The 72,089-nt window shown below is 36.2% G+C and overlaps 1 protein-coding gene and 1 long non-coding RNA gene across 2 annotated transcripts; one reads left to right on the forward strand and one right to left on the reverse strand.

The window, feature by feature from the left end:
* Positions 1-22,746: 22,746 nt before the first annotated feature.
* On the reverse strand, positions 22,747-24,718 carry LOC143152227 (uncharacterized). The gene is made up of 2 exons (XR_012993527.1): positions 24,379-24,718; positions 22,747-23,366 (listed from the first exon to the last, which is right to left on the reverse strand). It is a non-coding gene; the product is annotated as an uncharacterized LOC143152227 (long non-coding RNA).
* A 137-nt stretch (positions 24,719-24,855) lies between these two features.
* Lgr3 (Leucine-rich repeat-containing G protein-coupled receptor 3) lies at positions 24,856-42,111 on the forward strand. The gene is made up of 22 exons (XM_076322102.1): positions 24,856-25,012; positions 26,748-27,074; positions 28,650-28,763; positions 29,436-29,513; positions 29,634-29,736; positions 30,316-30,387; positions 30,480-30,551; positions 31,115-31,258; positions 31,582-31,650; positions 31,722-31,793; positions 31,881-31,952; positions 32,053-32,124; positions 32,438-32,509; positions 32,594-32,665; positions 32,821-32,891; positions 33,370-33,531; positions 34,845-34,990; positions 36,306-36,456; positions 37,422-37,551; positions 37,636-37,826; positions 38,309-38,467; positions 38,615-42,111. Exons 2-22 carry the CDS (start codon positions 26,843-26,845, stop codon positions 38,731-38,733), a joined length of 2,373 nt encoding a protein of 790 aa, XP_076178217.1. The 5' UTR covers positions 24,856-25,012; positions 26,748-26,842; the 3' UTR covers positions 38,734-42,111.
* Positions 42,112-72,089: the final 29,978 nt, after the last annotated feature.

Here is a 72,089-nt window from a genome sequence, read left to right on the forward strand (position 1 = left end):
TTCGTTTTTCCGTTTGTTTCTTCGTTTCTCTGATCCTTTCTTCGTTTCTCCGTTTCTTTCTCCGTTTCTCCGTTTCTTTCTTCGTTTGTCCGTTTCTTTGTTCGTTTCTCTGTTCGTTTCGACGTTTCTCCATTTATTTCTCCGTTTCTCGGTTTCTTTGCTCCTTTCTCCGTTTCTTTGTTCGTTTGTCCGCTCCTTTCTTCGTGTCTCCGTTTATTTCTTCTTTTTTCCATTTATATCTCCGTTTCTCCGTTTCTTTCTTCGTTTCTCTGTTTGTTTCTTCGTTTCTCCGTTTATTTCTCCCTTTCTCCGATTCTTTCTTCGTTTCTCAGTTTCTTTCTTCGTTTCTCCGTTTATTTCTTCGTTTCTCCGTCTATTTGTTCGTTTCTCCATTTATTTCTCCGTTTCTTTGTTCGTTTCTCTGTTTCTTTCTCCGTTTCTCCGTTTCATTCTTCGTTTGTCCGTTTCTCTGTACGTTTCGACGTTTCTCCATTTATTTTTCCGTTTCTCCGTTTCTTTGCTCCTTTCTCCGTTTGTTTCTTCGTTTCTCCGTTTCTTTGTTCGTTTCTCCGTTCCTTTCTTCGTTTCTCCGTTTATTTCTTCGTTTCTCCATTTATTTCTCCGTTTCTCCGTTTCTTTGTTCGTTTCTCCATTTATTTCTCCGTGTCTCCATTTATTTCTCCGTTTCTCCGTTTCTTTGTTCGTTTCTCCGTTTCTTTGTTCGTTTCTCCGTTTCTTTCTTCGTTTCTTCGTTTATTTCTTCGTTTCTCCATTTATTTCTCCGTTTCCCCGTTTCTTTCTTCGTTTCGCCGTTTCTTTCTTCGTTTCTTCGTTTATTTCTTCGTTTCTCCATTTATTTCTCCGTTTCTCCGTTTCTTTCTTCGTTTCTCCGTTTCGTCCTTCGTTTCATCGTTTTTCCGTTTCTCCGTTCCGATTAAATGATTATAATATTTATAATTTCTATTATAAATCGTTTGATCTATAGGTAAATTAGACACTAATGCTAAAATATATATTTAATATATTTTTTAATCTCTTTAGCCTCCAGAAGAATTTTATTTATAATATTTACTATATATAATAATTTACACAGAATCGGAAATAAATCTAATTATTTATTTAGAATAATTATTATTTTTGAAATTGTTTATAAACAACTCAAATGATTTATAATAGAAATTATAACTATTATAATCATTTAATCGAATCGGAGAAACGGCGAAACGGAGAAATAAATGGAGAAACGAAGAAACAAACAGTGAAACGAACAAAGAAACGGACAATCGAAGAAAGAAACGGAGAAACGGAGAAAGAATCGGAGAAACGAACAAGGAAACGGGGAAACGAAGAAAGAAACGGAGAAACGAAGAAAGAAACGGAGAAACGAACAAAGAAACGGCGTAACGGAGAAATAAATGGGGAAACGAACAAAGAAATGGAGAAACGAACAAAGAAACGGAGAAACGAAGGAAGAAACGGAGAAACGGAGAAATAAATGGAAAAACGAGGAAATAAACGGAGACACGAAGAAAGGAGCGGAGAAACGAACAAAGAAACGGAGAAAGGAGCAAAGAAACGGAGAAACGGAAAAATAAATGGAGAAACGTCGAAACGTACAGAGAAACGGACAAACGAAGAATGAAACGGAGAAACGGAGAAAGAAACGGAGAAACGAACAAAGAAACGGAGAAATAAATGGAGAAACGAACAAATAGACGGAGAAACGAAGAAATAAACGGAGAAACGAAGAAAGAATCTGAGAAACGAAGAAAGAATCGGAGAAAGGGAGAAATAAACGGAGAAACGAAGAAACAAACAGAGAAACGAAGAAAGAAACGGAGAAACGAAGAAAGAAACGAAGAAACGAAGAAAGAAACGGAGAAACGAAGAAAGAAACGGAGAAACGAACAAAGAAACGGAGAAACGAACAAAGAAACGGCGTAACGGAGAAATAAATGGGGAAACGAACAAAGAAATGGAGAAACGAACAAAGAAACGGACAAATGAAGAAAAAAACGGAGAAACGGAGAAATAAATGGAAAAACGAAGAAATAAACGGAGACACGAAGAAAGGAGCGGAGAAACGAACAAAGAAACGGAGAAAGGAGCAAAGAAACCGAGAAACGGAGAAATAAATGGAGAAACGTCGAAACGAACAGAGAAACGAACAAAGAAACGGACAAACGAAGAAAGAAGCGGAGAAACGGAGAAAGAAACGGAGAAACGAACAAAGAAACGGAGAAACGAACCATGAAACGGAGAAACGAACAAAGAAACGGAGAAATAAATGGAGAAACGAACAAATAGACGGAGAAACGAAGAAAGGAACGGAGAAACGAAGAAAGAAACGGAGAAACGATGAAAGAAACGGAGAAACGAAGAAAGAAACGAAGAAACGAAGAAAGAAACGTAGAAACGAAGAAAGAAACGGAGAATCGGAGAAATAAATGGAGAAACGAAGAAATAAACCGAGAAACGGAGAAAGAAACGGAGAAACGAACAAAGAAACAGAGAAACGAAGAAAGAAACGGAGAAACGAACAAAGAAACGGAGAAACGATCAAAGAAACGAAGAAACGAACAAAGAAACGGAGAAACAAAGAAAGAAACGGAGAAACGAAGAAAGAAACGGAGAAACGAAGAAAGAAACGGGAAACGAAGAAAGAAACGGAGAAATGAACAAAGAAACGGAGAAACGAACAAAGAAACGGAGAAACGGAGAAATAAATGGAGAAACGAAGAAATAAACGGAGAATCGAAGAAAGAAACGGAGGAACGAAGAAAGAAACGGAGAAACGATGAAAGAAACGGAGAAACAAAGAAAGAAACGGAGAAACGAAGAAAGAAACGGAGAATCGGAGAAATAAATGGAGAAACGAACAAAAAACGGTAAAACAGAGAAACGGAGAAACGGACAAACCGAGAAACGGTGAAACGGAGAAACCGTGAAACGGAGAAACCGTGATACGGAGAAACGGAGAAACGGAGAAACCGAGAAACGGAGAAACGGAGAAACGGAGAAACCGAGAAACCGAGAAACCGAGAAACGGAGAAACCGAGAAACGGAGAAACGGAGAAACCGAGAATCGGGGAAACGTTTCTCCGTTTCTTTGTTCGTTTCTCCGTTTCATTGTTCGTTTCTCCGTTTCTTTCTTCGTTTCTCCGTTTCTTTGTTCGTTTCTCCGTTTCTTTGTTCGTTTCTCCGTTTCTTTGTTCGTTTCTCCGTTTCTTTGATCGTTTCTCCGTTTCTTTGTTCGTTTCTCCGTTTCATTGTTCGTTTCTCCGTTTCTTTCTTCGTTTCTCCGTTTCTTTCTTCGTTTCTCCGTTTCTTTGTTCGTTTCTCCGTTTCTTTGTTCGTTTCTCCGTTTCTTTGATCGTTTCTCCGTTTCTTTGTTCGTTTCTCCGTTTCTTTCTTCGTTTCTCCGTTTCTTTCTTCGTTTCTCCGTTTATTTCTTCGTTTCTCCATTTATTTCTCCGTTTCTCCGTTTCTTTCTTCGTTTCTCCGTTTATTTCTTCGTTTGTCCATTTATTTCTCCTTTTCTCCGTTTCGTTCTTCGTTTCTCCGTTTCTTTCTTCGTTTCTCCGTTTATTTCTTCGTTTCTCCATTTATTTCTCCGATTCTCCGTTTATTTCTTCGTTTCTCCATTTATTTCTCTGTTTCTCCGTTTCTTTCTTCGTTTCTCCGTTTCTTTCTTCGTTTCTCCGTTTATTTCTTCGTTTCTCCATTTATTTAACCGTTTCTCCGTTTCTTTGTTCGTTTCTCCGTTTCTTTCTTCGTTTCTCCATTTATTTCCTCGTTTCTCCGTTTCTTTCTTCGTTTCTCCATTTCTTTCTTCGTTTCTCCGTTTCTTTCTCCGTTTCTCGGTTTATTTCTTCGGTTCTCCCTTTCTTTCTTCGTTTCTTCGTTTCTTTCTTCATTTCTCCGTTTCTTTCTTCGTTTCTCCGTTTCATTCTTCGTTTCTGGGTTTCTTTGTTCGTTTCTCTGTTTCTTTCTTCGTTTCTCCGTTTCTTTCTCCGTTTCTCGGTTTATTTCTTCGGTTCTCCGTTTCTTTCTTCGTTTTTCCGTTTCTTCCTTCGTTTCATCGTTTCTCCGTTTCTCCGATGCTCTGTTTCGATTAAATGATTATAATATTTATAATTTCTATTATAAATTATTTGATCTATAGTTAAATTAGACACTAATACTCTAAATACATATTTAATATATTTTTTAATCTTTTCAGCCTCCAGAAGAATTTTATTTATACTATTTACTATGTATAATAATTTACACAGAATCGGAAATAAATCTAATTATTTATTTATAATAATTTTTTTTTTTCACTTATCTTGAAAATTGGGATGTACTCTTTAAATGTTCGATTCGTTTCTTTAATTTATTCATTAAATTGAATTAATCTATTCTTTATAATAACTTTAATAAAATTAATCCGTATAATTATTATAGAACTCATATTAAAATTTAATAATGAAATTTATTTTATTTGCCTAATTAATGTAATTATTGCCCCTATCATTTGCTTAAACAAAAAAATCAATCACAATAATTATAGGATATTCATCTGTTATACAAACATCTATTATAGTTATTTTTTTAATAATTAACAAAAATACATTTTTAACATATTTCATTTTATATTCAATAATTTCTTTAATTTTAATTTTTATATTTAAAATAATAAAGATTAACTCTTCTTCCTTATTTAATATATTAACCTCTAATAAAGAAATATTATTTTATACTCAATAATTATTATGTACATAAATTTCCCATCTATAGCACTCTTTATACTGAAATGAATCGTCCTAGAAACATTAATAAATTCAAGAATAAAATTTATACTTTTAATAATTGTATATCTTTTTATAAGATTAATTACATCATGAAATTATTTAAATATATCCTTCTTATATTTTTTCCCTTCAATTAAATAAAAAATATATAACAAAATTAACCTTAATTTTCTAAACTATTATCTATTTATACCTTTTTTAATATTTATATTTATATTTATGATATACAGGTTATATTAATTTTTAACATAATTAATATATGTATTCAACAAATCACAAAAATATTGGGATATTATATTTCATATCAGCTATATGATCTGGTATAATTGGTTCTTCTTTAAGGATACTAATTCGAATAGAATTAAATAGGCCAGGAACTTGAATTAATAACGACCAAATTTATAACTCAATTGTAACATCACATGCTTTTGTAATAATTTTTTTTATAGTTTTACCATTTATAATCGGAGGATTCGGAAGCTGAATAATTCCCTTAATAATTGGATCCCCTGATACAGCATTTCCCCGAATAAATAATATAAGATTGTGACTAATCCCCCCTTCATTATTACTTTTAATTCTTACAACACTATTATTCCCAGGCTCGGGAACTGGATGAACAATCTACCCTCCTTTGTCATCAAATCTTTATCACCCATCTTCATCTATAGACTTAACAATTTTTTCTTTGCATATTGCAGGTATCTCTTCAATTATAGGATCTATTAATTTTATTGTTACAATTCTTAAAATAAAAAATAATGCTTTAAAATTCGATCAAATATCCTTATTTGCTTGGTCAGTATTAATTACTACAATTTTGCTTCTTCTCTCACTACCTGTATTAGCCGGAGCTATTACTATGTTATTAACAGACCGAAATTTAAATACTTCCTTCTTTGATCCTACTGGGGGAGGGGACCCAATTTTATTTCAACATTTATTTTGATTTTTTGAGCATACTGAAGTCTATATTTTAATGTTACCCGGGTTTGGATTAATCTCCCATATCGTTTTCAATGAAAGAGGGAAAAAGGAAACTTTTGGGAACCTAGGGATAGTTTATGCAATACTCGGAATTGGATTTCTAGGATTTATTGTGTGAGCACATCACATATTCACAGTAGACTTAGATGTAGACACACGAGCTTATTTCACTTCGGCAACTATAATCATTGCAATTCCTACAGGAATCAAAGTATTTAGAAGACTAGCTACGTATTACGGGTCAAAACTTATTATTAATCCTTCTATTTGATAATTTGGCTTTATTTTTTTATTTAGAATAGGAGGATTAACAGGAATTATATTATCAAACTCATCTATTGATATTATACTACATGATACATACTATGTTGTCTCTCATTTCCACTATGTACTGTCAATAGGAGCAGTATTTTCTATTATTGCTTCATTAATTCATTGATTCCCTTTATTCACAGGATTTACCCTAAATCAATTTTATCTTAAAACTCAATTTTATATAATATTTATTGGGGTAAATATAACTTTTTTCCTTCAGCATTTTTTAGGAATGATAGGAATACCTCGACGTTATTCAGATTACCCGGATTCCTACTACTGTGAAAATTCATTATCATCTATTGGCTCAATAATTTCATTCAAAAGAATAATTTTACTCTTGTTTATTATATTGGAGAGATTTATAACTAAACGTCTAGCTATATTTAAATTTAATCAATCATCACTAGAATGACCCCAAAACTTTTCCCCAAAAGACCACTCATTCCTCTCTATTCCTCTAATTATTAAAAACAAATCTTAATATGGCAGATTAGTGCATGAATTTAAGATTCATTTATAAAATTTAATATTTTTATTAAAAATGTCCCATTGAAAAATAATTAATTTCCAAGACCCCAATTCGCCATATGCCGATAATTTAAATCTTTTTCACAACTTCACAATAATTATAATAATTATAATCTCTTCATTAACTCTAATAATTATATTAGATATTTTTACTAATAAATTTATCAATCGATTTTTACTTGAAAATCATCATATTGAAATTGTATGAACTTTACTCCCAATAATAATTTTAGGAGTAATTGCACTTCCTTCTTTAAAAACCCTATATTTTATTGATGAACTATGAATACCCGTATACTTAACAATCAATTCAATTGGGCACCAATGATATGGATCCTATGAATACCCAGAATTTAATAATTTAAATTTTGACTCCTATATAGATAAAGATTTAAATAATATTTACATTTTTCGTCTCCTAGACGTAGATAATCGAATAATTATTCCATCTAATACACTAATTCGAATATTAACAACATCAAACGACGTAATTCACTCTTGAACTGTTCCGTCTTTAGGCTTAAAATAGACTCAGTACCAGGGCGAATTAACCAAATAAATTTAATTACTAATCGACCTGGAGTATTTTTCGGACAATGTTCTGAAATCTGCGGAGCTAATCACAGATTTATGCCAATTGTTGTGGAAAGAACTAATTATTAAAACTTTATTAATTGAATTAACAACCAAAATTAAATTTTAACCTACTCATATAATATTTAATTAAATCAAATCATTAGATGTCTGACAAAAGAATTGATTTTTTAAATCAAATTATAGTAATAAATTACTTCACTTTTTATTTTAAAACTTTAAGAATCATCTCTTTACTTCGAAGCTTGGTCAAAATTAATTTCTCTAAGTTCTTAATCATTTGTAATGCATCAATAAGATGAACATTGTTCGATTAATATTGGGAACATGCATGAATGTTAGTAAAACTCGCGGAAATGAATAAACGAATATTTCTCTACATATCGGAATTATAGTTTGTATGCATGCAAATATATTCTGAACCCGCAATTACAAATCCCTGTAACGTGGTAATTACATGGGTTGCCATCTATTGGAGAAAGGGTTAAACTACACTTAAGGGGTGAAAACACCTGGCGGAGAAACGCTCAAGTTTGTCGAGGAATTGTTCTAATTTCCACAAATAGATGGCGCGACAAGTACAATTTACCGACATTAGAGATAAGTATTTCCATTTGTATGATATTCCCTACCGTGCGATAAAATAAATAAATACTTTTGTACAAACTTTTGTATGTTTCATCTTTCAAATAAATGTAAAATTAAACCTTCCACGGTATATTCTAGCCTTCCTTTATACATTTAAAAATCTTTAATACCTCGAAATCAAGGCTTCACGTATCGATTATCAACTCACAAGTGTTTATCACGACGATTTTTCTGTATAGAAAAGCGATTAATCGAATTTCAGCACTTTTGAGAATAAAATATAACTTCTACGCGTACTGTGTAAAGTATGAAAATTAAATAAATGTTAAATTATTGGACTAATGCACAATTATTACTCTTCATGCTTTTAAACTATACTAAACCAATTTTTACATTCACCGAAACTATTCGCCTTCGCAGATTTTGCAATATCTTGACGTTTATTTATCATAATTATTAACAATTGTCGTAGTACCATAGTTTAAATAATTATTAACAATGCCCTAGTATAAATAAAGGCTTAAAATATCATTTCATCGAAATATTCATTGCTCGCGATGGAATTTTTCGTTGAGATCAAACTGACATTCTCAAGGCTACACGTATCGATGATCGATTCAAAAGCGTTCATCGCTATGATTGTTGTATCTAGAAAAGCGATTAATTGAATTTCAGCGCTTTTAAATAAAAAATGCAACTACTACGCGTATTGTGTAAATTATAAGAATTAAGCAAATGTTAAATTAATGTATTTAATAAACAATTGCTACTTTCCCTGCTATAATACTTTACGAAACACGTTTTACTTTGAATCTCGATCCAAATTAATTTCTATGAGGTACTTAATCATTTTCAATGCATAAATAGGATGCACATTGTGTTAGTAATGTTAGTAACAATGGCGGAAATGAACAAACATTCACCGAAACCGTTCGCTTTCGCAGATTTCGCAATATCTTGACGTTTATTTATCATAATTATTAACAACCGTCGTTGGACCGTAGATTAAACAATTTTTCACAATGTTCCGGTATAAATAATGGCTATAAAGCCATCAATTTCTTAAAGTATTTGGTTAGATCGAACAAATACAATCGAAGAAACCGTGCCATAAAATAAATGAATATTTCTCTACATATCGGAATTATAGTTTGTATGCATGCAAATATATTCTGAACCCGCAATTACAAATCCCTGTAACGTGGTAATTACATGGGTTGCCATCTATTGGAGAAAGGGTTAAACTACACTTAAGGGGTGAAAACACCTGGCGGAGAAACGCTCAAGTTTGTCGAGGAATTGTTCTAATTTCCACAAATAGATGGCGCGACAAGTACAATTTACCGACATTAGAGATAAGTATTTCCATTTGTATGATATTCCCTACCGTGCGATAAAATAAATAAATACTTTTGTACAAACTTTTGTATGTTTCATCTTTCAAATAAATGTAAAATTAAACCTTCCACGGTATATTCTAGCCTTCCTTTATACATTTAAAAATCTTTAATACCTCGAAATCAAGGCTTCACGTATCGATTATCAACTCACAAGTGTTTATCACGACGATTTTTCTGTATAGAAAAGCGATTAATCGAATTTCAGCACTTTTGAGAATAAAATATAACTTCTACGCGTACTGTGTAAAGTATGAAAATTAAATAAATGTTAAATTATTGGACTAATGCACAATTATTACTCTTCATGCTTTTAAACTATACTAAACCAATTTTTACATTGAATCTCGATCAAAATCAATTTCTATAAGTATAATTATTTATAATGCATAAATAAGATACACATTGTTCGATTAATATTGAGAACATGCATAAATGTTAACAGAAATCGCGAAAATTAACGAACCTGTTCTCCAATTGAGAACAACCCATATAATTACCACGCTACAAATGTTTGGAATTGCGCGTTCAGAATATATTTGCATCCATACAAACAATAATTTCGATATGTAGAGAAATATTCATTTATTTTATCGCACGGTAGGCAATGGCATTCGAAACGGGATACTCATCTGTAATGTCGGTAGATAATGCTTGTGGAGCCAGCTATTGATGAAAATCAGAACAATTTCTCGACAAACTTGAGCGTTTCTCCGCCAGGTGTTTTCACCCCTTAAGTGTAGTTTAACCCTTTCTCCAATAGATGGCAACCCATGTAATTACCACGTTACAGGGATTTGTAATTGCGGGTTCAGAATATATTTGCATACATACAAACTATAATTCCGATATGTAGAGAAATATTCATTTATTTTATCCCACGGCTTCTTCGATCGTATTTGATCGATCTAACCAAATATTTCAAGAAATTGATGGCTTTTTATACCGAAACATTGTCAAAAATTGTTTAATCTACGGTCCAACGACGGTTGTTAATAATTATGATAAATAAACAACAAGATATTGCGAAATCTACGAAGGCGAACGGTTTCGGTGAATGTTTGTTCATTTCCACGATTGTTACTAACATTTATGCATGTTCCCAATATTGATCGAACAATGTGCATCTTATTTATGTATTGCAATTAATTAAGAAATTTATAGAAATTGATTTTGATCGAGGCTCGATGTTAAAACGTGTTTCTTAATGTTTCAAAGCATGGAAAGTGACAATTGTTTATTAGATACATTAATTTAACATTTGTTTTATTCTTATAATTTACACAATACGCGTAGAAGTGGTATTTTTTACATAAAAGTGCCAAAATTTAATTAATCGCTGTTCTGGATAGAAAAATCACCGCGATGAATACTTGTGAATCGATAATCGATACGTGTAGCCTTGAGAATGTCAGTTGGATCTCAGCGAAAAATTCCTCCGCGAACACAGAATATTTCAACGAAATGATATTTTAAGGCATTATTTATACTAGGACATTGTTAATAATTGTCTAAAGTATGGTTCTACCACGCTTGTTAATAAATATGATAAATAAACATCGAGATTTTGCAAAATCTGCGAAGACGGACGGTTTCGGAGAATGTTTGTTCATTTCTGCGATTGTTACTAACATTTATACACGTTCCGAACATTTATCTTACAATATGCATCTTATTTATGCATTAAATATGATTGGTTCGCCTACAGCAATTAATTTTGACCGAGATTCGAGATATAAACGTGTTTCTTAATGTTTCAAAACATGGGAAGTGGCAATTGTTTATTAGATACATTAATTTAACATTTGTTTCGTTCTTATAATTTTCGGAATACGCGTGGAAGCTGTATTCTTTAAGTAAAAGCGTCGAAATTCAATTAATCGCTTTTCTAGATAGATAAATCATCGTGATGGACGTTTGTGAATCGATAAACATTTCCAGCCTTGACAATGTCGGTTCGATCTCAATAAGAACTATTCCATCGCGAAAAAAGAATATTTCAACGAAATGATATTTTAAGCCATGATTTATACTAGGACATTGTTAATAATGGTCTAAAGTATGGTCCTACGACGGTTGTTAATAATTATGACAAACAAACCCCGAGATATTGCGATATCTGGGAAGGCGAACGGTTTCGGTGAATATTTGTCCATTTCCGCGATTGTTACTAACATTTATGCATGTTCCCAATATTGATCGAATAATGTGCATCTTACTTAGGCATCATAAATCATTAGTTAGTTTTCAGAAATTAATTGCGATCGGAAATGAAAGTAAAATATTTGTATTCATATATTTCTCGATTTGCAACCAATATTTATCTTCATAAGGAAATTATTGATATACAATGCAAAAGAAAATGTATTTTGTAAAATTAATAATCCCAACTTTTACAGTGCAAACCATTAATTAGTTTACAAATATTAATTTTCATAAGAAATCGAGAAATATATGTATACCAAACTATTAGTTAAATTTTCCGATAAAATTTAATTTTCATACTGTAATATAAAAGTTGGGAACTTGCAAAAATGTTTATAACAATCGCCTAGAGACATAAACATTCGCTATAGCAATACGCCATCGCAGATTTCGCAATATCTTGATGTTTGTTTACATTATTATTAACAACCGTCGTAGGATCATACATTAGACAATTTTTAACAATGTCCTAGTATAAATAATGCCTTAAAATATCATTTCGTTGAAATATTCTGTGTTCGCGGAGGAATTTTTCGCTGAGATCCAACTGACATTCTCAAGGCTACACGTATCGATTATCGATTCACAAGTATTCATCGCGGTGATTTTTCTATCCAGAACAGCGATTAATTAAATTTTGGCACTTTTATGTAAAAAATACCACTTCTACGCGTATTGTGTAAATTATAAGAATGAAACAAATGTTAAATTAATGTATCTAATAAACAATTGTCACTTTCCATGCTTTGAAACATTAAGAAACACGTTTTAACATCGAGCCTCGATCAAAATCAATTTCTATAAGTTTCTTAATTAATTGCAATACATAAATAAGATGCACATTGTTCGATCAATATTGGGAACATGCATAAATGTTAGTAACAATCGTGGAAATGAACAAACATTCACCGAAACCGTTCGCCTTCGTAGATTTCGCAATATCTTGTTGTTTATTTATCATAATTATTAACAACCGTCGTAGGACCGTAGATTAAACAATTATTAACAATGTTCTAGTATAAATAATGGCTAAAAAGCCATCAATTTGTTGAAATATTCGATTAGATCGAACAAAGACAATGGAAGTTACGGTAAGTCACTGGTAAGTGACCTTGCGGTGGGTATATAAGGAGCCGCCGATTGTTTAAAATTTCATTCTTCCTGGAGGCTCCGAGATGGACGGATCTCTTCGTTTTAGGTTTATGGAAGGGGGACCCTCCACCTTGGTAACCGGTACTGGCCGCCGGTAGGCGGTGGTCAGTACTGGCGACTACTCTCTCAATCCCTTCTTTTTTTTTTTAATTGTTTCTTTGTCTAATTCATTTCATTTGTTCTCTGATTTTAATTTCTACTTGTTTTTACATGTTTATTCTTTTCCACTAACCAAATTCATTTCTATTTTCTATTATGCCTTGACTTTAGGTTTCTCTTAGGTTTCTCTTAGGTTTCTCTTAGATACATTCTCTTAGATGTATCGGAAAACGAAGAACGAAGAACGAAGAGGACTGATGTATTGCATCCTCCGCGGGACTGTTAATTCCAAGTATAGACTAAGTTAGTTTTAAGGTCACCATGTACGAATATCTGTCATCTGCCGAGCAATTATCCAATCTTTAGCTTCTTTTTGCTCGCTTGCTCGTATCTCAGTCCGGCCACCTCTGCTTGTTGCATAAGCAAGTGACCGGCCGTGGAGGTGGACCGAACGCTCGATCGCCGTCTCTTCTGGTGCGTCCGCTTTGAGAGAGAATATGCTGCGAACACAGGGGCAGGTGTTCGCACCGGTCCCTGCGGAAGCCCTTGTGCCACAAGACCCTCTCTTCGTCATCCTCTGTAAGTCAGGTCCACGCTTTGCGTGGTTCCTGACGCGGAGTTGAGAGAAACGGGGCACTCTATATGAGTGGACGGCGTCGTGCATTTCCTCTTTAATCGGGCCCACTGAGGGGAAACGGGACCGACCTAGTAGGACCAACTGCACGGTTCGTGTCGCGTCTTTCCCAATTTTGCCTAATTTTTCCATAATGTAATTGCTCGGCAGAATTAAACGAGGAGATCGAAGGAACATTGATTCCTTCTATCTCTGCAGTTAGAATAAGTTAGTTTTAAGGCTGTGATCTGCCAAGCAATTATCCAATCTTTAGCTTAATTTTGCTCGCTTCCTCGTTCCTCGGTCCGGTCACCACTGCTTCTTGTACAAGCAAGTGGCCGGCCGTGTAAGTAGTCCGAACGGTCTATCGCCGTCTCTTCCGGTGTGTCCGCTTCCAGAGGGGGCATGTTGCGAGCACAGGAGCAGGCATTTTTGCCGGTCCCTGCGAAAGCCTCCAAAATAAGACCCTCTCGTCGTAAAGATGGAGAAACGGGGCACTCCTCTAGGGGAGTGGTAGGCGTCGTTCGTTTTCTCTGGAATCGGAACCACGGAGGGGAAACGGGATAGACCTAGTAGGAACAACTGCACGGTTCGTGTTGCGTCTTTCCCAATTTTGCCTAATTTTTCCATAATGTAATTGCTTGGCAGATCTAAACGAGGAGATCGAAGGAACATTGATTCCTTCCATCTCCTTGGTTTAGTATCTTCGTTTGTATCGCGTGTCGAGGGAGATCGATGGAACTTTGATTCCATCTATCTCTCTCCGGGTCTCCGCTCGCAGCAACCTCCACGTGGTGAGACCTGGTAATCGGTATTACTTGCGACGAACAATAATTATTCGTCGTGGGTAGTACCGAGCTAATCGGCTGCGAATTTAGAATAGTAATTTTTACGGTACAGTAGAGTACTTTACGGTACAGTACTTTCTACAAGTAGAGTACTTTAAAGAACAACATTTTTGTAATGAGTATGAAAGTGCGAATATGTTAATGGATCGAAGAAAAGCGATTGTATTTCCGATGAATTGATGTATTGAAATAAAATTAATTTCACTGACAACAGAAACTTTATTTTTGTCCATTATTTGTTTCCATTTCTTTAACCCGATCCTATCAAACTGGTAAAACAACTCAAAACTATATGTCCTCGACTATCATGTTCTCCTGATACAAAGAAAATCGGGATCCATGATTCAGAAATTCGTTCGAAAGTCCTACAAATTTCCGATTCGCGGAAATTCTTGGAATTTGACGTCAATTCGAAGAATCCGCGAAATCGTGCCACTTCCTCGCATATCGTATACTGACAACAAGAGTCCCAAAATCAAACATTTTCTAAAATTTATGCCTGAATTTCAACCTTTGGTATCAGGAAAATACCAAAAATTTCGATTCTTCATGTATTAATCAAATGTTAAATTGATATATCTCATAGACAATTATTACTTTCCATGTTTTAAAACTTTAAGAAACATCTCTTTACTTTGAAGTTCGATCAAAATCAATTGCTAGAGGCGAATCAATCATTTTTAATGCTTAAATAAGATGCACATTGTTCGATCAATATAGGGAACATGCGTAAATGTTAATAACAATCGCTGAAATGAACAAGTATTCACCGAAACCATTCGCCCTCGAAGATTTCGCAATATCTTGATGTTTGTTTATCATAATTATTAACAACCGTCGTAGGATCATACATTAGACAATTATTAACAATGTCCTAGTATAAATAATGGCTTAAAATATAATTTCGTTGAAATATTCCTTGTTCGCGAAGGAATTTTTCCTTGAGATCCAACTGACATTCTCAAGGCTACACGTATCGATTATCGATTCACAAGTATTTATCGCGGTGATTTTTCTATCTAAAAAAGCGATTCATTGAATTTTGGCACTTTTGTGTAAAAAATACGACTTCTACGCGTATTGTGTAAATTATAAGAATTAAACAAATGTTAAATTAATGTATCTAATGAACAATTGTTACTTTCCGTGCTTTAAAACTTTACGAAACACGTTTTAACGTGGAGTCTCGATCAAAATCAATATCGATAAGTTTCTTAATTAATTGCAATACATAAATAAGATGCACATTGTTCGATCAATATAGGGAACATGCGTAAATGTTAATAACAATCGCTGAAATGAACAAACATTCACTGAAACCGTTCACCTTCGCAGACTTCGCAATATCTTGACATTTATTTATCATAATTATTAACAACCGTCGTTGGACCGTAGATTAAACAATTTTTGACAATGTTTCGGTATAAAAAGCCATCAATTTCTTGAAATATTTGGTTAGATCGATCAAATACGATCGAAGAAGCCGTGGGATAAAATAAATGAATATTTCTCTACATATCGGAATTATAGTTTGTATGCATGCAAATATATTCTGAACCCGCTATTACAAATCCCTGTAACGTGGTAATTACATGGGTTGCCATCTATTGGAGAAAGGGTTAAACTACACTTAAGGGGTGAAAACACCTGGCGGAGAAACGCTCAAGTTTGTCGAGGAATTGTTCTAATTTCCACCAATAGGTGGCGCGACAAGTACAATTTACCGACATTAGAGATAAGTATTTCCATTTGTATGATATTCCCTACCGTGCGATAAAATAAATGAATATTTCTCTACATATCGAAATTATTGTTTGTATGGATGCAAATATATTCTGAACGCGCAATTCCAAACATTTGTAGCGTGGTAATTATACGGGTTGTTCTCTATTGGAGAACAGGTTCGTTAATTTTCGCGACTTCTGTTAACATTTATGCATGTTCTCAATATTAATCGAACAATGTGTATCTTATTTATGCATTATAAATGATTATACTTATAGAAATTGATTTTGATCGAGATTCAATGTAAAAATTGGTTTAGTAAAGTTTAAAAGCATGAAAAGTAATAATTGGGCATTAGTCCAATAATTTAACATTTATTTAATTTTCATACTTTACACAGTACGCGTAGAAGTTATATTTTATTCTCAAAAGTGCTGAAATTCGATTAATCGCTTTTCTATATAGAAAAATCGTCGTGATAAACACTTGTGAGATGATAATCGATACGTGAAGCCTTGATTTCGAGGTATTAAAGATTTTTAAATGTATAAAGGAAGGCTAGAATATACCGTGGAAGGTTTAATTTTACATTTATTTGAAAGATGAAACATACAAAAGTTTGTACAAAAGTATTTATTTATTTTATCGCACGGTAGGGAATATCATACCAATGGAAATACTTATCACTAATGTCGGTAAATTGTACTTGTCGCGCCATCTATTAGTGGAAATTAGAACAATTCCTCGACAAACTTGAGCGTTTCTCCGCCAGGTGTTTTCACCCCTTAAGTGTAGTTTAACCCTTTCTCCAATAGATGGCAACCCATGTAATTACCACGTTACAGGGATTTGTAATTGCGGGTTCAGAATATATTTGCATACATACAAACTATAATTCCGATATGTAGAGAAATATTCATTTATTTTATCCCACGGCTTCTTCGATCGTATTTGTTCGATCTAACCAAATTTTTCAAGAAATTGATGGCTTTTTATACCGAAACATTGTCAAAAATTGTTTAATCTACGGTCCAACGACGGTTGTTAATAATTATGATAAATAAATTTCAGGATATTGCGAAGTCTGCGAAGGCGAACGGTTTCAGTGAATGTTTGTTCATTTCAGCGATTGTTATTAACATTCACGCATGTTCCCTATATTGATCGAACAATGTGCATCTTATTTATGTATTGCAATTAATTAAGAAACTTATCGAAATTGATTTTGATCGAGACTCCACGTTAAAACGTGTTTCGTAAAGTTTTAAAGCACGGAAAGTAACAATTGTTCATTAGATACATTAATTTAACATTTGTTTAATTCTTATAATTTACACAATACGCGTAGAAGTGGTATTTTTTTCACAAAAGTGCCAAAATTCAATTAATCGCTTTTTTAGGTAGAAAAATCACCGCCATAAATACTTGTGAATCGATAATCGATACGTGTAGCCTTGAGAATGTCAGTTGGATCTCAAGGAAAAATTCCTTCGCGAACAAGGAATATTTCAACGAAATGATATTTTAAGCCATTATTTATACTAGGACATTGTTAATAATTGTCTAATGTATGATCCCACGACGGTTGTTAATAATTATGATAAACAAACATCAAGATATTGCGAAATCTTCGAGGGCGAATGGTTTCGGTGAATGTTTGTTCATTTCAGCGATTGTTATTAACATTTTCGCATGTTCCCTATATTGATCGAACAATGTGCATCTTATTTATGCATTAAAAATGATTGATTCGCCTCTAGCAATTGATTTTGATCGAACTTGAAAGTAAGGAGATGTTTCTTAAAGTTTTAAAACATGGAAAGTAATAATTGTCTATGAGATATATCAATTTAACATTTGATTAATACATGAAGAATCGAAATTTTTGGTAAAATAAGTGAATAAAAAATAAATATTATAAATAAATAATTAGATTTATTTCCGATTCTGTGTAAATTATTATATACAGTAAATAGTATAAATAAAATTCTTCTGGAGGCTAAAGAGATTAAAAAATATATTAAATATGTATTTAGAGTATTAGTGTATAATTTAACTATAGCTCAAATGATTTATAATAGAAATTATAACTATTATAATCATTTAATCGAAACGGAGAAACGGAGAACCGGAGAAACGAAGAAACGAAGGAAGAAACGGAGAAACGGAGAAGTAAATGGAGAAACGAAGAAATAAACGGAGAAACGAAGAAAGGAACGGAGAAACGAACAAAGAAACGGAGAAACGGAGAAACGGACAATGCAACGGAGAAACGGAGAAATAAATGGAGAAACGAACAAATAAACGGAGAAACGAAGAAAGAAAAGGAGAATCGGAGAAATAAATGGAGAAATGAAGAAATAAACGGAGAAACGAACAAAGAAACGGAGAAACAAGGAAAGAAACTGAGAAACGAACAAAGAAACGGAGAAACAAAGAAAGAAACGGAGAAACTAACAAAGAAACGGAGAAACGAAGAAAGAAACGGGAAACGAAGAAAGAAACGGAGACATGAACAAAGAAACGGAGAAACGAACAAAGAAACGGAGAAACCGAGAAATAAATGGAGAAACGAAGAAATAAACGGAGAATCGAAGAAAGAAACGGAGGAACGAAGAAAGAAACGGAGAAACGATGAAAGAAACGGAGAAACAAAGAAATAAACCGAGAAACGGAGAAAGAAACGGAGAAACGAAGAAAGGATCAGAGAAACGAACAAAGAACCGCAGAAACGAAGAATGAAACGGAGAAACGAACAAATAAACGGAGAAATGAAGAAAGAAACGAAGAAACGAAGAAAGAAACGGAGAAACGAAGAAATAAACCGAGAAACGGAGAAAGAAACGGAGAAACGAAGAAAGGATCAGAGAAACGAACAAAGTACCGCAGAAACGAAGAATGAAACGGAGAAACGAACAAATAAACGGAGAAATGAAGAAAGAAACGGAGCAACAAAGAAAGAAACGGAGAAACGAACAAAGACACGGAGAAACGAAGAAAGAAATGGAGAAACGAAGAATGAAACGGAGAAACGAAGAAAGAAACGGAGAAATAAATGGAGAAACGAAGATATAAACGGAGAAACGAAGAAAGAGACGGAGAAACGGAGAAACGATGAAAGAAACGGAGAAACGAAGAAAGAGACGGAGAAACGAAGAAAGAAACGGAGAAACGAAGAAAGAAACGGAGAAACGAAGAAAGAAACGGAGAAACGAAGAAAGAAACTGAGAAACGAAGAAAGAAACGGAGGATCGGAGAAATAAATGGAGAAACGAAGAAATAAACGGAGAAACGAAGAAATAAGCCGAGAAACGGAGAAAGAAACGGAGAAACGAACAAAGAAACGGAGAAACGAACAAAGAAACGGACAAACGAACAAAGAAACGGAGAAACGTAGATAGAAACGGAGAAACGGAGAAATAAATGGAGAAACGAAGAAAGAAACGGAGAAACGAAGAAAGAAACGGAGAATCGGAGAAATAAATGGAGAAACGTACAAAAAACGGTAAAACGGAGAAACGGAGAAACCGAGAAACGGAGAAACGGAGAAACCGTGAAACGGAGAAACCGAGAAACGGAGAAACGGAGGAACCGAGAAACGGAGAAACGGAGAAAGCGAGAAACGGAGAAACGGAGAAACCGAGAAACGGAGAAACGTTTCTCCGTTTCTATGTTCGTCTCTCCGTTTCTTTGTTCGTTTCTCCGTTTCTTTGTTCGTTTCTCCGTTTCTTTCTTTGCATCTCCGTTTCTTTCTTCGTTTCTCCGTTTATTTCTTCGTTTCTCCATTTATTTCTCCGTTTCTCCGTTTCTTTCTTTGTTTCTCCGTTTCTTTCTTCGTTTCTCCATTTATTTCTCCGTTTCTCCGTTTCTTTGTTCGTTTCTCCGTTTCTTTGTTCGTTTCTCCGTTTCTTTCTTCGTATCTCCGTTTCTTTCTTCGTTTCTCCGTTTCTTTCTTCGTTTCTCCGTTTCTTTCTTCGTTTCTTCGTTTCTTTCTTCGTTTCTCCGTTAATTTCTTCGTTTCTCCGTTTGTTTCTTCGTTTCTCCGTTTATTTCTTCGTTTCTCCATTTATTTTTCCGTTTCTCCGTTTCTTTCTTCGTTTCTCAGTTTCTTTGTTCGTTTCTCCGTTTCTTTGTTCGTTTCTCCGTTTCTTTCTTCGTTTCTCCGTTTCTTTGTTCGTTTCTCCGTTTCTTTGTTCGTTTCTCCGCTTCTTTCTTCGTATCTCCGTTTCTTTCTTCGTTTCTCCGTTTCTTTGTTCGTTTCTCCGTTTCTTTGTTCGTTTCTCCGTTTCTTTCTTCGTATCTACGTTTATTTCTCCGATTCTCCGTTTCTTTCTTCGTTTCTCCGTTTCTTTCTTCGTTTTTCCGTTTCTTTGTTCGTTTCTCCGTTTCTTTCTTCGTTTCTTTGTTCGTTTCTCCGTATCTTTCTTCGTTTCTCCGTTTCTTTCTCCGTTTCTCGGTTTATTTCTTCGTTCCTCCATATATTTCTCCGATTCTCCGTTTCTTTCTTCGTTTCTTCGTTTCTTTCTTCGTTTCTCCGTTTCTTTGTTCGTTTCTCCGTTTCTTTCTTCGTTTCTCCGTTTCTTTGTTCGTTTCTCCGTTTATTTCTTCGTTTCTCCATTTATTTCTCCCTTTCTCCGTTTCTTTGTTCGTTTCTCCGTTGCTTTCTTCGTTTCTCCGTTTCTTTGTTCGTTTCTCCGTTTCTTTCTCCGTTTCTCGGTTTATTTCTTCGTTTCTCCATTTATTTCTCCGTTTCTCCGTTTCTTTCTTCGTTTCTCCGTTTCTTTGTTCGTTTCTCCGTTGCTTTCTTCGTTTCTCCGTTTCTTTCCTCGTTTCTCCGTTTATATCTTCGTTTCTCCGTTTCTTTCTTCGTTTCTCCGTTTATATCTTCGTTTCTCCATTTATTTCTCCGTTTCTTTCTTCGTTTCTCCGTTTATTTCTTCGTTTCTCCATTTATTTCTCCGTTTCTCCGTTTCTTTCTTCGTTTCTCCGTTTCTTTGTTCGTTTCTCCGTTTCTTTGTTCGTTTCTCCGTTTCTTTCTTCGTTTCTCCGTTTCTTTGTTCGTTTCTCCGTTTCTTTCTTCGTTTCTCCGTTTCTTTCTTCGTATCTACGTTTATTTCTCCGATTCTCCGTTTCTTTCTCCGTTTCTCCGTTCCTTTGTTCGTTTCTCCGTTTCTTTCTCCGTTTCTTCGTTTCTTTCTTCGTTGCTCCGTTTCTTTCTTCGTTTCTCAGTTTATTTCTTCGTTTCTCCATTTATTTCTCCGTTTCTCCGTTTCTTTCTTCGTTTCTCCGTTTCTTTGTTCATTTCTCCGTTTCTTTGTTCGTTTCCCCGTTTCTTTCTTCGTTTCTCCGTTTCTTTGTTCGTTTCTCCGTTTCTCCGTTTCTTTCTTCGTTTCTCCGTTTATATCTTCGTTTCTCCATTAATTTCTCCGATTCTCCGTTTCTTTCTTCGTTTCTTCGTTTCTTTCTTCGTTGCTCCGTTTCTTTCTTCGTTTCTCAGTTTATTTCTTCGTTTCTCCATTTATTTCTCCGTTTCTCCGTTCCTTTCTTCGTTTCTCCGTTTCTTTGTTCGTTTCTCCTTTTCTTTCTTCGTTTCTCCGTTTCTTTGTTCGTTTCTCCGTTTCTTTCATCGTTTCTCCGTTTCTCCGTTTCTTTCTTCGTTTCTGCGTTTATATCTTCGTTTCTCCATTAATTTGTCCGTTTCTCAGTTTCTTGCTTCGTTTCTCCGTTTCTTTCTTCGTTTCTCCGTTTATATGTTCGTTTCTCCATTTATTTCTCCGTTTCTTTCTTCGTTTCTCCGTTTTATTATTCGTTCCTCCGTTTCTTTCTTCGTTTCTCCGTTTCTTTGTTCGTTTCTCCGTTTCTTTCTTCGTATCTCCGTTTCTTGCTTCGTTTCTCCGTTTATTTCTTCGTTTCTCCATTTATTTCTCCGTTTCTCCGTTTCTTTCTTCGTTTCTCCGTTTCTTTGTTCGTCTCTCCGTTTCTTTGTTCGTTTCTCCGTTTCTTTCTTCGTTTCTCCGTTTCTTTCTCCGTTTCTCGGTTTATTTCTTCGTTTCTCCGTTTCATTCTTCGTTTCTTCGTTTCTTTCTTCATTTCTCCGTTTCTTTCTTCGTTTCTCCGTTTCTTCCTTCGTTTCATCGTTTCTCCGTTTCTCCGTTTCTCAGTTTCGATTAAATGATTATAATATTTATAATTTCTATTATAAATCATTTGATCTATAGTTAAATTAGACACTAATACTCTAAATACATATTTAATATATTTTTTAATCTCTTTAGCTTCCAGAAGAATTTTATTTATACTATTTACTATATATAATAATTTACACAGAATCGGAAATAAATCTAATTATTTATTTATAATAGTTATTTTTTTCTCACTTATCTTAAAAATTGGGATGTACTCTTTAAATGTTCGATTCATTTCTTTAATTTATTCATTAAATTGAATTAATCTATTCTTTATAATAACTTTAATAGAATTCATCCCTATAATTATTAGAGAACTCATATTAGAATTTAATAATGAAATTTATTTTATTTGCCTAATTAATGTAATTATTGCCCCTATCATTTGCTTAAACAAAAAAATCAATCATAATAATTATAGGATATTCATCTGTTATACAAACATCTATTATAGTTATTTTATTTATAATTAACAAAAACACATTTTTAACATATTTCATTTTATATTCAATAATTTCTTTAATTTTAATTTTTATATTTAAAATAATAAAGATTAACTCTTCTTCCTTATTTAATATATTAACCTCTAACAAAAGAAAAATTATTTTATACTCAATAATTATTATGTACACAAATTTCCCACCTATAGCACTCTTTATACGAAAATAAATCGTCCTAGAAACATTAATAAATTCAAGAATAAAATTTACCGTGGAAGGTTTAATTTTACATTTATTCGAAAGATGAAACATGCAAAAGTTTGTACAAAAGTATTTATTTATTTTATCGCACGGTAGGGAATATCATACAAATGGAAATACTTATCTCTAATGTCGTTAAATTGTACTTGTCGCGCCATCTATTTGTGGAAATTAGAACAATTCCTCGACAAACTTGAGCGTTTCTCCGCCAGGTGTTTTCACCCCTTAAGTGTAGTTTAACACACCTTTAGATACGTTTAGATACAAGCCTTGCTCCACATCCCTTTTCACGACCGCCAGTAAAGGTAGCACGAGATGCATGTTCAGCCGAAACATCACGGCCTTCAGTACTATCTAGATCGTCGGAAACGATAACGTGATATTTTTCAACGACTTCTCAAGGTCGTGCATGTTCTGCAGGAACGTCACGATCTCCAGCCAAGTGAATATCATGACGTACGTAATGTAGAAGAAAAATCGAACGTCGTTCCGATTATCCGGCCAGAGACCGGATAAGCCGAGGATGCGTTTGCTCCACGAGAGCACGTTCTCGTCGTACAATAATTCCACGTTCAACGATACCGGTTTCTTCAACCTCGCAAACATGATAATTCGACAATCGTATCGTTTGTCCTGGAAGATAGCAAAGCATTGGATCGTGAATGTCGATCGTTTTCTTAAATACCGAGCAGACTGTACGATTTTTATCTCTTTAAGTTATTCAACGTGAACGTGTAACAACGGAACAGTTCGGAAAAGATAATTGTTTGATACGTTTCAATGTGTGCAGACAGTTTTTATTCGATGGACAGCGTTTTGTATATCCATAATGAAAATGAAGAAATAAACCATTATTAATTCGTGGATCGAGTACTTTTACGATCGATTTATATTTTTTTAATATTCGATTAAAATTGAATAAGATTGATTTAACGAATTTTGTCTCAAGGGAAATACGAACGTGATGTAATTTATAACAATATCGCGATATAACAAAGGACACGAGGAGATAACGAATTGGAAAAATAATAGAAAATATAAAAGAGTACAAATGACGAATTAACTCCTTTTTCCCGATTAACAGGTCAAACTTGATGTAAAATTGAAAATTAGAAAACTTCGAAGATAAAAGGAAATTCATTTGCTAGAGAAAAATTCGGATTTTTACAACACGAACGAAATTTTTTAAATTTCTTTCAATTTTAATTTTCACATATATTCGTGTAATAATAGTTATCCGTTGCAAGTTAAGGTCTGTGTATTTGCACAGCTGTTCTGAAATTAAAAAATTTCTAAGAAACGAGGCGTTCAAATTATCAAATAGCGTAACAAATTGCGAAAACAACTGTCCCGTCACTTCATCGATCGTTACAATAACATATTAATTCCTGTTCGTATCATCGAACAATGTACAATAGTACACAAGTTGCTCAATAAAAGTTTTGTCGTTCAACAACAAAAAAATGTAGCTATTAGATTCGTCGTTTTATTTTTCCATAGATGGTACTACTTCATGTAGATCTGTCGACTCATTTGAATATATTAAAATTTTTCAAAGTTGAAGTGTCATACTATTTTTGTTACAATGAAAGCAACGACAAAACTTATCGAACAACCTAGTATTTTACGTATAATAGAAACTCACTTTCAAAAATTGGTTTGCATTACATTTCCTTGATCGTGAAGCAATGCTTCCGATGTATCAAGATCTCGTATTGAAAATGTCTCCGTCACGAGTAACAGCCAAAGTTTTCGTATCGATAGCCGATAAGCGACTGGAACTCCGAACGAAACGATCGGTCGGTTTCGTTGACGAAAACTTGGCTAAACATTCGCGAACTGGACGTTGCCCGGAATCACGGCAGCTTTTTCGATCGATACGTAGTTCTCCATTAATGCGTAATTACATATTCCGTGGTCGCGGAACGTGTGGCCAGTTGCGGTCATCGGCGTGAATTCTGACTGCTCGAAGTGTGGCTGCAATTTTGTCACAGACGAATCAGCATACGTTATTAGAGGCACTGGTGTTTCGTGTACTTGGGAAGGTACGTACGTATGACGCAACCACCGAGAACGAACTTCGTGAAAACGTTACGACGCAATTATTAGTTTCTCCACTTTTTCGAACCAAGAACTTCGATCTCCCAGCGCTTGACGGTGTAATTATCTTCCAATGTTTGTTTTTCAATTTCATCGAAAGCAAAAATTTCATCTCCGCGTTGAATTGCAAAGTAACGCTGGGTTTGGTTGTATTGTCACGTTGTGAAATCCATCGACCGGTAAGCTGTTGGTAATTCTAAAACTTTTGGTTTAGTACGGATTATTTATCAGAATATATATTAAGAACAAATTTCGTCTACAAATTGAATCGCAAAATAACGGTGCAAACAGTTGTATTATGATTTTGTGGAATACATAAACTGTTGGTAATTCTAAAACTTTCGGTTTAGTTCGGATTATTTTTCAGAATTGTATTACGAACAAATTTCATCTACAAATTGAAACGCAAAATAACGGTGTGAACAGTTGTATTGTCATTTTGTGAAATACATAAACTGTTGGTAATTCTAAAACTTTTGGTTTAGTTTGGATCATTTTTCAGAATATATATTACGAAAAAATTTGATTTTCTAGTTGAATTTCAAAATAACAGTGTAAACGGTTGTATTATCACCTCGTGAAACAGATAAACCGAAAAGCTGTTGGTAATTATAAAATTTGCGGTTTAATTCGCATTATTTTTCAGAGTAAGTATTACAAATGTTAAAGGAATAGAAAATAGTAATAAAAGTAATCTAAGTTTGTAAGAAACTGTGCGATACATCGAATAGCTTCTAAAAATAAATAATTTAAATTTGACGAATAATGTATCAACGAAAGGTACAAATATGTTTAAATGTTGGAGATTTCTTTGCGTCCCTATTGATGAATTATTGATACAGTATTGTGAACTTTGATACGAAAAGACGCTATCTACCGATAGTTAATTTGTATCATAGAAACGTTACGGAGTAATAATTAACGGATTGAGTAACAAGTTCGTTTTATTGTCTCAAAGTGTTACTAATAAAAGGTGATTTCTGTAGACACTAAACGTTTACGTAAATGTAATATTACACATTTTATAGAGAAGCTCGAGCGAATTATTGGATCTAATAAAATCTCCATAATTTCAAACGGAGAATTTCGATCTTAGATCGAATTCTTACATTTGGAAAGTACGATTGCCATTTTACACTAACGGCTTAGTTTATTCGCTAATAAAAGTTTAAACTCGAAGTGTAGTTTACTAGTTCCACTCTGTGAACTCCAATAGCTATAGTTTAAATAGTTGTGTCGTTCTATATTGCGAATCTTGAATACGTAGAGCTATATTGTGAATTTGATACAGTAGAGCGTGAAATATTTTATAATTTATGCGTGTCTAAGAGTCCTAAATTCATAAAGAAATCGGCTAAAAAACAAATGAATTTCTGTGCATTAAATACAACGAAATATCATAACTGTATTACTAGGCAATGAGTTGCGTCCTCCTCTAAAAATGAATTTAAACCAAATATTCATTTATTTCGATGTAACCGTAACTAGTTCGATGAGGAAGCACTTAAAAGTGAAATCTGAGAGGTTCGAAATTATCGTCGAAAAATTAATAAATTAATCCGCGAGACGCGACCGTGTCAATACCAAAGGAGATGACTTGCGCGATATTAATTTTTCCATTTATCATCGAACGCGTACTTGTTGACGTATTTGAAAATTTACCAATACTTTCATCAGCTTATCGCCTGTTTTCTGTATCACGTATTTCACCTCCACGATTCATCGATCAATTGAATTTAAAGAGACGTTCCGTCGGAGTGAAAATCAATTTTTCTTCTATCGTTACGAATCTGTTCCACCTACGCTCAGGCTGTCATCTTCGTTCTCTCGTCGCATGATATTCTTTACAATCGAAAACGTCTATCTGTACCGTGGAGATCGTTCAGATAAGAATAATCGATCGATGTAATTCAGAATGGAATCTCGAGCAACAAACGGACAAGGAAACCTCGTTCGAGGACGATGAAGAGCGCGTGTGCGCGACGTCGGAGCTTGCAACGTGCTAGCGGATGCAACCAGTGTCATGCAGTCGTTGCACCGAGTGGACGTGGAGAACGTTGCTCGTGCGAGGAAAAGCACGAAACTCGATCGAAACCAACCGCGAGAGATCGATTTCAAGCTCTTACAGGAGGAACAGATATTTTCAATTCGACATGCGATACAAGCGAATCGGCATTATTGGAGCGTCTTTGATCGCTTCCGTATGCTTACTAGCAGGGCTCATGTATTACTTTAATCAAGGTACGTGACTTGTTATAGATTTCTGGGAATTTACAGGGTGACCAGAAATAACGTTAAACGTTCCAACAGTGACACATTTTTAGTCATTATTTCATTCAAACGCAACGAAACAAATAATTAGCAATTTTTAAACTACGAAAGCGATCTTCGTTAATTGTCTATTCGTTGGTTCTTGGAACAACTGTCTGTTTTAATAAATTATTATGACACGACACGACGCATTTTCTATTTGTTCAACAGTGACCGTGGCAACAGTATATTTACCGGAAAATAATTAATGATTTTAGCCTTACTTTATATGTTGATAGTAACTCAGAGTAGAACTAGTACCGAAACTAACAATAATAGAATAAAATAAAAGAAGAGCGTATTAAAAAGTTATGTAAATTAAAATATATTGTAACTTTTTTGTACAAAACCGTAATTTAACACTCCGTTACTATTGGTTACCCTGTATCACATTTTCTCCCAATATTTAATGGTCGTTCATTTGGTAGTTTCAGTGATATTTTTAACAATGACAATTTAAATAACTGGATGCTTAGTAAAAAATGCTTAACACGCGATTTGATTATAGTATAGTAGTACCTGTTATATGTAAAATTTACTTCTGTTTTAGACGTTAAAAAAATACAATTTGTTCGGAAAAACGTCGCAAAATATTAAATTAATTTCGTAGAATCAACAGTTGAGTTTCCACGTATTGATTATTTGCACGATATTTACACGACAAAACACGCGGTATAAACGATAACTTAGTATTTTCAAATTGTGCTGAAAGTTATGCTTTTGTTATTGATATTTATCCGTGTGTACGCATTGAAAGAAATAATTTTTCAAGAATTATCGAACGTACTGAGAACTTGATTATTTTCCTCTTTTTTTAACGAATAACGTCTTCAACAATACGTAATAAATCCATCTTTTGTCACTTATAGCACTTACAAGTATTGAATTATGACGAAGTTTACGTAAACTTTGTCTTATACGTATTGTGTTAACGACACAAAGTTAAAAAAAAATTGCAAGTTCATACAACGTTACGTAAATTATCTCTCAGTCGTGTATCTCTGATAAATAGTACTTATTTCTTAATGCTTCGCAGCGCTGAAAGTTCCGTAGTTTTGGGTTACAATATTTCGCGAATTGGAAGCAATCATTAATGCTTTATAAATATTATTTTAATTCAATTTCATCTTTCGTGCGAGTTCAATATGTGTTTGAAACGGTCTAGAAATAGATAATTGACCAAGCCGGCAAAAGAGGTCGCGATTGGATGAAAGAAGCGGACAAATTAAGTTATTAATCAATTACTCACTGATAGTAACCCATTCCTCGTCGTTTCTGAGCCGGAGTATAATTTAAATTATCTTCGAACAACTGCATCCACCATAGTGCTTCGTAATTCGCCCGAATTCATTTTATTGCTACCAAGTGACTTTAATATTATCTTAACTATCCTTCCAACCGACTTAGGTAAGCAGAACTTACATTGACAACAGACGATGACTTCGAGTTCAATGTTGCGACCTTTATCAATAGAGAAATCACGCGAAAAATTCTTCGTGATTGCAGACACCTGTCCCGTGGGAACTTTCCTTTGTCACAACACCACTATTTGTTTACCACAAAGAAATTGGTGCAACCAGGACGTGCAGTGTCCTTACGGCGATGACGAACAAAGTTGCTGTAGGTTAACATTCTTAGATAACAATTTCAATATTTTCTCATTAAATAATATCAAAGGAGAATATTCATACCGGGTGTAAGTAAATTTAGAAATTTTATGAGTCGTTGAAAGAATTTATTGAAAGAAACAACAGTTCTAGCACACGTCCGTAAGGTAATAATTTCATAAATATTCGGAGTTATAATTTGTAAGTAAATAATTGTGTATCGTCTAAACTGAGTTTTATAGAAGATACTTAGAATAACGGTGAATTTTTAACTTGGAATTAATATTCTGAATTCTTAGCACGTTATCGACAGCATACTATCAAAAATACGCAACAATTTGTTAACGTTATATTTGATAAAATTTCATTGACAGATTTAATCAAGTATATATGCAATACGTAAATTGCAGTCTCCTATCAATATACGTTTCACGTTAACAGTGTTTTAAGATATTAATAATTCTAGGGCACACACACGGTTGCATTAAAAGCTATTTGTTTACAAGTTAGAAAGTATTGTTATTGTTCGAAAACGATTGTTTTACGAAAGTATTTTTATCGAAACTTTTTCAATTCGTATCTAGAATATTAAAACACCCTGTATTTCTTCGCGTACTTGTATACGGTATCAATTGCATCCTTCGAAGTAACATTCTTTAAGTAGAAAATGTTATCTTGCACACAGTTGATCCCCACGGTGTGTTGGACTGGTTTGGCAATGACAGAGACTCCTTGAAGGAAGCCTTAAGGGATTTCGTTTGCGGTAATAAATTATCCATGATTTATTAAACGGAGAGACAGAATATCGGATAGCACGAATAAGACAGAGAGAAAAAATAATATGTACGAAAGACAGAATTGGAACATTACGTTTCTTTTGTAGATGTCACTGACATTCCAGTCGGATGTACGTACATGATGTGTCGCGCAACTTGTCACAGATATTCCGAAATACCTCAGAACCTGTCTTCTCAAACGACCTCGATGTACGAATTCTAAAAATTTCAAACTCGAGTACTCTATACAGGGTGCTCCAGGAAGAAACCGAATAACTTTACCAGTATGTTTCATAGATAATTCTAAATAAAAAGTGTTGTATACACTATGGGTTTTGGTGCACTCGTTTTTGATTTATTTCAAAAAATAGATTCTATATGTACACAATTGAAATAGAGTAATAGTATTTTATTTTGCACTTCTTATCTTCTTTCACTCGTATAGGATAAAGAAGGTATAAACATAAATCTATTCGAAGTTTTAACGATCGTTGTTACTCTATTCTAATAATTTGATTTCCCTTACTTGCAACGTTCCAGTGTACTTCTTGACACGCATTTTGTGCTATACTTGAATAAAATAAATAACGATTATCTTGAGAATTAATCAACCAAGACTCGTAACGTATGTATATCACGTTTTCGTTTCAAAATTATCTACCAAACATACCGATAAAGTTATTCGATCTCCTTTTAAAACACCCTGTATCGTACTTCGTATACTTTTATACAGTATTTTTCAATGCTATTAAACCAACGTAAAAATTGAAAACCGACAAACTTTTTTAGAAGTCTGTACGACAGCTCAATTAAACGTGTGCCAAGGAATGTTTTTGCGCGATACTCGGAAATACGCATACTGTAAGTGTTTTTCGATAGATTCTGGGTGGAGATTGATTATGAGCAATATTGTTCAAAAATATATTTAAAGAGAAGAAAACCGTTTTTTCCAGATATCTCGATGACATCGGCATAAGCGAAATAGAAATCGGTGCTTTCGCAAATTTAACGAAACTAGTTTGGTTGTAAGTATCTTTGCAACAATTTTTTTTATAATATTGATATGACTCTGTTTTTTAAAAGCTATATCGTGGAATATGGGAAATACAAAGGGGCAGTGGAATTATTGGGAAATGTCTAAATATGCCATAAATATATATTCGTGATTAATTATCTTTACATCAATTTTTTTTATAATATTGGTATGACTCTGTTTTTGGAAAACTATATTATGGAATATGGGAAATACAAAGGGGCAGTAGAATTATTAGGAAATGTCTAAATTTGTCATAAATATACACTTGTGATTAATTAAGACTGTAATTACCATATGGATGTACTTAAGCAATATATAATAATATAGGGTATTTTTTATAATAGATACGATTACAGCTTGCTCATCCTTCTCTTTAATTTTTTACTCGTAAAATTTGCAGTAACACTATTTTCTTAAATTTATGTCGTCATCGATAAATAACGAAGAGTGTGGACACTTTAGGTTAAAAGACAATGAACCTATTTTTCCTAAACACGTCTCTCTCTCTTAGCTATAATGTAATTTACGGATTGATATAAAATTTATCTGCAGAGCGTTGGATAATAATAACATCAGTAAGCTAGTGCCGGGACATTTTACCAATTTGATTAATTTGGAGTCCTTGAGGGCGAATAAGAACAGAATCACCGTGGCAGATTTCTCGGATCTAGAGGGAAGCAACACTTTAAATTTCATGTAAGTTACTCGCATAACTCTCTTCGTCACGGTGGTAGTATTAAAAATTTATCAAACACGGATTTTAATTTTCGAACGACAGTAATGTAATTCATTAACGAAAAAGAATTAGAAGGTGAAATTGCTGCGATTCTTGATAGAATCGTATTTAATCATAATAGTTATAATCAATAATATCGTCTAAATTTTAAATACAACGATTATAAAGAACAGTAATCGTTTTCGAAAATTGAGAAACACTTGCAAACATATTTAGTTATATTTTCAACTGTAACGTGCGTCGATATTGTTGCAACTGTTTAATCAAATTACACACTTTGTAGAAACTTAAGTCAAAATCGGTTAACATCGGTAACTCTGAAGCTACCGTACCTGCCAACGCTGAAGGAGATGTAAGCTTTTGCCCTACAGTTTCCATAAACTTTAAATTTCGTTCGTTTCGATCGGTGAAATCAATTTTCAGATTACTGGATGAAAATAACTTCGAGTCCATACCCGACACACTGTTCGTTGGTTGTTCAGCGTTAAGATCATTGTACGTTCGTAAGTAGATATCGAAAACAAGAATTGAGCGCGTATCGTGGTGTCGGTTTCGATTAACGAACGATATCGGGTCCCGCAGGAGCATGCAGAGAAACGCGATCAGAACGATCGGGGAGGACACGTTCCGAAATTTGGAGCAGCTCGAGGAACTGTGAGTTTGTAAAACTCGCGCGAGAGTCTCGCGCGAGAAAGTACCGATGTTACGTTCGTCGTTTATCACGGTCTCGTACGAAATAAATTTTTCTGTCCAGCAATTTGGCGTTCAATGAAATAACGACCGTACCGCTGAATGTATTCCAGCCTTTGAAAAATCTGACGAGGCTGTAAGTATACGAGGGACGGGTATTCGCATAAATTGTAACGCTACACGTCTTAAGCTACGCGCGTGCTCGCAACATATTTACATGATATTTACCGTCGAACACGGCGTTAGAAAAGCAAACGAGAGGAACGTCACGTATGGCCGGCATTGCCACTTTTATTTATTCCGACGTCACGTAAGAAAATATGGCGGGTGTGTGACCGCGCGCGTTGCCGGAATTACATAAATCCCCCGGAGGATTGTTTATCGTTTAAATACACCCGTCTCGCTATATTTTTTCACCAGTTCTCGTTAACGATTGTCACGAATTTCAGAGAGTTAGGCTACAACAATCTCTTCAATCTACCGATGGCGGTGTTAAGTCCATTGACGAATCTTCATTCACTGTGAGTTTCGTCGATACTGTTCGCAATATTGTTGCCCGAAATTGCTTCCACGGATCGTTTAATTATCGTTCGTGTAAATTTCAGCGACTTGGAGGACATAAGTTTGGACACGTTAGAGAAGAACGCGTTCGACGTGTTCCCGCAATTGGATTACGTGTAAGTAGATCCAAACGTAACTCGCCAGACAAATTTCATTATGTTTTAAATCGATTCACCGGTTCGTATTCACCGTACGATACATCTTACTCGATCGATAGAATAAATTTTATTCTTTCGGAGAATAAATTAATTTTTGGTCGATGTGTTTGTAGATATTTCAAGAAATTTCACTATTGCGCGACATACGCGCCGAACGCGCAAAGATGTCGGCCATCCAGTGACGGTAAGACAAATTCGTAAAAAAATTTTAAAAATATTATACTTTATTTAAATTAAATTTAATTCGTTACGTTCTCGGACTTTCTCATACGTTCGATCGATATTTATTTTCACGAATGGAAATTTCTTGTTTCTTTGTTTTAAATAATTTCAAACGGTACACTTCACTGTTGCTGTAAATTTGTAAGCTTCTGCTTTCGTTTAAATTACACGTACAAATTTTTAACACTCGTAACCGTACATTAATATTATATATTATTGAACTATTATTGGTACATAAACTACTCCTCTTAGAAGATTGTAATTACCAAGATATTCGTAGTAATTACAGTGGAATTTTTCGAGAAACGTAATGATATTAATGAGATGTTAACGAACGATATAATTTTCGAATCAACGTTAAAATAGTATCGTTCGGAAAAAATATGGTTTTCATCGAGCGAGTAATAAGTGATTTAATACGAGATTAATTTTCTGCTCAGGAGTCTCCTCGTTGTCCCATTTACTCGATAAGACTTTGCTGCGGGCAGCAGTGTGGGTAATATCGTGTGTTACCTGTATGGGTAACGTGCTTGTTCTATGGGGAAGATTCACGGCCAAGGACGAGAATCGTGTACTGACTATCATCATCAGAAACCTGGCTGGTTAGTGGTTAGAAAGGACTACTTTCGAGTAAATATTTTAACCCCTTATTGCGTGAATTTTATTGTACCTTTTAGAAGAGATATTATCTTTTGAATATTTTCACGTCGGTGAATTAATCGATATTCGAACTAAACAATAAATGAATAAATCTGTAGAATTATGCTGCAGTAGAAAAACATTGTACGTAAATTTTGTCGAATGTCAGTGTTGAATACATTGCGCAATACAGGGTTAAAAATTACTCGGTTTCTATTAATTCGAACAACTAGTAATTCGTGCTATTTTATCGCAAAAAATGCTGTATTAATTATTAATACAGAGAACCGTTTCAAGTATTATTGAGCAAAATTCGGTTTACGTTTCGCAGAGTCGATATTATTCTATTATGGTATATAACTATTTTTTCAAATATGATTACATTGGAGGTACGTATGTACGTACGTACATTTGTTGGATATTATTCGAATGTGAAAGTAATTGGTTGTAATTGCGTTTTAATCGTGTAATTATTGGATACAAGCGGAGAGATTTTGCATCGTTGACCCCTTACTGTACACGGTTGCGCTTGAACTGCCGTATGAAATATCAATCTATTAAAATCCATACGAATGTATCATAAAATGATAGCAAACAAAAATTTCGACCAAATTAATTCCAACTGCGAAGCAAATTGGCAATTATTAGTATTTCGTTTGGAAAGAGCTGCAGAAATTGAAACTGTATATCTATAAAATGAAGTTTACGATCAGTCCAAGAAAAATCTTTAGTTTGAACTCTTCTTGGAAAAGAAATTACTTTTTGGTACAATATTGAAATTAATATTTCAGTGCAAACTAAACAGAAATGGCGAGAATCGAAGAGATTTCTTTGTACCTCCTCTGTATCCTATATTTTTATCGGGCTATAGTTTGTTCCAATTTTTACATTTCACAAGTAATTTTACAAACATAAAATACTCATCATCGAAGTTTGTCAAAAAGCAACTCGATTTTCCATCGATCAACCGGAAAGTTTTGGATAGAAACGCTGCAAAAGTGTCGAAAAAGAGACACGAGGATAGACATTTAATTGTTAATCGTAAAAAAATCCCACCAAGACTTCGCAGTCGCTCAATGTATTCTTATTCGTTTAGAATACCATAAATAAGTGGACGCAGGCGGATGCAAGGCATTATCGTAAAAGCCGCGACCTATCGTTGTGAATACTCCGCAGCGTAGAAACGATTGATCGACCATATTCGGTTCTAATATCGTCGATCATAAATCATTGAATCACATGGGCGCGGTATGGGACTCGCATAATCCTTTTACAGTCTCCGACACGTTGATGGGAATATATCTATTCGTAATCGCTGTGGCGGACATGATATTCCGCGATAATTACAATCGGGTCGCCAGTTCCTGGATGTCCTCCTGGGAATGCACCATTTTAGGAGTTTTGGCGATGACATCTCTGGAGGTATGTTTAACAATATTTTTAACACTTTGGTCGGGAATATGGATACGAATCTGGGATAGGTTAAGTCGAATAAGAGAAAACTGATAGAGAATAATGTTGTTTACATTTTATATATAAAATATAAAAAAATATTGTAATAAAGTAATTGTAAATTGAAATTTCAATAGTATTATTGAAATGAACCTGTATCAATTGTTCAAAGATTAATGATGGTTCAAATAATACCTAAATTACTGATTTTATAGTATAATAACTTTAACTATTTGTAATACAAATTTTTCTTCTATAATTATTTTCTAAAATCGTTATTGCAATTGACACTTACACTAGATACTTATTCTTTTTACACGAAACAATGCTTTTCATCATCTTGCATACGAAAATAATCGGTTTAAGACACCGATAAGCGAATAGTTGAAACATTTTACATCTTATGTCACAAAAGTTACCACGCAACATTTATTTCTATCAACTTTTCTCTGTCTTCGTCTAGAAACCACCTACAGACCGTTCCAGTTTCTAGAATCTACTTGTATATATTTATCTGCGAGGTCTACACTTACTTTCGAACATATTTCAGCTATGTCTCACTGGTTCGTGAAATTAATTTTTGTTACGTAATCGTTCGATAAATTTTCACGTCACAATTCGTTGCAACACGATGTGAACTTAAAATTATTTATGCAATCCCGTTCGATTTCAATACATTAAAAACTCGCGAGAATATGAAATTTCATTTTATATTAATCGACTTTCTAAAATTATTTACATTTATCGAATTTTCAGAAATGGACGTTCTTGAATTAACGAATGATTTCTTGAATTACCTCAATAACAAAGGTAGTTGAATTCATAAAGAAACAATGTAGTGCAGTTAATCGAAGTTAGACACTTTTTTCTAACGCAGTATCGATTAAATTCAAATTTTTCCATACTATGTTTCAAGAGAGATCGTATGCTATCTCGACAATACTTTGAAATAAAATTAGCCACAACGTGCAATAAAAGGAATGTCCAAGATCATAAAGAAATAATGTCGTGAAGTTAATCAATTAAATCAATTAAATTCAAATTATTTCCACATTTCGTTTCTCAAGATATCGAATGGTCCTTCGATAATCTTTCAAAATGGAACCCCTACACAAAACAATCAAAATATCTAAAATCGCAAGGAAACAGTGTCGTGGAGTCACTCGAAGACATTTTTTTTTCCAACACGGTGTAGATTAAATTCGAAAAATTTTCACGATCCGTTTTTCGAAAGATCAAACGGTACTGCACCGTTAATGTATTGAAATGAAATCGATCTGTCAAGGTTTCAGTATTGATCCTGTCGTTCATGTCGATGGAACGATATATGCTAATCGCGGCACCACTAAAAGGTCACCGTACCATGACACCACAGACGGCGTTCGCGTCAATGATCATCATTTGGATCATTGGAATTACCCTTGCTCTCGTGCCAGGTTCGTCTTAATGGTTCTTATTCGTCCACGAAGAACGACTGCATGATCCGTGATAATATCTAATAACCTGTCAAGATGTCCGGCTGCTTGTTAATCCGTCGGTTATGATAACGTAATACGAGCTCAGCATCGCTGTTTTATTTGGTCGCTTTGTGAATCAATTAACTGTTGTGACGCTTCCTTAACGATTCTTCGACAGTCAACGCAGCGATTTTAAATCCATCCGTAGCGAATGTTGCAGCTTTTGTTTCACCGATACCTTTGATTCTCAAAAAATTCAACTTGGTGCGAACAATTGCTTGTAGTTTGGTTTCGTTGACTAAAGAACACGTATTACGTTTTCTTGTCTGCGTGCTGTATTATATTTTCTCATCTGCGTGCTTCCTCGCTCTAAATTTGTTCTCGGTCATTCTTACCGCGCAAACAATTTTTTTCCCTCAAAAATTTGAATACTCGAAAGTTTCCGAATGATATTTAGATTTAGTCACGATGAACCAAGAAATCGTGGTATTTTATGCGAGACTGTGCTGTAACAGTGGAACAGCAATGTGAATATATTTGAACGAAGAATGTGAAAGTGAATAAAATTTAAACTACGATATTTATAAAAATAAATAGGTATAAAATTTGGAACGAAGAACAAGAATGCAAGAAATGGGAGGAGAAAAATGAAAACCTCTCGATACAAATGCATGCGTGTATATTTAACGAAAGCAAAGTATGATCAGGTATCCACATTACACGATACTTTCATATTTTTCGTTAAAATTAGGGAAACTAAACGACAGATACTGAGAACAAAAATATTTCCGTAATTTTAGAAATTGGTTATTACTTCGAATTGTGCGTTATTGTACAGTTTATCTGAAACGATTGCTGCAAATTTCATTCGTCGTTACCATACGCTTGCACAACGCATATTGCGAGTATTAGCATCCTCAAAATAATTGTTAATTATTTGAAAGTTATTCACTGGCGAAGCAGCACGAGATTTTACGGCGTTAACGGAATGTGTTTCCCTTTACACATCGATGATCCGTATTTAATTGGATGGGAATATTCAGCTTTCATTTTCTTGGGATTAAATCTTACAGGGTAAGAAAGAGACTCGACAAAAATATCGCGGTACAAATGTTTTGTAAATAAAATTCGTAATCTTCTCGTTGCTTCGTATTACAGATTGATAACGATCGGTTACGTTTACGCGGGGATGTTTGCGAGTATTTGGAAAACGAGACACGCCTGTTCTTTGTCCGTTGGCGATTCCGAATTCGCCTTAAGGTTTTTCTTCATAGTGTTAACGGACGCTGCTTGCTGGGCACCGATTATCGCTCTGAAAATTAGAGCTCTGATGAAGTATCCTATACCAGGTGAGCGAACTAAAGTTACGTAAAATATTTGTATTAATTTCTTCGTTTTAAACTTCATTCTTACAGTATTGTTAAAGTGTAAAATGAAGCTACTTTTAGCTAGATTAAAATTACTTACGATAATTTGATTTTAATCACAACTGTGCAGATTCTTGATACTCGAACCGAGTACCTACTCGCAAATTGGAGTAATTCTTCGAGTGGTCCAACAAAGTTTCAATTTTATTCGATTTCATTGAGTGATCGACTGGCGAAATTATTCAAACGATTAATATTTTTGCAACCACTCGAAGTATTCGAAGCATCGAAATTTTATTCCAGATACGCGAATAATCGAACATACTTCTCCCGTTTAATTCGTTACAAGTTTTCTATACGATAATAATTTTGAGGCTCGAGCAATATGTGCAATTTCTTTTCTTTCTCTATTGTCAAACGTAGATTCTTTTCTTCCTTATTCTATACTACCTGCTTCTTTTTAGCGGATGTTCATGCCTGGGTAGTGGTTTTCATTCTTCCCGTAAATAGTGCAATTAATCCATTGCTGTATACTTTTACCACACCAAAATTCCGAGAGAGATTGAGCGATGGTTGGTTCGGAAAAGTGCGTAATTACGTCACGCACAGAAACTCCGCTGAAAGTACGTATTTCTTCTTCTACACGTATACTTTTGTATACCATTCGAATTTCATTTAATTGAGAACGATATCTTCGAAAATTTAAACGAACGTATCTTCCCGTCTGGTGAAATCAATAATTCCTAGTTACCCTCTGTAATTTGTTACAGCTTCTCAATTGTCTACGTCGCTGAACAACAAAGATGGAACCAACTGCAACCGCAAAATACCTCCTACGTTTGCCTGCAACGAGAAGATTAACTATGAAAAGCGCGATCATATTTTGTAAGTTGCATGTCGCACACCTAGTCCCTTCTTCCAAAGAATTCAACGGGTCGGATATTGTCTAGCTAGTCATTAATAGAGAAAAAAAATCATGTTGTAGAATAAATGAAATACAAGCCCTGAACGATACTTGCTGTTGTAACAACATGGTAAATGACGTTACACATACTGTAACGAATAGACAAAAATATTCCGCTGTAGCTATATCTATTTCTCGAATAGCTAACTTATGTAATGTCTTGATAGCTGCCTTGACGCAAAAATTGCTTCAGCGCGATCGTGTAAAATATGTAACAAATCGTAAACCTTCCTCGACAATTTCATTCCTTTTCGCGAAGAATCCATCAGGAAGATTTTCAAATTCCCCTTTTGGATAATTTTGGTTCTCTGTATTCTTGGTCATTGTAGATAGGCAGTTGTTAAGCAGTCGTTCGCAGAGTAAAAGTACAATTTACTCTATATTTTTGTACAATAGTCGTTTCTTCTTCAAATCTTACAGATCTTCCGTTTGTATAACTGATCTCTATTTCTAGTCCCTAAGTACGAAAGTACGATACGAACTGTCTCTACAGAAGAATGATTTCCCCGCGAATTTGAATTAAACTGCGAACCGAGACGTCGAATGAATTGTCACAGAAAATGTAAAAGTAGCATCGTAAACGTATCTAAACGTTAGCACGTTTACGAGAGGAAAAACTCAAACGAACACCTGGCAGCAAGGATCGTCGTGGCAATAATTTCACAGCGTCAGTTTTTACGATTTAATGGATCCGACGCTGCCAGTTATTGCACGCAATTTTGCAGAAATCACTGGCGACTTTACGACGCGCATTCTTCGTAAAATTTTTCAACCAGGCGGTACGAAGACACGCCGGTTATGTACTCCTACGTAGAAGTCGTTCTCTAAACCGTACATAAATTACTCCTAACGAAGACCGCGAACGCATTCGAAAAATTTATTGCATCCATTCTGATCTATCGGCAAATCGTGTACCACGACGCTGCACCGTTATCGGGGAACACTTCGGGTCAGCTTTGCTTGTACGATTTTCTTATTGTGCGACGAACAGTAACCGACTCTAGTTTTGACAACACGAGTCGTTGCTTGTGTCGGTGCTCGTAGAACGCGAATAATTCCATTAGTGACTCTATATGACTCAATTGTGTCAAAGACGTTAACAGCCTCGATCGAAGGAATTTAATTTAACTCGATCGTTGGAATCGAACAGTGGATAATGCTTCGAACCGAATTTTTTTTTTTTAATATTTTCTAAGACGTTGAAAATATTGTATTTAGATAAGCCAAAAATTGTTTCCACCGAGTTACGAGTAATTGTAAGTTTTACGAGTTACGCGAAAGCTAATAGTGCGAATACTTGTTAACGTTTAGTGCTTGTCTCTTCTCGATATTTTACGAAAAACTCAAAACGCTTTAGCTAGGAAGAACGCGCGTATTTTGATCGATACTCCGTCATTTTTTAACCGATACTCCATTTTGTACGAAAATAGTAACTTAATTTTTAAGGAAAATAGAATAGTCGATCCTCGATTTTCAACGATGTTGTAACTTTACGTATCAGGTTGCGACAAAAATTCCAATTCTTTGGTGAACGTAAATCGAGAATTCAATTTTAAATTACACTTTGCGCGAATAATTAAGATTTTACGTTAGACTGTGCTACACAGTGACTTTCCGCTGCAACTTTATATAAATGTCAATATGTTGAAATGTGCTGAACAAAGACAGAAAGTCGATGTATGTATCCTGTTGTCGGCGATGAGATATAATAAATGCAGTTAAGAACAAAGTAGATTGCCCGAGTAGAAAGTTATGGTGGCGATACGTTTAATTTAATGCCACACTGTGTAACAATTTATAATGAACTTACTTGCGTCTTTCGAACGACGCAAGAAAAAAATGATAATAAATTGAAATCGTGGTTCAATGAAGTTTTCAACGGAACTCTCCGGTTTATCATCATAATTATCGCCATAAATGTTAACTGCAGCTTTTTCGAAGAGGAAGAAAGTTAATTTCACGATCGTAAAATGGATACCGTCTATTGGTTTTGTTAGATGTTGCCTTTCATAATTAGCGACTATCGTCTTCTATTATCTCTATCACTTTTGAACCCATACACCTTTTCTCTCTGCAAGAAATATCAATCTTTGCAAGATTGGATTAATATACTATATTAATTAAGTCATAAATTAAACGTTACGTTCATTGCGATGTGCTTGTCTATCGAATCGGATAAATTGATCTACCGATCGGTCAATAAGACACGGTAATCAATTATTTTCATCGAAATTAAAATTAAATTATTCAAAGTTGCTGAATTAAAATAAAATATAATATATATAATCCAAACGAACATGATTTCGATTCATAATTTGGATCTTCTTCGATATAAAAAGTATCATTGTTTATACGTAAAAATATACAAGCAATTAAATCGTACAAGAAGAAGAAACGTATTCAAATTGTCTAAATTTAACTTCAGAATCGTTGTTTTTATTGCGCATATTTTCTTGAACTGTCTCCGCAAGGAGAAATTAAACGCATTAGTAGGAGGAGGATAATTCTTATAAAATATCGATAAAAGTTACAGAAATGTTCAAAATTCGATCGATGGCCTTTAATAAAATGGTTGAACCATTTCGAAACATTTTAAGTGCAAATCAAGATATTTCTGGAACGTGTCCTTTTATTTTTATTCTCTGATTCAGTTTTCACGATCTGGAAGGTGGTGTCTATTGAAAAATGAGATTGAAACGTGTGTAAACAGACGAGGATGCTTGAAATATCGCAGCACAAATTATAATGGTAATCCCGTATTATAATTAAATGTTTTCATGACTGGGTATCGATATTCGACTGCATTACGGTGGATCATAAATTATTATGCCGGTCAAAAAAAAACGCATCATTGCACTCTACGATTCGCCGCCACGTGGGCCGGCTCTTACACGATATAATGTATAATTTATGGTGGATGGCCAATGGGAGGATCCCGTTAAGGGGCCTCGATACTTCCTGCAAGACAGTTCGCCTTTTCGGACTGATTTTTCTTCCGTCTCGTGCCGACAACATTTTCTCCTCGAATAAAATTCAATTAGCCAATCTCAATCTATATGGTTGACTGTACAACTAATTTTGAATTCCAAATTTTTGCTTTATAAATGTTCGAATTACTGAATTGCCACATTGTACTTCTTTATTAGTACGTACCTAGAAGGAAATCGTTAAAATTTGCTGCGACTTTTATATCCTTCTCTCAATTTTAAAGGTATACTAATTCGATTATACCTATGGCTCTGTATCTCTTTAATCATCAGTACACGTCGTGTAGGTCACGTAAGAATGAAAAGATATGTCGCAGTATGGTACAACAAATTGTCGTCCTTAAATATTATTCTACAAAATGTGAGCTTCAAAAAGACAACTTTGAGAATATTTTAGAAAAGAAAAGAAAATATATATTCTATATTCTATGATGAACAAAAGTATGGGGTATTTAATATATTATTAGTAATATACATAGTATATTATTTATAATATGGATTATAAGATTGAATGTTAAATTATATCGAATAACCTTTGAATGTTGTAAGATTCGTTGAGAGATAAAAGACCAGAGGCAAAACCTCTTCTGTCGATACTAGAGAAACCAGTTTGGTTAAATATCACAAACTTTATTTATTTTTATTTCGACTTATTTAAAAGTACGTGTGCTACTTAAACTTACCGCAACTCGTATTCTTCGTTTAGTTTCAGAGTATTTATAAGAAAAAGAGTTGCACAAAAAGAAAAGACTAAGTGAAATCTATTGTACGTTAATTATAATAAATTAACTTTCGTTCGAAATCCTTGGAAGTTCCAAGATTTGATAGATGATAAAATTGCAAATACAGAACTTCTTTCGCAACTAAAAATCAGTTTCTAAGGAAGTAATCGTTCTCTACAACGGCATGTAATAAAATTTATTTATTTCGGAATATTTGAAAATACACGTTGTTACAGTTGGTTGCATATTCAATTTTATATATATTTCTCATCGAGTATGATAGAAAGATTTCAAATTGACTGATCGAAACATAAAAAATAAAGTATCTTTTATTCATCGACATTCTTTTTCGGTACTAGAAGCATTTCTTTAGTTTTTCTGTGCAGTAAAGAAAAATTTCCATATTAAATTACTGTCATGCAGTATTACTAAAAAAAAAACCACAGAGGAAAGAATTAGAAAAGATGAGAAGAATGTACCGAACGTTGACTCGACTTTCACGTTACATTGAGAGTTGTAACATACCTGAGAGTTGTAACAGGTTACGTAAGTTGCAAACTCGGTATTTCATCGATCGAAACCGAAAAATCGATTTCGGAGGAGTTCCAGGCGCTGTTATTTCTTTTAATAGCAAGTCGGGTTTTGATCACTGTAAGTAATAATCCTCTCGTTACGGCAGAGGCGAATTGCATCACGCGAAAGTGTTGAGATTGCCGGGCAATCGATAAAAGTTCGTTACACCGACGTGCGAAATCTTCGCCAGGGTTTTAAAATTGCGGATAAGCATGCAGGTGAACGTGCAATGCGTCGTCCTTGATCCACAGTAGGTGGGTATGTCGGTGCATGTACCTGGGAAAATAAAGGATGCATGTGCAACCATCACGTTGAGAAATAGCTACCAAGTGTACAATATATCCGAGTCCGTGGGATGATTCAATGATTCCCCTGGAACAAGGAGAGAGAGAAATCGTTTTCACGAATGGAAAAGTAAGTTACGCGACCAGGATACTGTATTTTTCGTGCTACTCTTTTATTCATCTCCTTCGAAGTGTATCGTCGACAAATTATGTACGATTGCATTTCAAGTGCACGTCGAGTGATAATGCATTTCTTTCGTGAAACAATATTCGAAACAAACTATATTGTATTCGTATAAACACCTATTGAAACACATCTTTGTAGATTATTAAACACCGTGTTTTTTACCAGTGACGATATAAAAAGAAATATTTCGTAGATAATTTGAACAGTGTTCAAGAGCGAATATATATGTTTCGAGAGAAAATTTATCTTCAACATCGTTCGTTCGAGAATTTTCAAGATCGATGATCTTCCTTTACGCGAACTGTTTCTTACGGTACAGTACCGTAAATTCGCGCGGAATTTAAAATAAAAATTCCGAAATTTAAAATCCAATCGAGGTTTTTAAAATTCCGAAATTTCGGATTCGAAAACTTTCGAACATCGTATATCTCTCGCGTCCGTCTAATCGTAAATAGTATCTTAGAGTCTCATTTTCGCCGAGCCGAGTAATTATGCAAATGAGGCGTTAGATACCATTCTCGCGTTTCTTTTCGAAAACACGAAGGGTCGAGTACGATATCGTTCGAAATACGTATCGCTCGATACATTAACAATACTCAAATTTTCGTTTCTCGTTTTCTTAACACGGATCAGGTATTCCGAGACAATTTTACGATTTCCCGAATACTTTCCGATTGCTTCCGGATAATAAAACTCGTACAACTTATGAGAAGATTCCTACGCATATATTCAAAAGTCGTATACGCGTCGTCGAAGGACGTAATGATTTACGACGAAACCATCCTTTATAATCACGATCAATCATTGACCCGTTATTAAACTAATAACCGAGAAGTAAAATATTTCGCGCGCGTCGCGGTTCTGATATACAACGCGTTGTTCGCGTCACCGTTTAACGATGTCGCTCGTCATCGATACGAGAAGAATTCGTCGAGAGTGTCCCGTTTGTCACCAGATGGTCTACAACCAAACTCAATTCGAAAACCTACGAAAAGAATCGTTGCAATTTCGACTCGATCGGCACCGATTCCCCGTTTTCGAGCGCGCGATTCGTGCACGGTCGTAGGTGGCTCCTTCAGGGTCGAATCGCAAAGAAGCGTTCCTGAATACGGATGAGATGATTCATAGAAACGCGTTTTCGTGCGTGTTGTTCGCTTTTCGAATCGATAATGCACCCTCGGCTTACACGGAACGCGTGCTAGCTACATCGGCACGCTCATTATCTTGCAAATTAATTCCTTTCTAGCGCGCATGGAAAAATCCATTTACCTTTGGCTGGCGCGAGTACGAGGATCGTAATTGTAAGAAGTCTTTCTCGGCATTTTTCGGCTGGGTAGCGCGAGCGTACATGCGAGAATCTGCATACACCGACCATTTTTCCCACCGGTGGGTTACAAGTGAATGCAAAATTGAAACGCAATTCCAAACGGAAACTCTGCCCGCGGTAATGACTATCCTTTACGAAACGAGGAAACAAACACTGGAATTTCTGCACCCTCATTTGCATTCCAAGAGGACGAAACCTTTTCCAGGAAAAAGGAAACAATATTGAATAGACTCAAGGTCGGCTCGGACTCGTGATTTCTTTCTTTGAACAGATCCTTCGATTCAGGATAAATTGAAACGGTTAAATTTTATCTTAAACGGATTGTCTTTACTTGCATCGTTGACTATCGAAATGAACACCGATCGAAGTTAATTATTGTGAGAAAATTCCCCTCGATCGATGGAATATTGAATAGATTCAATGCTTGGACTCGCGCACAGGGTGATTTCTTTCCTTGAACAGATCTTTCGATTTAGGATAAATTGAAACGGTGAAATTTTATTTTAAACGGATTGTCTTTACTTGCATCGTTGACTATCGAAATGAACATGGATTGAAGTTAATTATTGTGAGAAAATTTCTCTCCATCGATGGAATATTTATCGCGTAAATATTAGTCTCGAAAGAGATACGAGACAACTCGATAAAGTTTGATTCACGTTGCTTCAGAAATCTTCAAATTATACGATTGTTTACTCTATACTCTACTCTCTACTACTGTGTTATAATTTTCACTTTTCGAACCTCGCGAGGATGTATTGGAAAAAGTCTCTTTTCTTTTTTTTAAAATTTGCCACCATTTGATACCATTTTTTGACAAATTTATCAACGCAATAGTTGTCCATGGCGTTGGAAATATTATCTAATTCACGGTGTAACGTACTGTACGTACACCGTATTATAATTAATTCCAGCAGAAAATTTGCGCCTCGTATGTTTCATAAGAAGCTGTGCGAACACGTCAGGTTTCTCGTTAGCGAAAGTAACATTTATGTACCATGTGCGTAATATAAATTTTAGGATGCTGAAGTAGTTTCCATCTTGCGGTTTATCTTGAGACGAGTACCCGGTAACGAGTTAATTAACCGGTATCATAAAGAAACGATTGCTGTAACATTTCGCGTTTCGCGGCCGCGATAAAACGATACCCTTTCGCTAAACATTTTCAACCGCGAACGTAATTTTTAATACCGTACAATAATATAATTATATCCGTTACGCGATTGAGAAACTTCAATCGGTTCGAAATCGTATTTGCAATAATATTTCACCGTTCGTTCATTCTTCTCGGGATGTACTCGCAACGATAATCGAGTGACCAATTGCAGGAAATTAAACGAGTGATCTTGCCAAATAAACTTACCGTAATCATTCGACGAAGAACTAACTAAGACAGGCTTAATCTCGATAGAATGCAACTAAGCATTTCCGGTTGATAATCGTCCAGGTAAATGCAAACGCGTCTTATTTTGCAGTCGTCTCGAACGACATATTTCCTTTAACGTTTCCGACCTTTGTGTCGTCGTCCTCGTCAAAAGTTAACGAGCTTAATCCACGTACACGTATTTGTAAAATAAAAGATATAGAATGAACAAATTTCCATGAAACGTTTACGAGTAAATTGCAACTTTATGCATTTACGGCGTACGGAAATATGAAAAACGTATGCAAAACGTATGCAAAATATATGCACTTATGCGGAATGAAATCTTAATGTTATATTAGTTTATGAAATATTTATTTGCATACGTTTTGCATGTTTGTTCCGTATTAGCATACGCCCTAAACCGGCTTCTATTGTCATCTTGCGGGATTACAACGAAGAGTCAAAATTTAAAGGACGATAATGATCACGTTCGATGTACCAGGTGATCACGTTGATTATACTAATCGGATCACGAACGAAGGAAACGGAGGAATAGTTTCATCGAACTTGCAAAAACCTTTGGAGTTTCTCCAGCTTGCTTACGAATACAAGAAAGAATTTAAATCAACGTGATTCGACCGAGCGATTTTTTTATTCATCAAGGGTAAGAAAAACCCCAGACAACGGTTACCTTGTCTCGTGAGTTTTAAGAAGAGCCTAGCATCGTCGTTTTGAACACGGTTCGACGATTGTGCCTTCCTTGGTTAATTTTATCCCGCGGGCATCGCGCCGACTCTCGCGCGTGCAAGCTGCGCAGCAAATCAGTGCAAAACGCTTAATTAAGCACCGGATTGATTTTTCTTTTTTTTGTTTTCTTTCTTTTTAGGAACCGACGCAGAGGATTTTTCTTTACACTCGCGGATGGAGAAAGGCGCGCCGATTTTATCTTTGCGCCGGGCATACGATATCCAGTACCGCTCGAGATCGATTTGCATAAGCTTCCACGGTGAACTAGGAAAGGCGCGTACTTAATTAACGTGTCCCACTCGTACAGCCGCAGATTTATACGAGATCGTAACCGTACGATTCGAGGAGTCATCAACTCGTTAAGGAACTTTAAGGATTCCCAGCGTTTCGAAAAACCGCCTGCAATGCGGAAGTCGAGGCGTGCAAACTGCGACAGTCCCGGTGAACGTACCGGTAAATTTCTATTAAAAAATCCTGTCTCGGATCTCGGTCTCTTCTCGATCATTTTTCGACTTTTTCGCCAAACTATCGAGCACAAGCACGGTAATCCGAGGAGATTTTGAAAGGAGAGTCTTGTAATCCTCTCGGTACGAATATTTGGTACACGCTCCCTTTTTCTGTGCCTTTTGATCGTTTCGAAGCAACTTGCATGGGAATTTTAACTTAGAGGGTTTGGAAAAGAGGGATAAGTATCGGTGCACTAACGGTGAATCAACGAGATTTTAATTTTATCAAATTGCACGGATGCGTCGCTCGTAAATATCGAAGAGAGTATTGACAAGTAGGTTCGTTATTCTCGAAAAACTTCGTTGGATAATATTTTAAGATTATTGACTCGTAGGTATCGAACGATGTAACAGGAGTGTGCATAATTTTACGAGGGAAGAATGTTCTGCTGTTTCGAATCAACACGATGGAAAAGTTCCAGTGTGATTAAAAAAATTTAATATTCTCCGTACGTTGAATATTTCATTGAAATATATTACTACATTAAGAAGGAACAAGGCACATTTTTTATTATATAAAATCGATACGTTGTCACAATTGAGAGTTACTCTCTTCCTTTGATACTTCCTGGGAAAATTTCGAGTACGTCGATTTTTTCTGCGAAATTTATCTCTTTTTAATAAAAACTACCCTTCTCGAAGAAACGAATATTTAAAAAAATACCCAAGTTTCTTTAAAAAAAATTCTAATCTTACAAAATTTGGAGCATTTGTCCCAATTCATTCTACCACTAGGAAATTCGAATAGTGCTACACAAGAACGTTTATATCTCCTACAAAAATTAACGTTTCTCTATGAAAATTGGTCGAAATATAGTTCAAAATATACACCGTTAGTACACCTACGAAACATTAATATCGCGCAGTCTATATCATCGGGAAAAATTCTCAAACGTTACAATTCTTTCGGCTCGTTTTTTCAAGCCCAATATCTTTCGAGTTATTCTTTCGAGTCATTTACAAGTACGTAATCTCTCAACTGCATCGAACAACGTGTATTTTCAGCAAGATTACCTGCGAATACGATCGTGCCAAAGAAGGAACGGAACAACGTCTGATTCCGGTCGTTCGCGAAGGACTTGGTCGGCGCTGGTTTCGAGCAACAGAAAATTATCATTGCACGGGATAACGAGGAATTTGTCTTGCTTTCGGATATTGGAAAAATTGGCGGGGGTTTACTGTTAGTCGACGCGGAACGGTATTCGAATGCATTTGGATAATTTAACCAAGTGGAAGGGGTCCGTAACAATAGGTTTTCAGGTTCGCTTATCGCGTTAAATCGGGCAAGCCTCGGCTCGCGGCACGGCTTGCCTTTATAAGACCTTACTAAACACGGCCCAGAGAAAGTCGACGATTATATCGCTACGAATCAACTATGACCTCAAACGGCAGCCTCCTGTGCACCGGAACGAAAATACGAGCGTGCTCGATTTTATCGCGGTGCGCGAAGTTTGTGCACGAATCCGTTGCTTTGCGGAAATCCATCCGGATCGGTGGAAAAGGATAAGCAGATCCGAGACGTTCTACACGGCGCGTGGATCGATATCGTGCTGTGCTACCGTGTTACACGAGAACGTTGAGAGACCATTTCGGAACGTAAATTGTTTACACGGCGAGACTGGAGCTCTTTCAAAGCGATTAGAGCTTCTTTCCCCTAAAACTTTGAACGGAAGAACATTTTAATTAATTCGTTCTCACAATTCGTAAGGAATTCAATATTCTAAAGTTTTTTTCGCGAGACTGGAGCTCTTTCAAAGCGATTAGAGCTTCTTTTCCCTAAAACTTTGAACGGAAGAACATTTTATTCGTTCTCACAATTTGTAAGGAATTCAATATTCTAAAGTTTTTTTCACGAGACTGGAGCTCTTTCAAAGCGATTAGAGCTTCTTTCTCCTAAAACTTTGAATAGAAGAACATTTTAATTAATTTCCTCTCACAATTCGTAAGGAATTCAATATTCTAAAGTTTTTTTCAATTTTTATCCATTTGGAGTATTCTACAATTCCTCCGAGGAAATTACAAGCAAACACGTTGGCGCTGACAATTAACAGGGTTGTTAACAATTGTACTCGTTTACGCGTATGTAATGTACGATAATATTGAAATATTCCAAAGTGACGATAAGAATTGTTTCTACTCTATTTATTGAAAATTTCTATCGATGTGTACCACAAATTCGTAATGACGTTTTTGATTGAATTTATTCGAGTTGTTGAATTTATTTTTAAAATTGAGTCTACTTGTTGCGGTACACCGTGTATACAACAAAATAAAGTCCGATTCGATGAGAGACCTTGAACCATTCACCCTGTCGTTTTATTCACGTTCAACAAATATGAAATAATCTTCTGATTTTCGAAAAGAATATCGAAGAAAAGTGTACAAGAATGTAAAGTAGAATTTTGAACGTACGATTTAAAGGAACGTTGATTTATGAAATGATAGACGTTTCTCGTTGCAAAAAGAGAAGGAAAATTTTATTTTTTATTATTTTCTTATTATATTCTTTTTATTTTATTTCTTCGCCGATACTGGTGGCTAAATTTCGAGTTACGTCCGCATTGAACGGTGCACCCTAGCCGCCAATTAACGTTCTGAAAACGAAACAAAGGCTCGAACGTAAAGGAGATTGATTAACGAATGTAAATAAAGCTTGGCGCCACACGTTGCGCAAGACTGAACAGTGACGCGTAAATACTTTAGGAGGGGCAACGTTGTAGGGACTCAAAAGCGCGTATATCTTGTTGAAAATCACTGGTAACCGGACTGAGACAAAGACCGAGTCACATAAATTGTTACGAACCGCGATACTACGTATGACAAAGAGCTCCTGGTTTGGTACCGGATACAACTAACCAAGAACTTCTAGTTCTGTCGTCATAGCAGCCTTTTCCTTGCTCGCTCTCGCTCGCGATCGCCTCGGTGATCTCGCGATCGTTCCTCGAATAAGTCGTGTCTTCGTAATCGTTCATCGACGCCCCAGAAACTTGGAAACGTGCTTTACGTAATTAGGAATCACTTAACCGGTAACAATCGGTTCCCTCGGGACCGCTTGCCCAAGTTCGATCGATCGAGCTCGCAACAAATGCGATCGAAAATAGAACCGTGTACACCGTTTTGCGGCAATTCGATGCGAATCGTTCGTACCACGAGAGATTAAAAACGGGTTACGCAATCTTCGAACGAGTTTTGGATACGAACGAACGTTGAACTCTCTTCGTCGAATATTATACAATAGAGAGTGTTATACACGGTACCGGCGCGTATCGTGCTGTGATTTTCGAAACGAATCAATGACGCGAGAAAAGTGTCGTGAATTATTCGATCGTAATACAATTATCGCAACGAACGAAGCGAAGTGAAATCTCTTTCGTGGTGGAAAATAGAGAATTATAAGGTGGTTAGAGAGAAGATGAATAATTACGATGTAAGATCGACGAATATGAAAATCGTTGCTATTTTCAAAAGGGTTAATAAACACATCGGTGCAATGGGTATTCGTAGAGACAATAGAAAGTTGGAATACCGTTACGAGCAAATGCAGCTAGGGAATTATGGCAAATTTATCGGCGCGGTGTTCCCGATTATTTAAGATTTACCGTCACTTTCGTCCGTTTTAGCTTCACGGGGAACGTAAACCGACGATCGTAATAATCGATTTCGGAACGAAAGTCGTGTCGTCGTGATCGATCGACGCCCTAGAATTCTCGGCCACGGTGCAGTAAAATCACAACCGTTCCAGGCGAACAGTTCCAGGTTTCTCGAAATCGCAAACACAAACGTGCCGTTATCGATCCAAAGCGTGTGCTCTAATGTCTTCGGTATGTGCTCAAAGCGACGCGAGATTTCACGTTTTTCATGGATCACCACTAATTTCTAATTTCTCAATCCACGCCGGGACACGGTTCAAAGTGCCAGTTTTTACCCGTAACGGGCATTTTGGTCCGCGTTGGTTATGGTCGCGGATTTATCGGAACTTTTAACGCGTTGGCTTGCATTTACTGCATCGTTACAGTTACGAGGACGTATCTCGGGGGAACTTCGATCTCGCCGTAAAAATATTTTCTTACGATCGTACTTCGCTCACGATAAAAAAAAAGTAATTCGAGCTCGGGTGCTGTAAGAACAACGAACATCTCAAACCGTGGAAGAATGTGAAAATAAATTGTGCGATTATTTGCTGTTTTCTTTTCGGTAGGATAAGAAGAAACGAACTTAACGAATGCAACTTATACGAAGTTAAAATTACGCAAGATAATTATCAATATCTCGAACATTATTAAGTGTATGTATCTACGCGAGAGAAAAAATTTATTTTACGGATTCTATTAACAATTATGCAGGATCCAATGTACATATAGATTATCATATATTTACAAAACACTGTCCGACCACCCGCAGGCACGGTTAGTGCTTCTACGAGATAGTGGAATTTGAAATTAAAATCACGAATGAAAATGCTGTAATATTTCATTACACGGTGCGAAGGAAAAACGCATTTACACGTTGTTAAGATCTCTACTCGAGATCTTAATTGTTGCATATTTTATCCGACTTTGTATAGTCTTTGTTATATAATTATCTCTTTCATTGTATTTCTCGTATCTGATACAGGCCAAAACGTAAAATTGTTAAACATGTTCCGCGAACTATGACAAATCCCAATAAAATATATACGTCGAGTACCTGAGATTTGATTCGTTCGAGAACAAAAGAAAATATAGAATTATTATTTATTTCAAATGGTGAAAGAACTTTAAACATTTTATAAACGATATCTCCGACAAAAGAATGGAATATTTCAGAAAAATATGCACTGTGGTTTTACATATACATATATTTATTATATATTACATACTTTGTACTCAATTTAACTTATATTTACATCTTACTCGTTGCACGTGGCAACACTCATGCTCGCCATATAACATTCTAGATCTTCTTTTGCTTTTCTCATTCTTTCCTATGCATGCAGATATCACCATCAATAGAATACAGAAGTATTCTCTTAACAAATACGATCCTTATTTATTTCACATTTCTGATAAACGCCCAAATGTAAAATTCCTAAAAATATTCCTCAAACGTTAACGAATTCCAATAAAACATATACGTCGAGTACCTAAGATTTGATTCGTTCGAGAAGAAAGTAAAATATCAAATTATTAATTATTTCGAAAGGGTGAAAGAACTTTAAGCGTTTCATGAACGATATCTCCAACAAACGTACAATTTCGTAACCGGTGAACGCGAAGAAAGGATCGAATATGGTTCCCCGTAAGAACCCACAACAGAAAGTCGATTGAGTCGTGCCGCACCAATTTCAGAAACGTTACGAGTACTTTCTGTATTCACGGTGATTGCCATTTTGCACTCTCCACCCCCCTCCCCTTTCTCAATTGTCGTTCGAGATATATGTAAATCGTCGATATCCAGCGATCTCGCGATATAAATCAAATCCTCGCGCGAAACCAAGTTAATCTCGCATCGCGTCCAATGCTTCAAACCGAGTCGATCAATTTCCTAGTTATCCGGGCGACGCGAGTTATGATAACTGTGTTTAACATACCGGGGCGGTCGTGCGCGTGCAACGCATTGTTTAATTTGCATCCCCCGCCCGTGCGAGTGAATTGCCGCGATAAATTCAGCCGCGTGGAAAAATTCAAATGGACTATCGTGAGTCTGATTTACAGGGTCGCAATTATTCAACGGAATGATCGCCTTCGATCGGTACGCGTATTTGGAAAATGGACGCCTTGAATCGCACCGGGAAAGACCGTGAACCAGTCCGTAAATCTTGAATCGCGTACGGTCCTTTTTTTTCCTACCGGGGTGAGCAGTTTATCTCGATTAGATTGCACGGTAATGACTTACTGACTTTAATTATGCGTAAGTCGATTGCGCGCACGTTGTGTGAGTGTGTTTATGCGCATGTACGCGTGCGGGCACCCGCTCGACGGTTTCGTGATTGTAATTTAAGAGAAAGTTTAACAAACGCGTGCACCGACCGACCGTACACTGTTAATGGAATTTAAACGACATTCGTCGGCTCCTCTCCGTTATCGAATTCACTTGCGTCATCGATTACGTGCGTGAGCATAATACGCCACCACTTTTTACGAGGATTGCAAAATTCGGTTTATTAATAACGGAGCGCGTACGAAAGGTACAAAATTTATTCGGAATTTTAATTTTCTATGCGATTGGTTCAATATAGAACCATCGAGGAACGTTTTTCGTCAATTTTTGAATCGATAGGTATTACGATGGCTGTTTTCTTTTCGATTGCGATCGAGAATAACTTTTTCGGAGGTTGTTGCGACAAAATCAACGCCAAATGGTAATCATTACAAGGATTACAAAATTGGGTTTATTAATAATGGAGCGCATACGCAACGTACAAAATTTATTCGGAATTCTAATTTTCTACGCGATTGGTTCAATATCGAACCATCGAGGAACCTTTTTCGTCAATTTTTGAATCAATGAGGATTACAATGGCTGTTTTTTTTTTTTTATTGCAATCGAAGAATAGCTTTTTCGGAGGTTGTTACGCCAAGATTAACGCCGAATGGTAGTCATTGCGTGGTATGTGCTCGCAAAGAAATTTTTTAGAAAAAGATGGTCGAAGTAACAGTCGACAGTGGGGACCGGCAACGAATTACAAACGGGAATCAGACGTCTGGCGCGAAATCGATGCGAAGCAGGCGCCACGAATCTTCCTTCCCACAATTACCGGGGAATAAAAATTCTTTTGCTTTTCAGTCACGCGAGCCCGCATTCGGTCCACGAGAGAAGAATTTACGTATACGCGAATAAACTGGTCGTTTGCATTTATACCGTACCTCGCGTTCGATTTTGCCGACTCGAGTCCGGACGAATGTACAATGTTGCCTTTACTGTGACAATTTCTCTTGCTATTGTGTTTCACTGTACGCTCAGAATTTCTATAAAGAGAGATTATCGTTCAGAGACTTTTATTTACACGGGGAGGATACCTTTGGTGTTCTTTCGCGAATCGCCATGAAACGTGTTCTATAGTCTTAATCGAGAATAATGAGACACTGACAATGTATAAAGCAGTTCGAAGTTTTGATCAAATATTTTGGGATTATTATTCGAAAAGAGGGAATTCTTCAAATTGATAATCGAGTAGTTTATTCCCTTCTATTGTAAGTCACTGGTAGGTACGTAGTGTACGTGTAGTTTTTAAATTGTTTTGAATATCAATAAGCTGACGGAATACATATTACGTACTAATTGAGTTTTAATTGTCATCGACTACAGGATCGTTTTGTGTCAAAACGATCACTATTTGTAGTTCAGGTCAGGGATTCTGATAAAATTGAAATATTATCTGTTGCAATCTATGCGAAAATAGAAGGAATGTAAGTCATCGTTTCGTAGGTTCGGAATTTGTTTAAAAAATACAGGAAATCATGAAATGCCCATTCTAAAAATAACTTATTTTCTAGAGAAGGCTTGAAGAAATCAAGGCATACTAAGAAGAAAGACAAATATTTTTGTCAATGCATTTCGACTTCAAATTTTCAAAGTGAGAATTTCTTTACAATTTTCACATTACGTACCGATTTTTCAAGCTCTCCGAGTATCTTTTTATTCATTTTATATTCCCCCATAATAATTTGTGAACCTTTCTTCTTATCTGCACTTATACAATTCGTTCCTAATTAGTTTTACATAGTTATTTCGAATTCTTCGCTGTACCTAAGAAGATGTCTACCGATGTACAAAACATTGACCTGTGTTTCTTTATGCTATCTTGTACATTACGTACTCGGCCTCGAAGAGGTTGAAAATTCTGTATCGCTAATGCGATATGTACACCGAGTACGAGTGGTTCAGTTGCAATAAGAAATTGAGTAGGAATGTTTCCTCCTCGAAGGTATTATCAAATAAGAGAGACAAATCAACATAATGCTTTAAACGACGGACGGGATTAGGAACGGACAACTCACCGTTAGATCGACATTAGGTCGCTCGGAAAATTATTATAATTCTACGCTCGCTGTGTCTGTGTGTCTAATAGCACACAGGAGATGGTCGCCAGGTTTTTGGGTGGATACTGCTCTAATCACACCATTTCCTGGAGGAGTGCCGTTCCGGAGACACATAATACGCCATATACGTGCATCGTGAGAATAAGTCTTTGAGTCTACTTCAAACTGTTTTCTATGGAACTTTTATAATATTTTGTAACACAGTTACGTTTACGAACAGTAACTGAATATAAATATAGATAATAAATACGAAATTAACGAGTAAGTAAATAGAATAAAATTACGTTTTGGTTTTGTTGCAGTTAACTTAATAGGTAACTTAGTTGTATTTATTAATAGCACAGGAAATAATGAGGTAAATTAGCGTAGAAATAATATTGTGATTATTTAGTGTTTATAAAAGGTAGTTTTAATTTTCTATTACGACGACGTAGAAAATATTTCATTGTCAATCGATCACTGTGGGTTTACCAATATAAAAAATCGAACAAAATCTATTTTCGAACGAATCAACACTTGCATTCAAAAATGGGTCTCAAACGATAAACAGAAATGTTTATAGTGGTTGTTATGTGAAGAAGAATAGACAAAGTTATAGTGAAATAATTTCATCATCCGGAGACGATAATACAATACGTATTATTTTGTAAGTATAGCGTTTTGAACCGAAAAACAATTGCAGTAAAATACAAGGTAGATGGAATTTTACATTACCTCTCTTGTAAAAATAAAATAATTAAGCTCCATTATGTACAAAAATAATTTATTCGAACTACAACCTAACTTAAACAAGAATACTAAATTTCACATTCCCCTAAATTTCAGTTTATGGATAATTTTTCGTAAAATAAATCGTTACGAACCGAAGAAAGAGATCGATGCTTCGAAACTGTTAATTTTGATCAAAATAACAGAACAAAGGAACGAATTGTTTCGAAAGTGTTGACAACCGACCGGAAACTGTATTATTGCATACTTAACTGTATCGAACCATAAAAAAAATGGCACGGCCCCGAAGTTCGATTGAAAATGTTGCATAATTATATCTGTTCTCGTCCAACCAGCCACCGACGCGTATCTAAACATTCTTCCGTATAATATATATTAAACTCCTATATTTTATCGACGTTTACATATCGCTGTGATCGCATTCTTATCACGGCGTGCATCCGGTCCCCGCAGCGATCATCGAACGTTTACCGACGATCGAGGGTTACTCTCTTCTACAAACATGTATCGCGAGTGTAATTTATTCGAATAGTACCGACCTGAGATTCGCCAAAATGATACATCGCGAATGTAATTTATTAGAATGATTTCCGGCCGTGGCTCCTCGCCGTGAACTTCACCGCTCCGTAATAACGGTTCGCAACAAGCAGATCAGAATTACAGATCACCGGTTTCGCCAGTAATAGATAAATTAATTATAGCTTCCTGGGCCTTACTGAATCCTTAGCCCCACCGATACACACTTTGATCCTTGCTCGAGTCCGTGGCCTAATAACAGGAATTAACGGCGATAAGTGATAACTGTCGCGGTGCCCGTTCAATTACTCGACGTGTAAATTTAACTAAACAAACAGGAATTTGTCCACGAAGCGTTCCACGAGTCCGTTAATATCCATCGTTTCCCCCTCGTACGCCCGTTACTTTTGTCTTTCGTCGAAACGGTGCAACAACGCGTGGCGTTGCAACGATGCAACGATGCACCGCGTCTGTTCGTCGACGAACGCTACTAACGTAACTCGATGAAACGTCTCTTCGCGATCGACGCCTTTCTCGTACCACTCGCTGTACACCGAGCTGCGAGCCTAGTCCAAGATCAAGGCAAGAGTTATAGAGCAGGTGTATGTCCACTCATTACGTTCTATTACGTTCCATTACGTTTCATTACGCTCGCAGGTAGGCGAGTGGAATAAGGTCGGAGAGATCGGCAGGAAATAGGTAATAAGAGGATCTAAGGCATCCTGTGTCTAATAATTATTTCTCTTCTGGACATATTGACGTAAATGTTCGACTAACTGCTAATTGCACCGCGAACGATTAACACGGCAATTAACGCTGTTCACGTGCCGAGAGTTGATGATTCTCTGATTCGGTGTTTTCGACGGACACGATCGAGAGTGTGGTTACCGGTTCGCGATATTTTTGCAGGAAATCAAATATTCTATAAGTGTAACTAGGCAATTAACGCGTCTAAGGACGCGGAAAATTCGAAAGAATGGCGTCGTCGGGTAACGGTGAACGTTTTCATTTATGTTTACGCGGTTACGTTGGCGAGCAACGCCATTTTGCGAATTTCCCGCGTCTCGAAGATATTTTGAAAATCTCCAATTTGTATCGTGTTCGAAATTCATGATCGAAGATCAGTTAGATTCATCGATGGTGAATTGGTAATTGTTCACGGTTTGATAATTCGTTGTAAGTTTAAACGGTATTATAGACGATAGAAACCTAAATAGAACTGTTACACGGTAGCGTATGCATATGTAGGCGAACGAGTAGCGTATATACGAAGTTCAATGACACATTGTTTATCGGGATTCAAAAATGACCATTGTCAGGACCAGGCTGAAAGAACAATGACGCGAGTCGATTTGCGTCCTGTCGTATCGAAATTAGCATTTTCGTAAAGGCGATCAAACATCGAGGAAAGGATTCGAACGGCTCTCGTTCAACGATCAATTTTACATTCACCGGAAGTAGCGCGCGAATCGTACTAACGGTCGATAATCAACGAATGAGAAACAAAACTATACGCGTGGAGGACAAATGTACCCGATAGAGTGCAAAGGAATTCGTAGAAAGAAAAAACGCTCGTTAATTATTCGAATCGATAAGGAATTTCGATTCTTCGTTCCACCTTGGAATATTTAATCCTCACAGAAGTATAAAATAGAACAGAGTCTATCGAAATCATAACCGAAAATTTCTATTCAAAATACATGAATTCCCGTTACTCTAAATTTTTAACCCTACCTAGAATTAATTGTCGAAATATCGTCATCACAGTTTATTCGTTTCGTATATTCGAAAATAGATTCTCACTGGTGCTTTTTTGCCCAATTTACAAGTTCTAGTTCAACGTGCAACTTATTCGATAAATAAACACTATTAGCGTTGGAAAATAATCTTTACTTCCTGCGTTGTTATTTTTCTTTCATTCGGGTATAGACGATTGCGTAATTTTTGAAAGAATTACTCCCAAAGGAAAAAGTTTCAAGAGAAAACGGTTCCTGGCCGTTACTGAACTCCACCCATACGCGGTGATCTTGCATCGAAGATAAATCATAATGCTCCGCAGATATTGGAAGATCTCGCTCACTTTGATCGACCGGTAACATACTCGTACGACGCACACTCGGGCGAGACAACGGCACACATTAGTGGGCCTAAGTGAGACAATACAAGGCGTGGTTGGGTAGACAAGCCGAACCGACCACTTCGATCTGGCCTCACTGAAATCGCAGGATGAGTCAGAAAATCGGGGTCAACGACGCGTACCAAACATTCGATCGAGCGTTGACCTGTGTTCCGACACAGTTGACTCGAACCTCGACTAATTTTATTCAATTTCCGAACGACAAAAGAAATCTTACGTTAACTGTGCTATTTCGGTTGCGCGAGATTTACGCATCGAGTTGCTTCAATATCATTCCGATATTGCACGCGATTCGTTCTGTGGTAACATTGTTACCATTATTAACATAATAATTGCGCGCGATTGATGTAAGTAATTCGATAATAAAATCGTGGCGTACAAATTGACGTGTACGTTACGTGTGTAACGTTGCAGGGTTATTAATGTTACTAATGTGATATTATGGCGTGCAGATTACTGTCCGATACATGTGTAACGTTATAATATTATCGCTATGATTAATGCAATTATTCTAACGACACTGTCAAACTTGAGACATCGAAGACGAAAATGTATAACTCCATCTTCGTGTAATTCCATTAAGAGATGGGTAAGTCACTTGTCAACATATTCGTCTAATGGACGTTAAATAACTTTTCACGATTCAGATTGCACAATTTAAACTAGTTAATTTTTCCTTTTCGAACTTATCATAAATTTAAGGTACTGTAACACCAGCAAATTATAATCTAGAATATAAAGTTAGGAAAAATGTTAACAATGTGGCGTATGCTTGTGAAACGGTGCGATTAAAAAAAAATTGCAAAATATCGAAGCATTTGCTTCTATTCACTGTTTCGCGTCCTCTTGCCTTTGAGATTCGGATCTGACAATAGAATAAACCACATCTTAACTCTAATTAAGAATGGATCTCGAAAAGCTAATTGATAACCATATAAATCAGCCGAGGAACTAAATGAAACATAGTTGCATCGTACAATTGCAAGTGTTGCAGCGTTGTCAAAGGATCAGGGTGATCTTATCTTCGGTACGACCGCATGCCGAGACGATCTCGCTAAAAAGAGAAGAACGGGACGAATAGTGGTCTCATTTAAACTGAAGCTACCGTGACAGATCTTAAACTTGAAACTAATGACGCTCACGGACACTACACACCGTATAGCAAAAAGGCAGGCGTCAGGAACTGTTTCTTAAGAATAATGACGCGGAACGAAGTAAATTGCACGTCGTCTGCTATTTTGATTAGCGACAAAATCTCGTTGAATTTATCTTTTACGCAAGAACGAGACAAACGTGCCGTAGAAAAGAATTTATCGCGTTACTCTCTTGTTCGATCCGTAGAACGATACTTCCTTATTATTCGGAGCTTCGTTACTAATAAGCGTCACTGACGATCTCGTAAAACGTGTTTCTACTTCCAGCATCGCTTTCCTTTTAATTTTCTTAAACGACGATTTCGTTAATAAACCTATCGAAACACGCGTAATACAATACACTTCTTCCTAGTCGTGTAACGCAGACTTGTATCGCGTAATTCTCTAATTATCGCAAACTGCGTGGAATATGTATATCAAGTGTGTTCATCGAACGGTTTCGTTTCTCTTTCGATGTAATTTGCGGCCGTTTCCGGCCGTGCGGAGTTGCGAGAGATTTCCTCGAACGTTTTGCCGTATACCCAGCCTAGCGAAAAGTGAAAATGAGAAAAGAAAAAAAAAACGGAAGTGAAGCAGAATCAGGAAGTAGGAAGCGTAAGATTGGTGTATTCGTTCGATATTGCGAACGAATTTCTTCGATAATGTTACACTTTCCCGGTGGGAAATGGAAACTTGGACAGTTGGCTTCCGGTTAAAGGATCGTGTTCCTTTTTCAATTGAGAACGACTGGAAGCAATTTTGGCGCGCGTTCGATTCTCAAAATTTTAAATCTCGACGTACGTCGCGTCGACAATGATAAATTTACCCATCAATTTTTTATTAGAAAAACGAGAGAAAAGTACAACCAGTCTGTGTGTTAAATATGACCCTATTTCTCGAACTACCGTCCAAAAAATATGAATTTTTCAAGCGATCTTAGAATTTTAAATTTGAAAGTCAATAGTTTCGTTCAACTTATATCTGAAAAACAAAGTTGATTTTTAAAATCGAAGACAGCGTGTAAGTTCAATTTCACTTCTTAAAGCGTGAAATTTAAATTTTATTTTTTTTTTAGACGATCCTAAAGTTCTTCCATCTTTTTGAAATTTATATTTTGTAGACAATGGTTCGCGGAATAAAGTGATATTTTTCATTGCAACGTGATACGTGTTTTTATTTTCACTGTCATTGATGAATGTTGCACTCGAAACATCATATCGAGCCTAATTACGTTTTATTCATACGACGATGCATTTCTTACAATTCGAAATTAAAATATCGTCGCTAGGAGGTAATCAAGATCAAATCATCGATCAACGATCGATCGTTTACATCTATCATTAAAAGGTTCGTTGGGAAATATCGTTGCGGAGATCAATTGAATTTGTGTTTACCGGCATCGGCGTTCCACCTCTTCGTAACTTATTAACGACATCGTAATTACAGAGAATGTAATTTGCTCGTCACTGATGAAGGAGCAGTTTTATGTCATGACGCGCTTCGGCGAGAAATTAATACTGCAATTAAAAGTACATACGCGATTAATTCGAAACGCATTTAAAATATGAACGCAGGGTTAGAAGCTAGCCAACGAGTTGTTCGTAACTGCAACGCACATACTTTATAATTAGGGAGATCGTTGATTCCGTCCAGACCCAGGAACAAAACGAATCCTGTATAATATCGAGGAACGTGTAACAATCTATTACGAACACGTTAAAATGCTTTATTTGATCCAGAACACTTTAAGAGTGATAAGTAACAGACGTGTCGATTGTTACGCGTTACTGTAGACTTTGTATACTTTTTTTTCTCGCACGAAACGTGTCATTGAAGACAAAAAGAGTTGTTGAAAAGTGAAATCTCTGAAACAGATCGAGTCGTTCGGTAAAAATGAAATTTTCTTTCTGTGTTTCGGATAGCTCTGCAACACTTGTCGAAAGAATTACGTTAATCAAGAACGACTATGCATCTCTAAACTATTAGGTTGTTCGGAAAGTGATTTCGTTCTCCAAAATGGAGAGTATACAATTTGATAAAGTGTTTATATACTTTAAGAAAATCGTGTTTCATTTTCACCAAAGAAGACGAAATGACTTTCCGAACAACCCAATACTTTGTATCATTTATAACTGGGGACTTTTATTCACAATGTAATTGCATCCAGAGATGGAAAAAATTCTCATTTAGATACAAACCTCGAATAACGAATAAAAGATGAACTGCTTTTTCATTACTGGTCGAATAAAAATTAAAATTCGAATTATAGAATGATATTATATCGCACATTGAACGAGCAAATATTTATCCGAGCGAATATTTAATCGAATAAACATCGCGATACTTGGTTTTCTTCGTCATCTTTTATTCGAATACAATTGTTACCCATCTTTCGATTGCGTCACTGTGTTTAGTTTCTAAACTATTGTATTTCCCTAAAGAGATCTCGTACTTGTGATTGAAACGTCTCGATCACATTTTTGCTAATCTATCGCTCTTAATGACCACTAAACAACAAAATACCCTTACTCGACTCACGTTACAAGAAACGAAAATCTCGAGAAACCACAAATCAGGAACTGACGTACCAGTAACACGAAAAAAAATCTATGACTAATCTGTTAAATTTATCCATTAAACTTATCGCTGTAAACACGCCACTTAACACGTAATCGATGCATACCGCTGCGCGTGTAATTGAAAAGCTTGGACGGTTCTCGTACAAAGTATATCCGAGATTACGAGCCATAAACGGCGCTGGTTGAGGACAGTCGTTATTTACTCTATGAACGAAACTATCGTGGCAACACAGTCGTTCGCGGAACCGTGATCCCTGCATAATCAACCGACGTAATGACCGTCGTAATTATATCATAATTGCCTTCCCAAACGTGCACTCGACGAGCGTTACGAGCAGCTTTACGACACGCCCCCGAGGATCTTTCAATCTTCGCTGTCTTAACGAATGCATATCATTGTTTAAGGGCGGAGTGAAGAAAGAGAAAGTGGCCCGTACGCGAAAAGTCAACGCTCGCTTTGGAGTTAGCGTGCGAGGCTGCACCGTTCTACCCTGTTTGCTCGTTTTCTTTCGGTGATTAGTAATACAGCCAGCAGCTGGACCGTAAAAGTCTCCGATACACGTGGAACCATTTTCTAGTAATCGTTCGATACCTTTTCCAGTCACGATGGAAATTTTACGAACGTTTTATTTTCTACTGCAATGGGTAGACTCGATAAGTTTTCGATAAGAAACGGAGCTATTCGTCGTTTTATTCTTCGAAAGGTGGGACCGTTTGACGAACGTGTGCAAAGTTTCTTGTAGATACGTCGACTCGTTCGTATGTTTACAGTTGTTCAAAGTCGAAGTGTCGTGGTATCTTTTTACGATGGAAAAAACGACGAAACTTATCGAACAACCTAGTAGTTCTACTAGGTAATGATACAGTCGATTTATCCTTTATAGATCATTTGAATACAGATTTAAATTAAATTCGTTGAAAGGTACGAGAAAGTTCAGATTTTTAAACATCAGAAACTCACTGTTATTTAGTAACTTAAGTTTCTATTCTTTGGAAATTTTATTTACCGACTTTTATCGTTCATCGATGACTCGAATGCATGTGGACGATTGAATCCGTTAATTTGTGTACATTGACTATGATTTTCGTACGTAGAACTCACTGTTACGATGAATTTATTTCTTAAAACGTAACGAAAGACCAAAGTTTGATTTGTAGAATCCTACGTTAATCGTGAGATATAAATTGCACGAAATTTCGCTCCAAATGTGTGCGTATCGACACTGTTTTGTAATTTATTTCTCGCTCTGTAATTTCGAAATCGAAATGAAATTCCGAACGCAATGCGAAATAACGTAGTTTTAAACAATTCAACACACCTACCTCGGAATTGAGAGTAGACATTCCTACTACCTAGGGCGTCTCGTAATCCCCTATAATCCTCTCCATTCATAGCGAATAAGGAAAGGATTAGCCAACTTTTGGGTCGTTCAATATGCCTTTAATGCATACTAAAAGTAGATACGGCTTAACAGCACGCTCATGTATCATAAATATTATAAGTACGTGTATGTCGTTATCGGCACTCGTGGCTATGCTTTGTCTCGCGTTGGTTCAGCCTCGTGGTTGAATAACTATAGATAGTTAGATAATCGGACGGATGGCTAGATAGATTACATAGTGGGCGCGAAGGGCGCCTACGTCGTTCGAGTATCAAAAACGGATAGAACGAGCACAGGAATTATTGCGCAAATCTTGCAAACCTTTCGAACGTGAGCTCGTTTTGCAATTCACTGTGCAGTGGAATTTGCTTGAACTCTAATAGCTTTCCTTTTTTTTTTTTTAATTTAATATTTCTCAGCAAATTCTACACCGAGAAATGTTAAGATACTTCGGTGTATTAGATATTTTTATAAAATATGTAAATAGCAGACTAAACAGTCAACTTTGCAATATCTGTCGTTGCATAATATACACGAGCACGTGGTAAATCGATGTTCTAAATTCGAGGCTAGTCTTTCTAATAAATATCGTTCTAATAATACTTTATATTTCCCCTAAATAGATAATTTAAGCATCTGACACGAGATTGCAAGATTTCTTCTTTCAGAAAATTCACAATCAATTCAAAAGAATTCTAATATCTACTTAATACTTGAACACTTCGATACGAAAATACTATTCACGAGAAAAACACTTTGCATTTGTATTTGGAGATATTGAGAAATCGAAGCATCGAAAATCGAGAAGTAGAAAATCTAGGAAAAAATTCTTGATAAAAGATCAATCGCAATGCAAGGGTATTTAATATTTTTGCCGCTCCAGTTCATTCGATCACAATTCTCCTTCAACAAAGATTCTTTCTTCGAGATCCATCGTGTAACAATACCGATTGGAATTTCAGATCGAACCTACCATAAAGAACAAGATCTATCCGACGATCCCTGGTACTTTGGAAAGTATTTTTTAATCGATCGATTCCCTATTTCATTTCGTGAGATTCTTCACAGACTTCACGACCGTGTCGCTTCGATCTCGAAGAAAGCATTGCACGCCGCGGGTTCCTATTACCATCCCTCAATGTCGCTACACGACAAATAGAAAAGTGCGTTTCGCGATAATCTGTGGTAGGTAAGCGTGCAATTATTCGTCCTTCGCATGCGGCACGATGTTCCCTTAGGTCTGTCCGTGTCGGTTTGCCACGGACGTCAGTTCCTCGCGAGGAGATTACGGGAACAGAGAACGGCACGAGATGGTAAAGGCAGATCGGCGGAAATCGATTTCCATCGATCCCGCGATCCTCCTTTTCTAATCATCGAACGGTATGTTTTGTATCGACGTGACCCGGCTTCGAGTGATTAACGGTCAACGGGGCAACCCGATCTCCACGAGATTCTCTTAATTATATTCGATAAAAATCGCGAGATTACTTCTCGGTTGGTTCGGTGTTTCGGATGTGTACCGCGATTCGCAGCTTTCGAAATCATCGACAGGATGCTTTCACCGATGTTACTTAAACAGCAAAATTACGAGCGTCGTACCGGTTTGCAACCGAACGGGAAAAATTCCACGAACACGCTTTCAGAAATTACGCTCCGACGCTTCCGCGTGTTTTACATACGCAACTTTTCCGCGCGGAGGTAAACAGTGGTTAAAGGTGATAAAAATTGTACGATTACGACGTTTCTTTTCGAAGAAGAAACGTACGTAAGATCGATGTACTCTCGACTGGGTTCGGAGCCGATTTCGCTTGGAATTAAACGGAGAATAAATCAGGATCGAAAATCTTAATACACGATTATGATCCATCGCAAGTGGAAATTTTGCATTTCGTCGCGGTGCGTATATCTGTTGATACGAAAAATTGTGTTTCGTGTTCCCTTGGATGTAAAGTTCACACTCCCTCCATTTAGAAAAACGCTGCTTCAAACTGTCGTTTAACAAATTTTCTATATTGTACCGATACTATATTGTACACGATAGAAATAAAAGAAATATATTTTCACCAAAACACTTCGGTCGACCTGTTTCGTTGGTAAATTAATATTTCTCGATGAAAAATTGCGTATGCTTTTCAAAAATATGTACAAATAAACGCGTAAAGTTCGAGAGGACTATTGTAAACGGTACTCGAGTAAAAAATTCACAAAGAAACACCTTTCTTTGTTCCAGAGTAGAAGCAGAAGACGATAGAATTAAAAAATGAATTTTCACCCAGACACTTCGATCGCCCTCTTTCTTTAACAAATTAACATATCCCGATGAAAAATCGCGTATGCCTTTCGAAAATATATACAAATAAACGCATAAAGTTGGAGAGAGCTACCATGAACGGTACTCGAGTAAAAAATCCACGAGGAACAGTCTTTGTTTCGAAACCCAAGTTTCCCATAATCTCCATAGAAAATCGGCAGCGGATAGTCCCCGATTGATCGGTTCGATCCATTCACAATCCCGCGCGAAACTTGCTAGATCGTAACGCACGTCCCGGTGACTTTCGACCGAATCTTTGCCATTTCTGGCTGGCATTCATTCCGATTCCGGGTTGCTCCTTATCTCGCGGTCGCTCCTTCTCTGCCCATAAAAGCGACCGCGTACGGAAAAATCGCATTAATTACACCGTGGAAAGAAGCAACAGCCGGAAATCCTGCGTGCCGTTCAATAAACAGCTCTCTGAATGCATTTAGCAACGTAAGCTCACTCTCGGGGAGCCGCGTAGCCACAAAGCACAAAAGTGCATCGCAGCAGGATGCGCCATATACCGCATAGAAGGTGCATCATATAACACGCAGAAAGGAACAGGCTGTCACTAGGCGGTATCCTATTATCGTGGTACAGTGTAAGCGAGAGAATACGGTATTTATGCCGATGCACAAACAATGGCCGCTCTATCTTCGGCGTAGCCGCACGAAGGCTAGGCCACGCGACAAGAAGTTCACCGTGCGGCGCTTTATACGACGGGAATGTTAATTATCGGCCCTCCCGCGGGATCTATTAAGTGCACTATTCGCCCGTGTACCCTTCCCTCCGGCCCTCTGTCCCCCCGTACGGGTCTCGCTCCTCCGTCTCTCGCCCTCTGTGACCGTATACTTTACCAGACTCCTTATCGTCCCGCCGGTTCCTTAATTAGTCAACCGGTCGTGCCGGCCGTCGACGTTCGACGACTTTTCTAACACCGCGCGAACACGTTTTCCGAACGCACGCCACGGGATAACGAAACCGAGACAAAGGGCCACGCTGAAAATCGGCCGGGATTTATACCGGACGGGTACGCGGTGTTACGTGGACGCGCAAGTTATGTCCGTTTAATAATAGGGTTATGTAACGCGCCAGGGAAATTTATCGCGATACAACGGGGTATTGGGGATAATTAATTGTACGTTATGTAGATATAAACGTTGCAATAAAGTAGCCGGGGGTGTTCGCGGTAACAGAAGTAAACGCGGAACGCGGTAACGCATAGGTAAGTGTCGCGTTGGACCAAGATTGAATTATTCCGGCGCCCCGGTCACTCTTAAATCTTCGTATTTTTGGACACGCGTTATCGACCGGAACGGTCGACACACGGTTTCGATTAAAGCGGATTTTAGAACAATGCTTCGATCCGAATACCGGAGATCGCACCGATAGCTTCACGGCGTCGCGAGTCTAATAACCGTTCGATGACCGCTCGATCTTGGATTTACGATCCTAGGTGTTTCGTCCTTTTAATTCCTTCGTACCTTTGTACAGTAGACCTTGTTTTTTCTTTTTTTCTTCTTCTTTTAACGCACATCGGTCTGTTTCGTCGCAAATGTAACGAGAATGCAGACGAAAGGAAAGAAAAAGATACAAAAAGGTACAAAAGGAAGGAGAAAGGTATAAAAAGATACGAAAGAAAAGAAACAGATACAAGAAGACAGAAAAGGAAAAAGACATAAAAAGATATCTAAGAAAAGATAAAGATATATTGTAAGAAACGTACGAGTACAAGATAAGCTTCAATTTACTTAAATGGATCTGACACGAGGAGCCTTTTCGCCTTCTCACCGAGGTCAACGACAGTCTTTTGTTTAGGTTTCAGACCGAAGTGCGTTTCGAGGATCAATCTTCGTCCAACACGCAGCGAGAGAACTCGCGTTACGTTTTACGCTACGTTTTACGTTACTCTTTAAGACTTTTACGTATTTGTGCAATTTTGTGTTTCTTTTCTTAATTATTTTTAACAGTAACCTCAATACACACACATACACATGAATTTAAATTACTCCTGTACGAATTCTCTTTTGAAACCTGACTTTCACGATGTTCATTCAATAATTTAGATTAATTTCACGAATGTTTTATCATTGTACCGGAAACTCTCACCGAATACTGTATCAACTGACACAATTTTAAAGAATAATTCTTAACGGGAAAATATACAGTCGATACGGTATCAACCCTTTGCACTCGAAGCGTTTTTGCTACCTGAAACTGGCGCCTCGATGAAATCTTTTAAATCGCAAAATTAACGTGGAATGGAACATTTTTATTTCGATACTCGACATACATACGTTTACATCTTGAAAGAGTGTAATACATAATTTTCAATTTGAATTTCAAGTCACAAAATTTTCCCGAATTGAAACAAGCACACTGAATCGAGTGGTGATCGAGGGTCTCCTCTCGAGTTCAAAGGGTTAACAATACAAATTTCTGCAACCTACCAGATTCGTCGACCCTCTTTTTAAAATCTCTGTACATTTATCTGAACGTTTGACCGTTTTATTGTACTCTCAGGATCTAAAGTCGCGACGAGCGATCAACGCGTAATTATTTCACGCGCTCTGTAATACGTGTTTATGTAGTCAGTGAACCGTCATCAGCAGCCAAACGATTTTGTCGGCGCTGTAAATAAACACGGCGCCGTGGCCGGCGCTAATCGGGTACACGAGGTAATTAGCGAAACATCGATAGAAAATAAGAGCACGAAATCGGAACACGTGCACGTCGTGCACTTCCCAGCTGTCGCGTCATTTTATACATTGATCCATCGTCCGCCAAACAGGCTTTTCTCCATCTCTCTCTCGTACCCTTGTCCCTGCTCCGTTTTTCTTCCTCGTTCCTTCGTTTCTTGAGTTTCGTATTTTGCCTTTCTCGTTATTTCGCGTTTCTCAGCGAAATCTTACGGAATTTAAGTAAATTTACTTTTTCCGTTTCACTTTCACTCACTCGCGCGTTTTAGGTATCTTTTCTTTCGGTTCGCTTCGCAATCCCGGTTTCTCGTTTCACACTTCGTTACTTCGGTTTCACGAAACGGAGCATTTTTTCCTTCAATTTTCACGTGTTATTTTTCAATTCGTTCCTGGAAATTTCTTCTTCGTTTGAGTCGCAGCTCATGCGGTCGCACGTGTACATATTTTATATACAGTGATTTCTACACATGAGTACCTCGATCGAGGTGGATAATATTTCGTAAACAGTGTCGGGTGTCCCGATCGATTTTATTTTTTCGTTCTTTGCGTTTTTTAACATCGAACCGATGGCTGAACCGCTCTCCTCGATTTGAACGAAGATGGATCGCTGAATTTTTTCAACGCGAAGGTACGATGCCATATTTTAACTTTCGCCAAGAAAACGAATTACAAAAATTTAATCGAATCGAAATACTTGGCTGGAATAAATAAATCGGCGGTCGACGATTCCGTGTCCTTGGAAGTATTCCTTCTCTAAATTATTTTTCAACCATCTGGACGACGATAACTCGACCATTTGGTGTTTAAGATTTTCTTCAAAGATACATTAATTCTCGAAAATACTAATAATGGTCGAGAGATTGGCAATTTGAATCGAGTAAGGAACATTAGCGGTTAAATAAACCCGACAAACATTTCCTAAGAATCTTTCACTTTGAATTCAACCCGGTTGAAACAACTCCATCAATTTTTCAACGATACATAAAGTTAAACATACGATTTAAGTAGAAAACAATGCGTAATATTGCACCGATTCAAGGCAGCTTTATCTACCGTTTAAAATTATTACTCCGTGTAACCTTTATAACGTAACATGGGAAAATGTTCGCTGACTCTATTCTTATTATCCCAGTTGGAAATATTCAGCCGTATCGAATTAAGTTACCGACTATTGCAAAACGCGCAATATTGCCCAATGGATAAAAAATTCTGATAAAAAATAGTAATTGCGTCGAGAACGTAAGATCGTGGTCACACATTTTATTATCCGCATTAAATAACGATACAAAGATCCTGTTCTACGGAATCGTAGATGTTTGAATATTTGAATATTTCGAACAGGATTGAAAAGTATTATGAAAACCCAAGAGGAATGAAATTTCATTGTCCAATTTCGTTCGAAATCTCGAAGGATTCGGTACTGTCGAAAAACGTGAATAGATGTTTCCTTGGGGGCCCCCGAAATTCGCGGAAGGTACGAGTTTCTCACCTCGGAAAAGAATAAAAGAATCGAGTGCGCGGTCGAGGAAACGAACCGTTATGAGCGATCGCGCACAAACATTAATTACGGAAGATCAGATTCCAATTTAGGATCCGGCTAGGTCAAGCGACGCGACAGGATAACCGCAGACCTTCGAAGAAGGAGGATGTCGTGGAACGTCCCGGTCGAGTATGTGTCGCGTACTCGCGTAATCCTGTACAACAGCTGGGCCAACCAGTGTACCCAGATGCCTATCGACATTCCATCCACCCACGATCTTCCTCGGCGGAGCTGGAAGCGGTGAGGTTCGTCAGCGAAGAGGCCCGTGGTCAGTTCCTCGCTGATTCAGGATTCGGAAGTGTTTGTACACTTTAAAAAAATTGTATTTCGTGTTTCATTTTTATCAAAAAAGACGAAATGATTTTATAGAACAACCCAATAGTGTAATACTTATTCAGACTTTCGTTTATGGTTGATGGATTTTCGGAGTTGCGTATATTACTCGTTAACGTTAAGAATACTATTGGCTTTTTTGGAAAGTGATTTCGTTTTCCAAAATGGAGAGTATATAATTTGATAAAGTGTTTATACATTTTAAGAAAATCGTGTTTCATTTTCACTAAAGAAGACGAAATGACTTTATAGAACAACCCAATAGTGTAATACTTATTCAGACTTTCGTATATGGTGGATGGATTTTCGGAGTTGCGTATATTACTCGTTAACGTTAAGAATACTATTGGCTTGTTTGGAAAGTGATTTCGTTTTCCAAAATGGAGAGTATACAATTTGATAAAGTGTTTATACACTTTAAGAAAATCGTGTTTCATTTTCACCATAAAAGACGAATGACTTTCCGAACAACCCAATGTCTCTTTTGGAAAGTTACGTTTCTTGTATCGTATCTTAGTGTACTTTATAGTAATTTTCTGGGAAACTAGCTTTTATTTAACAGAAACTTATCTTAGAAATCTACTGGATACTTTCCTCGATCGTGTACCATATTTTCCAATATTGCTCGTCTGATCAACTTTGCAAGTTATTTCTCTCTTGTATTATATCTTGGTGTACTTTATAGTAATTTTCTGGGAAACTATCTTTTATTTAACAGAAACTTATCTTAGAAATCTACTGGATACTTTCCTCAATTGTGTACCATATTTTCCAATATTGCTCGTCTGATCAACTTTGCAAGTTATTTCTTTCTTGTATTATATCTTGGTGTACTTTATAGTAATTTTATGGGAAACTATCTTCTATTTAACAGAAACTTTTGATATTTCATCGACGAAGAAATCTACTCGATACTTACAACCCAATAGTTTGTTCGATAAGTTTTGTCGTTTCTTCTATTGTAGAAAAATATGACACTTGAACTTTGAACAAGTGTAAATATACGAACGAGTCGACTGATCTGCGTGAAATTTCACATACGTTCATCGAAGAGTAGTACTATCTTTAGTAAACTAAAACGAAGAATCTAATAGTTACGTTTCTTATCGAAGGACAAACTTTATCGAGCAACCTACGACCTATTATCCCTCAGTTAATTCCTACGCGTGAAAAAACATTTAACCATAGTCGGTTAAAAAGTTCCGCGTAATTCCTCA

Source organism: Ptiloglossa arizonensis, chromosome 10, assembly GCF_051014685.1.
Source record: "Ptiloglossa arizonensis isolate GNS036 chromosome 10, iyPtiAriz1_principal, whole genome shotgun sequence".
In the NCBI taxonomy this organism is placed as follows: domain Eukaryota; kingdom Metazoa; phylum Arthropoda; class Insecta; order Hymenoptera; family Colletidae; genus Ptiloglossa; species Ptiloglossa arizonensis.

Bases quoted from the DNA above. Each gene is read 5' to 3' on its own strand.
- Lgr3 (XM_076322102.1), top strand. From the start codon at position 26,843: ATGCAACCAGTGTCATGCAGTCGTTGCACCGAGTGGACGTGGAGAACG. The intron at 29,737-30,315 runs GTACGAATTCTA...AAACTTTTTTAG, and splicing joins TCTTCTCAAACGACCTCGAT to AAGTCTGTACGACAGCTCAA. The intron at 30,388-30,479 runs GTAAGTGTTTTT...CGTTTTTTCCAG, and splicing joins TACTCGGAAATACGCATACT to ATATCTCGATGACATCGGCA.